This window comes from Rhodamnia argentea, chromosome 5 (genome assembly GCF_020921035.1).
Source record: "Rhodamnia argentea isolate NSW1041297 chromosome 5, ASM2092103v1, whole genome shotgun sequence".
NCBI classification, from domain to species: domain Eukaryota; kingdom Viridiplantae; phylum Streptophyta; class Magnoliopsida; order Myrtales; family Myrtaceae; genus Rhodamnia; species Rhodamnia argentea.
This window is the reverse complement of record NC_063154.1, coordinates 8,970,938-9,031,210: the sequence shown is the minus strand read 5'-3', so window position 1 is coordinate 9,031,210 and position 60,273 is coordinate 8,970,938. Positions and strand designations below refer to the sequence as shown.

Below are 60,273 nucleotides of genomic sequence, written 5' to 3'. Positions count from 1 at the left end.
TATCATTGTGGGTCCACTTGACCATTAGTCGTTAACATAGTATAAATTTGATTAGTTAGTCGTTAATGCTCATCTTGGTATGGTGAATCAAATCGCTCCAGTAATTACCAACCTTGGTTTGCTGTTCGTCATTTGAATATTATATGGAATGGCGTTAATATTGATATAGGTTTACTTGACCATTTGTCATTAATATAGTATGGATTCGATTAGTTAGTTATTTAGCGGCACAAAATTTGACAAGTTCCTTAGCATATTAAGCTTTTGGAGGAACAAGATTTGTCTAACAAGATATCAACCCTGGTTTGTTGTTGGTCGTTCGAATATTATATGGAATGACATTGATACCGTTATAGGTTCACTTGACCGTGAATCATTAATATAGTATGGCTTCGATTAATTAGTTATTAAGTGGCACAAACTTTGACAGGTTCCTTAACATATTAAGTTTTTGGAGGAATAAGATTTGTCTAACAAGATATCAGAACACTGATCAAGGGTTATAAATCACGGCACTTTCTCTGAGTTTTATCTCCTTCTTGATCTTCATGTTGTTCTACTTGTTTTCTCGTTCCATTATCATCTAGTGGACGTGATTATGGAAGGGAACGACCTACTTATGATGGGGAATAGTTAAGTTATATTTAGTAAATATAACGACACACTCATTATTAGTTTAAATCTGGGGCAAAAGCGATCATCTGAAAATCTTGTTGAGGTCGCACTTTGGTAAGTTGCGATTGTGCTGTGCACATTTATACGCATTTGATTAACGAAAAAGCTGAGATTCTTTATTCGCTTGAAAAGGAACTGAGAACATAGGAAGGAAAAGCTGAGCAGGAAATATCACGAAAAAGAAAATTACGATAAACTGAGGCCTTACCTAACGAGATGCATTCACTCTTTTCTACATACACAATGCCTCAAATAATGCTTCTTGTTGTTGCGCAGTCACGTCTTGAACACAGTCGTGCTGATGCCCATGTGGGCGCAAAACTCTTTAATCGCATCCTCCCGGTTGCGATCCCTGGTCGACCACTCCAGCCTCTCAGAAAAAGTTCGCATCTGGTCGATTTGCTTATCTGTGAATTTGGATTTGGGCCTCTTCATCTTCTCCTGCTGTGCTGGTGCAACCGGCTGGTTCAACCTCTCCTCCTCTCCACCAGCGTTGAGCATCCACAGGGCAACCTCGAGGTAGAAACTCTCTTCTTTTGGGGTGATCATGTTCTGACCACCAGGATTGTAGTTGCCACTGGCTTCCTCAATCTCAAGGTCGAAGACGGTCACCCTCCTGTGATAGTTCCTGTGACTAGGGGTGATCGGTTCCCGGTCCGGTCCGGTTCCCCTCAAGAACCGAGAACCGGACCGGTGGTTCCGGTTCTCAATTTTCCGGAACCGGGAACCGGACCACCGGTCCGGTCCGGTTCCCGGGCGGTTCTATTGGATTGAACACATGCCAAAAAAAAAAAAAATTGTACCATTTTTGGACGGTTCCGATCTAGAAAATATAGAGACTGGACATTAAAAAATTTCAAGTTCATTTCCTAAAATGGGTCTTTCAAGGCAAAGTTGAGAACTTTTTGCAAGATTATTTCCAAAATGCATATGGGATTCAAGCAAAAATGATCTCCCTTTGGGTCAAAAATGACCCAGGGACCGACCGAGGCAAAATCGAGATGAGGATTTTGTTTGGGGACTAAAAAGGCAAAATCGAGAAAACTCCATGTGCATGGAGTTTTCTTGATAAAAAAAAAAAAATTCGATCGGTCCGATCCTAGCGGACCCTAGAATCGGGAACCGGACCGCTTCCTCTAGAACCGGGAACCGGACCACCGGTCCCGGTCCGGTCCGGGCGGTCCTGGTTCGAGCGGTCCGATTTGCTCACCCCTACCTGTGACAACCACAAGCAGCACAAAGGAGGTCGGTGCTAGCCTGCTAGGGTTCTTTGGGCTGTACTCTCTGCAGCCATCCACCATGTATTTGCCCATCCTCGCAGCATGGTTGTGGAGGCACTCATTGCATGTCACTCTCTGCGTATCTCTCTCTCTCTCTCTCTCTCTCTCTCTCTCTCTCTCGATCCTAGACACTGGAGAGGAGAGCAAGACGGGAGTGGTATTTACAGCCAAATCAAAGAGAAATGTCATAAATTTAAGGTCAACTCTACGACATGAACTACTAATTATGCTGCTAATATCTGCAACCAAAATCAGAAAAGTTATGCAAAAACTCTCCCTATAATCAAATATTGGTTTAAGTACACCCCAAGTGCCATAAGTTGTGTACGGCGCTCACTTTAGTGCCAAAACTTTCAAATCGATCACTTTAGTGCTAAGTTTTTGTAACTTCGATCACTTGAGTGCCAAAACTTTCAAAACGATCACTTTAGTACTAAGTTTTTGTAACTTCGATCACTTAAGTGCCAACTTCTTTTAAAAACGATCACTTTAGTGTCAAATTTACCGAGCCACGTCATTTCAAATATTAATAAAAAAAATACCACGTGTCGAATTTTTGGCAAGCCACGTTAGCTTTGGCACTAAAGTGATCGTTTTTAAAAGAAGTTGGCACTTAAGTGATCAAAGTTATAAAAACTTAGCACTAAAGTGATCGATTTGAAAGTTTTGGCACTAAAGTGAGCACCGTACACAACTTATGACACTTGGGGTGTACTTAAGCCATCAAATTTTTTCCAGCATGCAAGAGAGGGGAAACAAAAAGGTAAATTTTTTCATAAAAAGTCATTGGGATAAGTTCACCTGGAGTGCTATAACTTTGATATGACATTCACATAAGTGTCATGACTATTTTTTCGTTTAATTAAGTGCCACAAATTTGAAAAAACGAGCACTTAAGTGCCATCGGTGATTTGCCTTGTCGAAAATCCTATGTGGACGTTGAAAAATCTAATGTGGCACCACCGAAGTAGTTTTTTTGAATTTTTTTTATTGTTTTCTGAAATATTTTAATATATTGTTTTTTTTTTTAACTTTTTAATTCTTTGATTTTTTTTTTCTTTTTCAATTTTTTCCAATTGGCCTGCCAGGGTGACCGGCGACCTTGTCGGCCACGAAACCCATGCCTAGGGGTGAGGGCCTTCACGGCCCCTTCAGCTATGGGCATGGTGGCCCTCTCCCAAATCTGGTGGGGGACGCTTGCCCTCGCTTGTTGTCCGTGGCCGCCACCAGATCCGGGCAAGGGCCACCTTGCCCACGGCCGGTGAGACCACGTAAACCCTCGCCCAAATCCGGCGAGGGCCTTTGTGCCCTTGCCTGCAACCGGCGAGGCCGAGGGCAAGGCGGTCATTACCCTTGAATGAGTGTTTCAAGGCCAACGAGGATTGCCTGCCAAAGGAAAAAAAAACAAAGCAAAAGAAAAATAAAAAATTCAAAATAAATCCACTTGTAAATTTAAAATTTAGAAAAATCCACATACGACGATTTGTCGGAAATGGCACTCAAGTGATCGGTTTTACTCCGATGTGGCACTTAAGTGAACAAAAAGAAAAGTTATGACACTCAAATAAACGTCACATGAAAGATATGGCATTCTAGTTATACTTATCCCAAAGGTCTTTAGACACAACTCATCTAACTAGTATCGACACGCGACACGATACGACACGTCAACACGTCATTTCTCCAAAAATAAAAAATTCCAACACGTTGAGACATGTTGTATATTAAATGTATATTTGTATATATACATGATAAATTGTCATGTATATATAAAAATATCAACGATAAGTTTTTTCTTCTTCTTACGTTAGGTATTCAATATTAGAATTTCTTTTGATGGCTGGATATATTAATTTTGAGGTGGCTAGATATATGACTTAAGTATATATATTTTTGATAAACTTACATTTTGACCTCGAATATATGAAAATGCTTAAAATTGACTCTGCACGTATCAAAATGGCATGTTGAAATGCTGGACTAGTGTATTCTTGATGCATTTGGAGCGCAGACCATGCGTCGCTTGAATGTCAAAGCGTGTCGGACACAACACGACATAATACAGAAGCCGCTGAGAAGTGTCGATGCTTCCTAGCAACTCATTCCACCTCCCCCTCTGTAATAACTTGCCTAGTGAGAAAAGGGGAAAGAAGACCAAAATTAAGAGGTCAACATCATTAATTAGGATGCCTTTGAAATTGTTACAATAGAGGATTCAGAAGTATCCATTGAAGTGTTTGCTTTAACGAGATTTTCCTTAGACAATCACAAGTTTCAACGATATTTTATGCAAGTCTTTTGGTAGATAATATGATGTTGAACACTCGACACTAGGATGTAATCTTTTTTATATTTATAAAAGAAAAAAAGAACACTATTTACACTTAGCAATTGAAATTTGCAATTTTTTTTTCTTTTTTGTTTCACTCGGGTTCAATTATAGAAAATGGTGCCACTAGAGTAAAATGTTGTTCATAACAGCTGAAATGTGATTATACTTGAAATGAAATTGATCACATGTTGCTCAATCAAATAATAAGTCTCAAAATGCATAATTATACTATCGATCTAGTAACTACTAACGACTTCAATGGCTAATAAGGCAGACCTAAATTGTGCTAATAGATAAAGTGAAATTCCACCGATAATAACGGTAACCGTCTTGATAAAAAAGGGCAAACGACAAATGGGTAGCGACGTTGGTAACCATCTTAATAAAAACACCAAATAAAAAAACAAATAGCGGGGCATTAAAGACGGTTTACCATGTCAAGATAATTCCATTTCTAGCCTCCCCAAGTTTAAAGGATGCGAAAGTCGGTTTAATTGAGCTTCATGATAGGAAATAGAGATTCTAAATAGAAAAGATCTTACTCCCAAAGGTATAAGATATGATTAAACTTTGGGGATTAATTAAACCTCATTTTAGATAGATTTCGCGCTATAAAATTATATTATATAGGGTGACATTACTATCGTTAAGAGTTCGCTTGACTGTTAGTCCTTAACATAATACATATTTAATTAGTTAGTCATTAATGTTGATCTCAGTACGGTGAATTAATGTCTGTATATTTTGTGGAATGATATTAATATCGTTATGAGTTTATTTAACCATTAGCCGTTAATATAGTATAGATTCGATTAGTTAGCTATCAAGCGTCATAAAATTTGACGGGTTCCTTAACATATTAAGCTTTTGGAGGAACAAGATTTGTCGAACAAGGTGTATGAATATAGATCATGGGTTGTAAATCACAGCACTTTCTCTAAGTTTTATCTCCTGCTTGTTCTATGTTTTCTCGTTCCACCATCATCCAGCGAAGGTGATTATGGAAGGCATCGACTTACTTTCGAAGGGGAATAATTAAGTTATATTTCATAACGACGCATTCTTCACTAGTTTAAGCTTCTGAGGAGAGAGTGATCGTCTAAATAAACTTGTTAATATCCGCATCGGTAAGTTGCAATCGTCTTGTGCACATTCATATACATTTGATTAAAGGGAAAGCTGAGATTCTTTATTCTCTTGAAAAGAAATGAGAACACCGGAAGGAAAAGCTGAGCAGAAAACATCACGACATGGGAAAATACGATAAACTGAGGCGTGACCCAGTGAGACGCATTCACTCTTTTCTATATGCAAATGCCTCAAACACTACTGGGTACCACCGACGCCTTCGACACTGTAAAATTCAGATCTTGTCCCTCGCCGAGGAACGATTTTTCTTAGAGCTAGATCCACGACCATAATTATTAGTAAAGCTGTGCAGCCACGTCTTGAACACCGTCCTGCTGATACCCATGTGGGCACAAAACCCTTTAATCTCATCCTCCCGGGTGCGGTACCTCGTCGACCACCCCAGCCTCTCAGAAAAAGCTCGCATCTGGTCGACCAGCTCGTCCATGAATTCAGATTCAGGCTTTATCTTATGCTGCTGTGCCGATGTGACCAGCTGGTTCGACCTCTCATCCTCTCCGCCGGTGTCGAGCATCGGCAAGGCTACCTCAAGGTCGAAGCTCTCTTCTTTCGGGGTGATGATGTTCTGACCACCAGGACTGTAGTTGCCACTGGTTTCAGTCATCTCAAGGTCGAAGATGGTCACCTTCCTGTGAAAGTTCCGGTGACAACCGCAAGCAGCACAAAGGAGGTCAGTGTTAGGGTTCTTTGGGCAGTACTCCCTGCAGCCATCCACCATGTATTTGCCCATCCTCGCAGCATGGTTGTGGAGGCACTCATTGTATATCACTCTCTGCATCTCTCTCTCTCTCTCTCTCTCTCTCTCTCTCTCTCTCTCTCTGCAGAGAATTGAGCTAGACAAGAGTGGTTTATAGCCAAGGCAAAGTGAAACGTCATAAATTTAAGGCCAACTCTACAACATGAGCTATTAATTATGCTGCTAATATCGGCAAACCAAATTAGAAAAGTTAGCAATGCAAAATCTCTCCATAATAACTTGCCTAGTGAGAAACGGGAAAAGAAGACAAAAATTAGGAGGTCATCATCATTAATTAGGATGCCTTTGAAATTGTTACAAGAGAGGATTCGGGAGGGATCCAGATCCCCTGCAATATTAGGGGTGACACCGATCAAATCGGGCCGTCCAAATCAAAATGGACGGCTTGATTTGATCCATGTCACATTTTCAAAATTTTAAAAATTCCCGCTCAAAATTCCTCTCCCCCCCCCGATCCTTTTTCAAGAGGTGACATGGATCAAATCAGGCCGTCCATTTTGATTTGGACGGCCCGATTTGATCAATGTCACCCCTAACATTGCAATAGGGGATCCATTGCCATTCGGAAGAGGATTCGGAAGTATCCATTGAAGTGTTTGCATTAATGTGATTTTTCTTAGATGTAACTGCATTTTTCAAGGATATTTTATGTAAGTATGTTGGTAGATGATATGGTGTTGAACTCTCGATATTAAAATGTTATCAATTTGATAATTATAAAAGGAAAAAAGAACAACACTATTAACACTAAGCAATTGCAATTTGTATCTTTTTTTGCTTTACTCCGGTTTAATGGAAAAATTATCAAATAAGTCATAAACCTATTGTAATTATGTTAATTCGGTCCTAAACTTTTTTTTGCTTTGTCGATTTAGTCCTAAACATTTTGCAATTGTGCCAATTCAGTCCATCCGACTAACTTTGGCCGGCCGAACATAATATTTTCATATTTTTGATTTATTTCTATTTTATTTTTTATTTTTTAAACTTCTTCTTCTTCTTCTTCTCGCTAGAGATTTGTCAAAGGCAACAACCGGCGAGGTACACCTCACTCGCTGGCCTTAGGAGAAGCTCGCCCCTGCCAACCACTAGCATGAGTGAGCCTCATCATCATCGAGTGAGGCCGAGCCTCGCCATGGGCGAGCGAGGCTTAACCTCGCACAGCCACAACAAGGCAATACTCACGGGCCCCTAGCAAGGCTGACCTTGCCCGACGATGGCAAGACGTACCCTTGCCATTGGTCGGTAGGGGCGAGCTTCGCCTGAGGCCGAAGTCTCTAGCAAGCGACTAGCTAGAGGAAGAAGAAGAAGAAGATTGAAGAAAACAAAAGAAATAAAAATAAAATCAAAACAATTAAAATATATATTAAAATATTTGCCATTGGACAGCTGGCGCCAGCCAACCAAATTTGATCGGATGGACCGAATTGGCACAATTGCAAAATGTTTAAGACTAAATCAGTAAAAAAAAAGGTTTAGTTCTGAATTGGTACAATTGCAATAGGTTTAGAACTTTTTTGATAATTTCGCCCGGTTTAATTATAGAATATGGTGCCACTTTTTTCTTTGAGAGAAATGTGATTATACTTTAAATGTGATTTATCACATGTTGCTCAATCAAATAAGAATTCACTTGAGTTGATTCTCGAAATGTATAATTATGCTATTGGTCTAGTAACTACTAACGAATTCAAAGACTAATAAGGTTGACTTAAACTGTGCTAACAGATCAAGTAAAATCCCACCGATGATAGTGGTAATCACCTTGATAAAAAGGAAAATGACTAATCAGTAGCAACCATTGGTAACCGTCTTAATAAAAATGCCAAATGATTAAAAAAAATAGCTACCATTAAGGAGGGTTCGCAGCATCAAGATAATTCCATTTCTAGCATCCCCAAGTTTGAAGGATGTGAAATTTGGCTTAATTCAGCTTACTCCCAAGGGTATAAGACATTATTAAACTTTGGGGATTAATTAAACACATTTTAGATAGATTTTGGGCTCTAAATATAGTTTCTAAGCTATCCAAACCCTAAATGAATAGCCACATATGTTCTGCTCCAAATGTGTCAAGCTAAGCAATGCTCAACACTAATAACAACTAGCCAAGTCTTCTAATCAAGAGTTTTAGAACCGAAAGCGAAGTTAAGAGAGTCTTCACAGTATCTGATTCTGTAATTAATGAACATCGGACTCTTACTACAACTTCCTTTAATGTCAATCCTAATAACTATTGGAAAATCCACAACCAGTCATATCCAATATGGTTTTTGTCTTTGTTTATCTAACATCCCTACAAGTTTATTTGTGGAAAATGGTGCCACTAGAGTGAAATTTCTTCTTTTGGAGAACAACTGAAGTGTGATTATACTTGAAATGTGATTAATCACATGTTGCTCAATCAAATAATAATCCAACTTAGTCGTTCCTCAAAATGTATACTCATACTATCGATCCGATAACTACTAACGAATTTCAGCGGCTGATAATGCAAACCTAAACCATGCTAACGACTAATGGATTATGTGAAATTCTACTAATAATAACGCTAACCGTCTTAATAAAAAGGGCAAACGACAAACGGATAGTAATCATTGGTAATCGTCTTGATAAAAATGCAAAATGATTAAACAAATAGCGGGCATTAAGGATGATTCACTGCATCGAGATAATTCCATTTTTAGCCACGCCAAGTTTGAAAGATGCGAAAGTTGGTTTACTTCAGCTTCACCGTAGGAATTTGAGATTCTAAAGAGTAAAGATCTTACTCTCGAGGCTATAAGATACGATTAAGTGAAGAACTTACTCTCAAGGATATAAGATATGATTAAACTTCGGGGACTAATTAAACCTCATGTTGGATTTCAAGCTCTAAACATAGTTTCTGAACTATCTAAACCCTAAATGGATGGCTCTATATATTCTGCTCCCGATGTGTCTTGCTGCAGAATCTCAACGCTAGTAACAACTAGCCAAGACTTTTAATTGCCTAATTCGATGTTGGTCGTTCACATATTATATGGAGGGACGTTAATATCATTATGGGTTCACTTTACCATTATTCGTTAATGATCTTGGTATGTTAAGTAAAAGTGCTCTAGTGATTACCAACCATAATTTGTTGCTGGTCGTTTGTATGTTAAATGAAGTGACCCTAATTTTGTTATGGGTTCCCTTGACCGTTAGTCTTAATGTAGTATAAATTTGATTAGCAAGTCGTGATCTTGGTATGGTAAATCAAATTGCTCTAGCAATTACTAACTCCAGTTTGATGTTGTCCATTCGTATATTATATAGAGTGATGTTAATATCGTTATGGATTCACTTGACCGTTACTTGTTAATGTAATGTATATTTGATTAGTTAGTCATCAAGCGGTACAAATTTTGACATGTCCCCTAACATATTAAGCTTTCGGAAGAACAATATTTGTATAACAAGGTATCAGAATACATATCATGGGTCATAAATCATGGCACTTTCTCTGAGTTTTATCTCCTATTTGTTCTTCATGTTGTTCTACCTGTTTTCTCGTTCCACGATCCTGGACGTGATTACGGAAGGGATTGACTTACTTGCTGGGGGAATAGTTAAGTTAGGTTTCATAAGTATAGCAATGCATTCTTCACCAGTTTAAGCTTCTGGGTGAAAGCAATACATTCACATACATTTCATTCGGGGAAAAGCTAGGATTATTTATTCGCTTGAAAGGGAATGAGAACACTGGAAGGAAAAGCTGAGCAAGAACATCACGAAATGGAAAATTACGATAAAACGGAGGACGCCTCAAACCCTTCTGGGCATCACCAACAACTTCGACTTTGTAAACTTCAGATATTGTCCCTTGCGGAGGACCGATTTTTCTTAGAGCTAGGTCCACGACCATAATGCTTCTTGTTGTTGTGCAGCCACGTCTTGAACACCGTCCAGCTGATGCCCATGTTGGCACAAAACCTTTTAATCTCCTCCGCCCGGGTGCAATCCCTCATCGACCAACCCAGCCTCTCGGAAAAAGCTCGCATCTGGTCGACCTGCTCGTCTGTGAATTTGGATTTGCGCCTCCTCTGCTTGTCCTCCGGCTGTGCCGGTGCGACCGGCTGGTTCAACCTCTCCTCCTCTCCACCGGCGTTGAGCATCGGCAGGGCTACCTCAAGGCCAAAACTCTCTTCCTTTGGGGTGATCATGTTCTAACCACCAGTACTGTAGTTGCCACTGGCTTCAGTCATCTCAAGGTCGAAGATGGTCACCTTCCTGTGAAAGTTCTTGTGACAACAAGAAGCAGCACAAAGAAGGTCAGTGCTAGGGTTCTTTGGGCTGTACTCATTGCAGCCATCCACTGTGTATTTGCCCATCCTCGCAGCATGGTTGTGGAGGCACTCATTGTATGTTACTCTCCGCATCTCTCTCTCTCTCTCTCTCTCTCTCTCTCTCTCTCTCTCTCTCTCTCTCTCTGAGATCCTAGAGACAGCAAAGAAGTTAGCGAGACAGGAGTGGGTTTTTAACTTTTTACAGCCAAAGCAAAGTGAAATGTCAAAAATTTAAGGTCAACTCTACCACATGAGCTATTAATTATGCTGCTAATATCAGCAAAACAAAAAAATCAGAAAAGTTAACAATGCAAAATCTTTCCCTGTAATCAATTTTTTTGCGCGCAAGAAAGGGGAAACAGAAAAGAATTTTTTTCTAAATAACTTGCCTAGTGAGAAATGGGGAAAAAAGACAAAAATTAGGAGGCCATCATCATTAATTAGAATGCCTTTCAAATTGTCACAAGAGAGGATCGGAAGTATCCATTGAAGTGTTTGCATTAATGTGATTATGTCTTAGACCATAACTGCAAGTTTTCAACGATATTTTATGTAAGTACGTTGGTAGATGATATGATGTTGAACACTTGATATCAAAATGTAATCGTTCCGATAACTTCTTTTTTTTTTCTTATAAATAAGAACGCTATTTACACTTTGCAAATTCAATTTGTATTCCGACCCAAAAAAAAAATCAATTTGTATTTTTTTTAACTCTGGTTTAATTATAGAAAATGGTGCCACTAGAGTGAGATTTTGTTCTTTGAGAGAACAACTAAAATGTAATTATAATTGAAATGCGGTTAATCACATGTTGCTCAATCAAATTATAACTCACTTTAGTTGATTTTATAATTACGCTATCAATCTGGTAACTACAAAAGGAATTTATCGGCTAATGAGGCAAACATAAACAACGCTAACGGCTAACGGATCAAATGAAATCGTATCGATGATGACAGTAACCATCTTGATAAAACGGCAAACAACAAACGGGTAGCGACTATTGGTAACCGTCTTAATAAAAAGACCGAATGATTAAACAAATAGCATGCATTAAGGACGGTTGGCCGCTTCAAGATAATATCGTTTTTAGCCTCGCCAAGTTTGAAGGATGCGAAAGTCAATTTAATTCAGCTTACTCCCAAGGGTATAAGATATGATTGAACTTTGGGGATTAATTAAACTCATTTTAGATACATTTCGGGCTCTAAAAAAGTTTCTGAGCTATCCAATCCCTGAATGGATAATTCTATATGTTCTGCTCCAGATGTATCTAGCTGTGCAATGCTCAACACTAGTAACAACTAGTCAAGTTGTTTGATCGAGAGTTTTAGAACTAAAAGCACAGTTAAGAGAGTCTTCGTAGTATCTGATTCTGTAGTTAATGAAAATCGGACCCTTTACTACGATCCTTTAACATCAATCCTAATAACTATCGAAAATTCCCGGTCAATCGTATCCGATATGGTTTTTGGCATTGTTTCTCTAACTTCTCTATAAGTTTTCAGTTGCACACACGACATTTTGGCGTAATACATTGTTCTGTCGAAAGCTTAGCTGAGGTTTATCGGTAGCACTCGATTTTACGTCTGTCGTGATAGTACATATGGACGCAAACTTCGTATCTCGATTAAGTGCAAAACTCTAAATATTCTGCGGGTTGTACCTAACTTATCACTGGGAGCAACAAATGGTGAGCTGTGTTTGTTGACTAAACTTTATTAAAAACGGAGTTAGATACGCGAGGTCGGGACTTAAGCCGAAAGCTGGTCATGTTAGGAGAAAACTCCAATGTGGTTGGGTATTGGTTGTCTATGGAGAGTTTTCTGTTAGCAGTACCGTTTCGCCGGAGAACTGAGATTTCTCTAAAAAACCGATCGCAAAGAAATTCCATTCCCTATTGCTTTACTATCCTAAAGCCTCCGACTTTGCTCCTTTTGGCTGAACAGTTAGGGAGAAACAGCCTCGCAAAGTGAGAGCTGCGCCGCAGATGGCACCGGCCAGCGATCAGCCCAACTCGGACTCCATTTAATCAGACATTCGGCAATCTGTCTGCTTCAACTTCGTGTTGAAATTGTAGTTCGTCCAATAAGATTCCTTACCGCGTATAGATCACTCGAATTGGACCCCGTACGGCAGAGCTACGGCCCTGTGCGTTGGGTTCACTGGACGGCGCGTGGCGCCCACCCGCCGAGCCAGGCGCGCGTGGACGTCCATCAACTCATTTCGGCCTGATTTTCGGCGTGGACGTCTCACTTGAAAACCCAGGAATCTTCCGTTTAAAGTTTTGGTAATTTTCGGATGTAAAAATGTAGATACTAGAAAGTTAGGATTAACACATGTCGATCCCAGGAATCTTCTCTGACCCAAAAAACAAAAAACCAGGAATCTTCCGTTAAGGTCCTGCTATGACCTTAAGTTTGTACGGATATGAATAAATGAGTATTTTAGATTTAGACTAATCTTGGTGCATAGAAGATGTACTAATGACTTTATTTAACAATGTCTTTCACTTGGACGTTCGGGTTTAAGTCACCACATTAGGAATAATATTTTTCCGAGTGGGTCGTGACATTGCTTGATCGCATGAAATCGAACATTAGGAGTTGATATTTAAGGTTATCACCGAGTCGCATGGAAAATTACCAAAAAAATTCTAAACCTATTATAGGGCGGTCAATTCAGTCTTAAAACTTTTAACCTGCATTTGGTCATCTGGACTTCTAGTTATAATAGGATTGGATATTAAATCCATGGATTTTACCGCATCCTATCCAATGTTTAATGAATCGCAATAATAGAACCGGATATGTTTATATCATATCATGTTCATTGTTTCATATTTACAACATATCAATATAAATGAATTTGAAAATATACAAACAAAAAATGTAAGAATATCTCATAATTCACCGCCAAATCTGGTAAGAGAAAGAAAATCTAACCATTCATCTTTGTGACTAAGAAAAGTTTTGTCTATCTCGCTAAATTCGTTAAACTTCAACTTGAAACATAAAGTTGCGGATGAGAATGAGATTTGACTCTTTTTCTGCTTTTCTTATACTTTTAATGTGCACCGAAAAGCTAAGAAGGAGAAGAAGTTTCAACTCTCTCGTTGTTTTGGAAGAGTTTGATCGTGAACTAAAAGATTACAAAGCGGTCGTGAAACTTCCACATGAGCTAAAGATATAGAGAAGGAAATTGGGACACTAGTTTTTTTTCAGAAATTTCATTGCTCCTCATTCTTTGAGAATTAAAAAAATCATTTTCGTGTTTGAATATATTCACTCAAAATTTGGATTCTTCTACTTCATTTTTACTTATTTTTAATTATAAATCTCTTTTTATCATTATTTTGATTCCCTTCCATCATTTCTTAATAAATTTTTTATTAAATAATAAAATATATTGTTATACTTAAAATATGTAATGATATATATATATATATATATATATACTAGGATATATATTATACATCAATTATATATATATATATATAGACACACGCATGTAAACTATGTATTCTAAAGAAGAAAGAACTTAAATGAAAAATGGGAATTATAATAAATAAAAATGAAGATTAGTTTTTTTTTTAGTTTTCTTTTTAACATTAGAACTCAAATGTATTTAAATATAATAATTATTTTAATTTTATTATGTAAGAAGTTTGTTATTCAGAAAAATAGTTTTTATATAGTAAATGAAAAAAAATTATATCCACCTTATCTCACCTCCCCCCATGAGATAATTATATGCAAGGTATATCCCCTTTATAGCCCACTATATCATATTTTGAGCAGAACCAAACCCAAGATAATCCTAACTTTTATCCCGATCGCCAAACGTAGCTTAATTTTATCGGTTTTGTCCTAAATCTTTCGACAATTTGTCAATGTAGCCAAACCCAACCAATTTTAGCCGGAAATCACTTACGTGGATAGTGGTCATCCCGCATGGCACGACCGACGCCGAGTAGATAATTTTACATTCTAAAATTTTTAATTTATTCTTTTTATTTTTTTTTTCAACTTTGGACCGAGGAGGTCCCAGCCTCGAGGCGATGGCCGGCGACCCTCTGGACTAGGTGCGGACATTGCGACCCTCGCCGGCCACCAGTGAGGGCGTTGGCTAGATTTGGGCGAGAGTGCGGTGGCCCTCACTAGCCCAGAGTTGGAAATAAGAGAATCTTCAAAAAAATCGCAAGAATTATCCGCGTTAGTATCATCGGGCCACATAGGACGCCGGTCTCCACGTCAACAACTTCCGGTCAAAAGGAACCGGAAAGACTAAATTTGACAAAATGTCAAAAGATTTAGAACTAAATTTGACAAACTTGAAAGGTTATGATTTTTCGGGACAATTTTTTCGAGAGTCGTTAGAGGATACAAGTCGATCTAGGACGTAAAAGACATTTTGATGATTATTCCGCTCGGGAACGTTTTAGGAATGTTTCCATCGTTTTAATTACTATTAGACATAATATCAATTGGCTGCATAGTCTTTTGAAGATTTAGGAGGTGCTCAAGAGTCTGCTCATTAATTAGTTGGTTTATTTGATTTTCTGGAGTTATGATAAGTGGGTTTTTGTTTTGCCTCTGCTTGTTGTTTTGGAAAAACTGCATAATTTGCGTCATGCAATTTTATATTATCTGAAAAAAATCAAGCAATTACTATTCACAAATTGTGACTATCAAAACATCATTATTCCATCGCCTTTGAGAAGTTATTGTGTGTCACACATCTGTGAAAGGAAACAGATTCGGGCGTGCATCAGCATGAAGCTGCATCGGACACGGATTCACGAAACGAGATCACGGCGGCGCATGAATGAACGAATATTGAGATTGCGAATTATTGCACTCGAGGCTCGGTATTTAGTTAGAGCCTGTGACTACGTGGCGAATCAACCGCGGATTACAAATTTCTTACTCTGAAAGTCTGTGAATTTTTTTGGGAACCATTCTGCTTTAGTGTTATGTGATTGTTTCGAACACGATGCAAATGTGTTGATTCCGAATTACCTTTTGAAGTATACGTGCCTGACTATGAAATTGGAACTGCATGTCTGATCTTTGGTTTTCATATTGATTGAAAATTGTGGAGACAGTCAACAGAGTTAGCCGTCTTTGGATTATGCGTTGTCCGGCTTATCCTTGCCCCGTCACGGGCTTAGCGCGGCATTTCCGTTCCGCGCTTTGGATATGATTAAGAACTTAGTAATTAGATCGACCAAAACAACCGTTTCAAGACAGCACTTTAAAAAAAAAAAAAAAAATCAGCAAGATAGTACTTTTTTTTTAATCAGCAAGATAGTACTTTGAAAACAGGGAAAATTGTCAAGAAAAAAAAGTCTAAATTCTATTGTACGGCGAACAGTTCGGTCCTACAACCTATAATTATGCAAATTTAGTCATAGACTTATTTGACGATTTGTCAATTTAGTCCTTCCGGTCAGTTTATGTCGAAAATCATTGATGCGACAATCTAGTCAATGTCAACCGTCCTACGTGGCACAAGTAGTAATGACATAGACAATTTTTGTAATTCTTTTTCCCTTTGCCGGCCCTCGGGCAAGGGTCCCCTCACTAAATCAAGTGAGAGCTGCCCTTTCCTGAGTCCAAGAACCTCCGCTAGCCATTGATGAGGCCTGGCAATGGCTGGGAGAGGGAAAATGGGAAAAAATTAAAAAAAAAAAACGAAATGAAAGTCAAAAGAAAAGGAAAGAAAGAAAAAATTAAAGCAGGTTAACAAAAAAATTGCAAAAATTGTCCGTGTTGACATCGACCGTGCCACATAGGACGGCCAACGCTTATTAAACCCCCACATTAACGATTTCCAACCGAATTTGTCACATCGTTAAAATTTTTTTTATTAAATTAACAAATCGTCAAAAAGTTTAAGACTAAATTGATATAATTGTTAGATTTATGACTAAATTGGCCACAATATAAATAGGTTTGAAGATTTTTTTGGGATAAATTTTCCCTTTTAGAATGCATTCGGGGCACTTCACGTTAATTCAATCTCTTGAACGTTCCTTCATCTGTATGATTTTTTCTCGTAAACTGCAGGACCCGAGACATTTCTACATTTCTTTGGGGTGGAGCTCCTTTGCTTTCGCAGACAAATTAGCTTCAATTCTTGTCCACATTTGCACATTGTCGATGTATATAGGGGAGGCAATGGATGTATTGATTGTTTGGCTTGTATCCATGTAACTCATTTCCCGGAACCGTGGAGAGTAAGCTCCTATCCCTGGTAAATGTAGGCGGTCGTGTCATTGATGACTATATTCAAACAAGTGAAATCCTTTCCCTCACGGTTTTGCCCAACATTGCCGTCATTATCGGCCGCATAATGCAGTCACAATTCACGGGCGGCGCATAATGGATGACCGACCTTAAGACGTGCCTTGTGCTTGATGCTATGACCTAGCTTCTCAAAATTTTGCAAATTGTAATTCTCTGTTCATCATGCAACCTGATATGATTGGTCACTATTAGAAGGCAGTGCAACTAGACCTACCCATGAATCATCCAAATGAAAACAGAACAAATAGAGAGCCAAACTACCTTCGCTTTGGGACACAAACGGTCTACCGATTGAGATATAAGAACGTGTGCGCTTCAGAATATTGATGTTTCTTCGGCGAACTTCCCCAAAACACAGAAACAAGTCATGTCCATGCGCAAAACGGAACAGGACGACGAGACTGCACTCTCCATCCTGACTCTCATTTTCACTTTCAAAGATGCACATATTGTAAATCTCTAGAGAAAATAGACAGAGAAAAGGGCTATCCGAATGCCAATAGTACACGTATGGGTTACGATTACAAAGGAAGAATAATCATTCTACTAAGGAAATGAACAAGGCGACGCCCATACCCATTACGAGCGAAGTTAACTGAACTAATGTACTTTTCAACGTTACATGCCCGCTGCTATTCATTTCTGCGAGTACTCCAGCTACTGCAATGTATATAAAACCACCGGCCGTGAACCCCTGGAAAGATGGAGAAGCTTCAGACAAATGCAACAAATATGAATTCTACAAACATTAATAAATTCAACCATCATAAAATTTTTCTACCTCAATCAATGATGACTGCCCCGGCTCTTGTCCCCAAAGCAAAGCCTACAGCAACAGCAGGAAACGGTTTGATGTCTAAGCCGAGGCCATTAAGAACAGCTTTAGCAATGTCAAAGTTTATTTACTTACCAGTGTAGTTCCTCCTAAAGCGACCAGGGCAGAGAGAAAATTGAAGAAGAGGGCTTTTGATACACTAAAACCCGATCTTACTAAAATTCCAAAATCACCAACCTGCACAGGAGCAAAACCAAAATGGGCAAGCCTATTCCAATGAGTTGGTTTCCTGAACAATCAAAGTACATATCTGCGCAATGCTCTATTACACGCTATGAGAGTAAGCTAAAAAATACTCTCTGAGAAAGAAGCAGCAGATTCTACCCACATGGAATTTCAATCTTAATATTATTGAGCATAACAGGAAAAGGAGTAGGTGCACTTTTTACTAGGTCCGAGTATCATCATATATCCATGGTGCATGTTTTACTGAGGAAAACTAAAAGCATGAAGCTGATGACCCATATAATTTTAGCATCAGAGTTGGTTGCCTCTATTATTATGAACAGAATAATGACATTAAAGTGCAATGACCATATTCTTTCAATGCATCATTATGTACCGCCTAGGACACGGTCCCATCAGTTGACTCATCGGAAAACATTTAGTTTGTCTCTCCAAACAATAAACAAGGACACTGATGCAAGAATCACGTGCTCAGTCATTAGGAAGAAAATGCTGCATCTTAATATGAGCTTCAAATCAGCATGATGGGTCCTTGCATCAGTTGAAGGAAATACAAACCTCTTGAGGAAGCTCATGAGCAAGCAAAAACAGAGTTCTGGACCATCCACCAACAGAACCATAGAGAAGGAAGGCACTTCCTAAGGCCATGCCATCAGTGAAATTGTGCTACAAAAGTCAATCTTGATCAGATCAAGCTAAACTACCCCTGCACAAGAAACTAAATGCCTTATTGAAGATAGACACTTTGTTTTATAATATATGTATACTTACAACACCATCGGAGAAGAGGTTAAGATAACCAAAGACAAGATTCGAAGGTGATTGAGCTGCATCTTTTTCCTTCAACGATATTTGAGCATTGGAGAGGTCATCCACCATATTTTCATCTGGTTTACCATCTGCCACAGAAGCTATAACTTTTCTCTGCAAAAAGCCAAAAATGATAGCAGGATAAATAATGATATGTCTTATACCATAAAGTTGAGATTTCGCTGTCATAATATCGCATAGAAGAACAGGCTTTTAACAGCCAGAATGATGCACAGTAAATTATCCACGCTGGTATGCACTATCAACCAATCATCTCTAGATCATACTGGATCGGCTTAAGTAGTGCATTTTATGCTTCACAATACGTAATGATATTTAAGAATAGCCTACCTTCCGAAGAGATTCAAGTTGACCCATATTATCTCCATCCAAAGAATCATCGGAAACTTTGTCAACCTTTTTCCCTTCACTCTTTCCATCTGACAACTGTGAGTGCAACTGGTCATCTGAATCTTTTTCATCATTCAGCTTTTTACTACTCTTATGATGATGGTGATGATGTCCGTGATTGAATACATTTGTCCCTCGAGACTTTTCCTCAACATACCTTACAAGCTTCTCTACAAGAAGAAAAAGCACAATTCCACCTGCGAGTACATAATGGTTATAATGTGTGAATCTCCCTCGTGTATCACTTCAACTAAATCAGAAGGACAAAGGGGAATCATCACTCGCAATGAGAATGAAGCACATAAACAATGCAAAAGATAGATGATTAAGCTCTATGAAAGGTCAGAATGCAAGACTAGTAATTTCCAATAATGTACAGTCAAGTATGACTAAAACAAACATATCTTGGTAAAAAAAAGAGAGACTCCTTGTCAATACTAATACAGTTGATGACAAAGGAGGAAGACGAATTTGCTCTTTGCTTAGTATTTGTCCTGCTTGTTAATCAGCCAATCAATACAAGGAAGAGGTTTGAGGGTCAGCCCCTTAGGAGGAGTTGATAAAGCCCTAATCCAGGAGTTCTACATTGGGAAACTTCCTTTTGAGTCTTCTAGTCTTCTTTTTTCTGGGTGTTGGTTCATGAAACATCTTCAAGTCACCCTAGATAGTACCAGAATAATATAGCATACCATCACACATTACATTTGTTTATCGAAAGTTCAGTGAAATTTCTTTTAAACCAATTGATACCACAACATCTTTTCTCATGAATCAAATTTATATGAAATAATTAGACCACTGAGAAGTGACAACATGTTGCCTCCACTCAGTGTTGATGATGTCAAGGTTTCATCAGGAGGTAGCATGTGTCGAAGTAGTTGATGAAGTCATTATCAGGAAAACATGTGCATAAGCACATGCATGCGCACACATGCACAAAAGCATGCAGAGAGAGAGAGAGAGAGAAAGAGGGAGGAGGAGGAGGAGGAGGAGGAGGAGGAGGAGAATGATTACCCAGAATGGACATTCCAACAGAGAGATCCTTCAAACTGTGATGATGTTCATGTCCAGAATGAGGTAGATGAGAAAGGTCTACACTGTGATCATCTGAATGTGAGTGCCCACCCCCTGAATGTATAACCTAAATAATGTTACTTCTATCTAAAAAAGACCAAGATTTGACAAATTTGAATCAACAGTGTATAAAGCTTTTCACCATCAGAACATACAATTTTTCCCTAAGCATTTGCAAAACAAAATAGGAACCTGAACAACAGCAACAAGAACTAAGCTTCATCCCACCATAGTGAACCCAAACTCCCAAACAAGATCCCATTGCCACAAGAAAGCTATAGAATTCATATATAAACCATCTACTGCAGATATTAAAATTGGCATGGATTTCCACAAAAACAAATCCAACAAAAGTGTCTATATTCACATACATATTCAGCTCCTTTGCGAGGATTACAGTGGAATCTATCAAAGCAACAAATTTGAAGTTAAGCCACTATGGGCAACAAGCATATGATATCCAATAATTGAAAGCAAAAACCCAACCGAATGCTCATTCAATGGAGCTATAATTTTCAACTCAAATGAAGCTCTAGTTAAGCAAGCAAGTAGAGCCTTTAAAAAAACATCTAGTGAGTATCAAAATATACCAAAAGCATGTGGAAGCTGGTGCAGAAAAGCATCTCCTAACATTGCACCTGCCTGAAAAAACAATGAATTAGAACGAACACAACCTCAGATTTCATGGAAACAAGTGCGGTCTCAGTTAGTTCATGTATGATAAAGTGCCTCAATATAATCAGCATATCTTTGAACATTAATATAGCAACTTACCAATTTGACAACTTTTTCTCTCATAATGCTGGTAAATAAGATTGTAGAAGACAAATTTTTCTTGCAACTTTATCAACTTGATTAAAGTAAAACAGTAGAAGAATTCAAAAAACTGGGGGTCAATTTAACATCTCAACTGTATGTAAAGTGCAAATAAGATAATCTCCTTAGAAAATCACTCGTCAAAACTTGTACATTCAAATTTGTAGAGAATGTGTACATTCTAGCCAAGAACAAAACACTTAAAGCACTCTAAAAAGGGAGGATTATGAGAGCACATAGGAGGATTAGCAATTTATTGAGAAACAACAGGGGACCTCACATGAAAGCCTTTGTGATCTCTCACACTCAAGTATCAGCAATGATGACAAGTTTGTTACAGAGTCTTTTACAATTTATACCATGTATAAATAGTTACACATGCAATCGCCGGAAATCAATTACTAGGAAGCGATAATACGGAAAATTTGGCACGCACACCAATATCATGTGGTGAAGAACACCCCCTAGTACTTAGAATGCACTGAGTTTTAGTACTTAATGCACATATTGTACCATCCAAAGTCTCAATCCAATTGTGATGGAGTGGGCTCGGATTATCTTAATTCTTACCCCAAATAATGCCAATGAATCAACAACTGCCTTAGACGGCTTCCCTTGCACTGCAATTACATAGAAGATTCAATCTTCAATCAGCACTAACCTTTTTATAGAACTTTTTCGTTGGAGTAAATAGTTTGAGCACACACCAAAGCAGTTTGAAATTAGGACACAATCAATGTGTCGAGAAAGTGAAAGGCACTTGGCTATGTGCAACTACAATCGAGCAACTTACCAAACATTAGGGGCAATATGATCAAACAAATAAGTGAAGCCATGCTAACCAACAATGAGCAACCCAAGGCATGAACCCATAGACCTATAAAAGAAGAAGTTAACACCAATTGTTAGAATCACAGGGATGGTTCCACTATTAATGACCTATACAGACATGCTGTCAATTTCCACACTGCAAAGAGTTCATTTCATGCTTTTTCATGTCAAAATAGTCGTAACCAGAGAATTACATCGACGCCGCATTCATTCCATATACAGAATCCAGAATGCAGAAGGGTCAAATGAGGCCATGGACAGCAATAAAATCACTATATCCAACCAATACCTAAATGCTCCTTTCAATTTTCAGGAAAACCTACACCAGTTACCATCACATTCAAATGGTGCAAGGCACAATCTACGACAATCAAAGTATTCGCAACCCTATGCCGCTAGAACTTTTCACCATATAGCAACTACAATCCAATCTATTGAGTTTGATGCATAACAGCCGACGCAACACAAATGACCAATCAAACAAAGGGTAAGAACAATTGCCGTCCCAAGGAGGTGACAGTATACAACAAATTACCTAGACCAGAGAGATCCGATTCACCAGACTGCCCATCCAAGTGATGATGGTGGTGGTGGTGGTGGTCATGGTCATGGTCATGACCATACTGAGGACCAAATCCATAGAGCTTCAGGTCCTCTTCCTCTGCCAGCTCCTCGGGCAGCTTCAACTTCCCACCTTTCTCTTCATGGTGATGGCCATGGTCATGATGATGATGATGACGATGGTCGTGGTCGTGGTCGTGGTCGTGGTCGTGGTCGTGATCGCCACAACTGTGCACCGGCGGTGCAGGGGTAGAAAACCCAGAATGTGGACAACTCCCCTCCTGCCCCAAACACAGATCCAAGCACAGGACGGAAATGACCGCGAACAGTAACGTCGCGAAACCGCTCAGCCTACACGATCCCATGCTTGGATTCGAACGAAACCTGAACTGGGTTCTGGCGTTCTTGAATAGGGTTTTGGATTTGAGCCAAAACGGATTCGTGGGTCGAACGTGGTTTCTCTTGGGGTTTTACGTGGAGCGGCGTTTGCAGGTGCCTTCGATGGTGATGAAGCAGACGATGGCGAAGAACAGGACGATGATGGCGATTATGATGCCGAATGTGACCACTCCCATCGCGTTTCCGTCGGTATTGTAACAATAAATACGGGAATTTTCATGCGCGTCGAGCGTTTGGCAGCAGATTTGTTCTTGGAATCATAAAAAAATTGAATCTTTCCAGACGAAATGCTTCTCTTCTTTAGACACAATCTTAGGTAGTTCAGTGTTTTTCTTTTGGGCAGTTCAGTAATTCAGTCACTTCAGTGAGAGTTTTTTCTTCCTTTTTCTTCTGGATTAATCACCTTTTCTTTTTATCTTCACCCTTTTTTTGTGGGTCATACAGTTCAGTACTTCAGTGGGAGTGGCAGAAGCAGCTTTTATTGATGTTTGAAATTGACATTGGAATTGAGCCGAACCGGTTTCCTTTGACACCAGCCATGTTCCGGGATCAATCTAAGAATAGAATCTAATTCAAATTAATATTAACGTTCCAGTATACTATGTATAGCATTACTCTTTTTCGTTAAGATCATTTAAAAGGATCCCAGCTTTGTTTCGTGGAGTCCGAAAATAAAGCGATAATGACAATCTAAAAAATCTTAATTGTGATATCTGAATTTTGATTTGTTCAATATAATTACTGAACTTTACCTTAATATGTAATGCGATTCTTCAACTTTTAACATATTCAATATGATTCGTAAAACTTTTGATAAATGTATAGCTTATAAGTTGGCACATGTTCTCCCTTAATGTCGCATGACGAGCATAAGAACAAATATTTTTTTTAACTTCGGTCATTAATAAATCCTCGTAGAGATACATTGATATCTTCAAACACATTATTAGGTGTGGATCGCTACACCGCATACATTATAAAAGCTTAAGCTTATGACCCCGAATTAAAATTCAAAATCTTTTCACACACTGGTTTTGTAAAAGAGTGCAAAATAATGTTCTACAAATGCAATAAATTCTTCGAAAAGAGAAGGAAAAAAAGAGAGGAGGAATCCAGTATTTAAAAGAAGGAGGAAAAGAAAAAAGAGACAGGAGCTGAAACAAAAGGTCTGACCGAAAGATTCGTTCCCTCCATAGTGGGAAACGTCCTCTGTCCGGTTCCTTGATCAAAGTTCCGTTCTTTCGGTCCCCAATCCCGACCCAGATCGACCCTTTTAGCTTTTACCCACTGAACTTCTCTCCAGGCGCACGACCTCAGCTATGGCGGCTCGGGTGTTGACGGTCGCGCAGGACGGAACCGGGGACTTCTGTACGGTGCAGGAGGCGATAGACGTGGTGGCGCTCGGCAACACTTGTCGGACCGTCATCCGGGTGTCGCCGGGCGTCTACAAGCAGCCCTTGTACGTGCCCAAGACCAAGAACTTCATCACCCTCGCCGGGCTCAGCCCCGAGGACACCGTCCTCACTTGGCACAACACCGCCTCCAAAATCGATCACCACCAGGTAATGCGCGGCTTCCATTCTCTGTCTGTGTGACTTTTAAGGAGCTGCCGTGGAGACCCTTGATGGCGACTTGATACTTGGAAGGTCGACATTGTCTTCTTCAGGCGTCTCGTTTGATTGGGACGGGGACGTTTGGGTGTGGGAGCACGATCGTGGAAGGGGAAGATTTCATTGCTGAGAACATCACTTTTGAGAATTCGGCTCCTGAGGTAATGAGGTGAACTTGTAGGTGGTTTTCTTGTTCTTTTTCTACGGCTGACTGGATGGACCCAACAAATGTTTGATAGAATGAGAGTAGAGAGAGAGAGAGAGAGAAGGGGAAGAAGGGCAGAAAAGATGGGCAGAGAGAAGAATAGAAGAGATTGTAACTTCATTTATTTCTTGGATTCTTAAACTTGTAGAGTTTGTGGAACATTTCTCTCGGTCACAGAGTTCTCTCTCAGATTACTGTAAGTTACTGACAGGACACCTTATAACTAACACATGACTCTCTCGCTTCACAACTTAGCTACTAAGAGTGCTCAGCTTCTCCTTAACATGGTGGACAGCAACTCCGACCTGGGCAAACCTGGAATGTCAGGCATTGGTTAGGATTAGAGGCGGGAGTGAGTGTAGTGGAATGGTTGATGGAAGTTCCTGCTTCTAAGCATGGATTGTGTTGGTAAAGTTGGAATTTGGCTTGTTCCAGTGCTTAAGGGAACTAAACCTCACCATGTGACTCAGACTCCTCCTCAGGCCACAAATGAAGGTAGAAATGAAGTTGGTTTTAGGTGAGCCAGGACTTTCTTGGAGCATCATTACCTCAATTACTTGAACTTCTCTAGATGCCCATTTATGCCCCTTTTAGTGAAAGCTTATTGAAATTTTCATTTTAACTAGTAACTCCTCAACCCCAAATCTCTATTGCACCTCCAACACAAACCCCTCCAATGACACCCCTTCTTAGCGCTTTGCTGGTGTAGGACAACGAGTCCAATGGTGGACAAGAAATGTTTATGCTCACAGCTAAAGCTTCCTAAGCATCGCACCAAGGTTTTCTTAAGCATCACATTTTAAGACAAGAATTGCACCACAAAATTCCGAGGCAAATACTTGCAAATTTAGTAATTTATTGACTCTATTGAAAAGCATTGGAAGTCCTCGAACTTTCCAAATTTCTCAATTAGGTTCCTTAATTGTTTTTCTCTTTGGTGCAATTTGGTCCCTCAAATATATGTGTTCTTGTTCAAGCTGGTCCTTCCATCAAAATTGTGACAGCAATGCTGATGTGGCCGTTAAGTCGCCATTAAATGCTGACACAAACATGGCATAACATAAAAAATGGCTCAGAAATAAAGAATAGTAAAAAATCAAGAAAAGGAGAGAAGAGGCGGGGTGCCATTGGTGTCGAGCGACCTCCGGCCACTGGCTATTGGGGGTTGCCAATACTGGTGGCTGCTGGCCGGGGGTCGTGTGACCTTAGGCAAGGTCTGATCTAGGGTGTCGCGATCTTAGCCAGATCTGCTGGGGTCGAGCAACCCCTCTCAGACATCGCCTGCTTTGCCAGGGTCGCAAGAACCCAAGCCAGGTCTAGCCTTGGTCAGGGTCACGGGACCTCTGCCCGGTGATGGTCGGTGTGTGGGAAAGTTGGAAATTTTAGATATATATATATATATATACCACAAAAGATCCTACTATAGTAGATCCAATAAATAACATAAAGAGAAGTAATTTTTAAAGACCCTTATATTCCCCATCAAGCTGGAGCATATATGTCTATCCAGCCCAGCTTGTTAAATTACTTGATGGACAGAACAGCTTTGGACAGGTCACCCTACTGATCCTCCGATTGAATAATCTTTACCAACTTATTTCCTCATCACTAAATCTCTGATCCAATGCAAATAAACTTCAACACGTCTTCATCACTGTTAACCATTTATTGCTAGAATGTGTTTGAGGTTTGGCTATGTTTTTGGAGGGTGTTTAGTGGTTTAATGCAAAGAAATGCAAAAAGACCTTGGTGTGTTTTATATGCACTAAAAAAGAAAGGAGACAGAAGATTCCATTGATCCCCGTTGGGACTTTTTGGCTGATTTGGAGTGAAAGAAGCAGGAGATTTTCCGATAATACAGAGAGTCATTTGGTAAGAATTAGGGACCCTTGGCTATCTACCTTGAATTTTTGGTGTGCACAGAGACAAGTCTTGATGCAAAAGCTATTCTAGACCTACTGGTCTACGTGTGCTCTACTTGATTTTGTATATAGTTTGGGATCCCTTTATTGCCTTTTTAATTAAGTACCTTACGATTGAAACAAAGCGATATATATGAGTTGACTATCACAAAACCAGAGAGAACTCGTTTCTTATGATAATGAATGGACCAATAACATCTCACAAGCAATATTAGCCATGTCCTTTCATGCCAGCACATTTGCCTTTTACTTTTACGTGTGACCAAATTCGTTCCAAGATAAGTGCAATAACCAATAGACATCCTGTCAAATGATGACCATCTCTATTTAAATAGGAAAACCCAATTTTGTCAAGAGAATTAAAATGTTCACATCAACCTTTTCCGGAGCACTTCTGGATAACACAAAACTCAACAGACACCTTCTCAGTATTATATGGGACCCTCTATAAATTGACTGAGAACTCCAGTTGCACATGTAATTTCAGGTTGTGCCACTGTGAAGTTTATCCACTCTGCTCCTATTCGCCAGGACATCATTATATTTATGAAGTTTGATACTAGGATCCATAGGTAGATCTACATGTTTTGCTCTCGAAAGTCTCATTCCTCCAAAAGTTTAGTGATACACTTTCTTTTGAGAAAGATCGGTTCCTTGTTTAGATCTCGCTATTTAAATACTGATGAAGTAGCTTAACGACCCAAGTTCCTTAGTTTGAAAGTGATTGTTCAGTTGGCACTTTACCAACAAATGCTATTTTTGTCATTGTAGTAAGCTCTGTATCATCTAAATAGACAACTAGGGGTGTAACCACTACAAAAGTCTGTGTACAAACTAGAATGATCTGAAGCACAAAGATGAATCCAAAGTCATTGTGCATTCTGGACACCATCATGTCATCACCACGATAGCCAGATCTGACAAATCACTGCCACGTCAGCATGCAGTCGCCCATCATATCATTTCAATGTCAACAATTCTGCTAATGCTACTGTTGTCCTACCACGTCATTAACGACTGCCAATTTGGTGCGTTGCCTTGTCAGCATCCTAGTCATTTCCCCCTTGTTCAACACATGGAGTCACGTCATCAAAGTTGCCACTCTTCACTTTCCACAGATTAGAGTGCGAAGTACTTATCTTATTTTATCCATTGAAACCTAGTGGAATAGGTCGGTCAGCCTAGGGCCTGGCTGGGTCCAATTCTAACAAAACCAATCCCTGCCGTTTTGTCTTTGCTTGATAAAAGTCCTTTTATTGATATGTAATACAACCAAAAAGTATTGTTAGAAGGGTCTCTTGATCTTAAAGCATGTTAAAAGGAAAAAAAGAAGAAAAACCGAAAGATGGCAGCATTGCCAGAGCAGATGCAGCATTGAGGCGGTGAGGATATGGCATAGGGTGGCATTTTACCTCCTGCAATTTCAGGATATTCTACGTGTGTGGGTCTGAGGTGCAAACAATGTTGTGTATTCCTTTTGAATTATGCTGGGTGTAATTGGATTTTTTTTTTAGCAGGGTTCAGGCCAAGCTGTAGCAATTAGGGTAACAGCAGACCGGTGTGCCTTCTACAACTGCAGGTTTCTTGGTTGGCAGGTAAAGTCACCATTTCATCTTGGAGTTTTTCGGTTGTATAAGTCATTGGGATCTGTTGGGACCTGAGTCCTAGGCTTCCTGAAAAAATAAGTAAATGGAAGCTGATGTAGGGAAACTTTCAAAAGGAGTGAAGAGAGAGGAGAAAACGACGAAGAAATCTTGCATATTCATTCATGATAACTAGCTTTGTTTGGGTGAAATTATGTATTCATTCATCATAACTAGCTTATGGGTTTACCATGTCCCCTGGTAGAGCCTGTATAGAAGAACTAATTCAGCATCCTCAGCATCTTGGCTTTCAAGTTACATTGTCGATAATCTCCAGGTTATTAAATTATGTCTTGGTTGGTCACTTCGTTTTCCTTGAGGAAGAATGAAGGAAACTGTGCCGTTTCTACGGGGACGAATCAGATCACTGAACTCAAAATTTAAGTGATGGCTCCTCTGATTCTTTTAACGGTTCTCCCATACACGGTAGCTATGATCCTGGTACGATCTGGCTATTGCAACCAGATGCAAGGTGGCACAAACCTCCTCGTTGTTTCCAACTTCTCTTTTACAACTGTGACACATGAAACATGAGCTGATTTACGCTACCTGAAGGTAGTTACAATCAGGCCACAAGATCAATTCTGCCGGAAATGGTACTAAACACTTTGTCTTGATCACTAGTGATGAGAAGGCCCATGTAATTGTGATCGTGAAAATTCAGAACACCTATAGTCATGTGAGTGTGTTTGAGTGAGAAAAAGGGCATCCATGCGTGGTTAATCCATGTAATGTCCACCAAAATTTATCCTTCCTTCATGATCCCGGTAATACTTCTATTTTGTCCATGACAAAGGTCAAAGTAACTTTCTATTTGATTCTTAGATAGATGTGTTGCCGTGAGGCAAAACTGTGAATGGAATTATTTATCACGGTCTGATAGAAAATTTGCTTCATTCTTCGATAAGTGCGCAGCACAGAAGAATGTACTCCTAAAGCATATGCTTCTTAGCCTCGAACACCTTGCTCCTATGAAGCCACTGCCCACTATGTTGTATTTTTCTGTTGTAGATGGAGAAAAAGTGACCGGTGGACCAGTCACTATGGAGCAGGGAGTTACTAACCCGTTCACTGGTTGTTCTGTTGCTGATGCAGGATACATTGTACTTGCATTATGGGAAACAATATTTAAGAGATTGCTACATCGAGGGAAGTGTAGACTTCATCTTTGGCAATAGTACTGCTCTTTTGGAGCACTGTCATATCCATTGCAAGTCAGCAGGTTTCATAACAGCACAAAGCAGGAAGTCTTCTCAGGAATTGACTGGTTATGTGTTCTTAAGGTTCTTAAGCCCTATCTTACTTATTTTTTGAAAGGAGAGTCGAGTCTATCCATAGATTCTTCGTTTTGTTCAATATAGACTATACTTGGTGCACTTAATTGTGGCTATCAAACATGAATTAGTGTTTTCTGCTACGTAATTGCATTTCAAGCCAATGTTTAGACCTTTCTATCAGTAATTGATTGTAGAAGCATTGTAGAGCACTTGTATTTAGTTCTCTCTCTCTCTCTCTCTCTCTCTTTTTTTTTTTTTTTTTGAAAGGAGAGTCGAGTCTATCCATAGATTCTTTGTTTTGTTCAATATAGACTATACTTGGTGCACTTAATTGTGGCTATCAAACATGAATTAGTGTTTTCTGCTATGTAATTGCATTTCAAGCCAATGTCTAGACCTTTCTAGCAGTAATTGATTGTAGAAGCATTGTAGAGCACTTGTATTTAGTTCTCTCTCTCTCTCTCTCTCTCCTTTTTTTTTTTTTGGTTTTGGGGGGGGGGGGGGGGGGGGGCGGTGGGGTGTTGTGTGGGGCCAGTGCGCAAACATAACCAGAGCACTTGTATGATCAGGTAACTTTTTGTCCTTCCTTGGGGAAAAAATTTTCCGGCCCTTTATTCCACAAACTGTATATTATTGATGGGATAAGTGCACTAAATGTCCTGAAATTTGTTGCATAAGTGTAATCATATCTCAAAACTCTAAAATGAATGCAATCAATTCCAAATTTTGTCCAAGTAGTGCAATCAAGGAATTTCGTTACCTTCGTCCAATTTTAGTGATGGAAAATCTTGACGTGGTAATTTTTTGAGTTTTTGGAGATTATATGGCACCAATGTGGGGTCAAGTGATTGCCACACCAAGAAAAAGGGCGAAGAATTTTTTAAAGAAAAAAAGAACTTGGAGAGAGAGAGAGAGAGAGAGAGAGAGAGATCACATGACCAGGGGGAGTTTAAAGGCTGACAGTGCCTTCACTGGCGAGGTCTGTCAACCCTGTTTGATTCCACTCTACAGTTAGTTTCTTTTTTGGGGGACAGTTTAATTATGTGCTGCTGAATTGATTGTCGAAGCTTGCAATCTAGTGAATTGAGGCTTCAAAGTTCTTTCATATTTAAGGCTTTGATTTTTGTGAGAAATTTTTTTTTTCTGTTATGGTATTTTTGGGTGTATCCACAGAGAAGATTAAATTATTCGGTTCTCAAGTAATGGTGTTGGCAAATGATCCGAGTGAATCCTTTTCAATAAAATTTAAGCATGTCATCATTGTAATGGTGATTCAAGCATGCCTCTAGAATGTGGCAACGGGAAAGCTGCGAGGACATTGAATAGCTGGCGAGGAGCCAATTCGAAGAAGAAAGGTAATTAATGTAGTATGCTCAATTTTTATAGTTCTGGGAAGAACTGTAAGTTTTTGAATCGATGTACTGGAAAGAAGACTGCTCATATTGGGGTTAATCAATGGTCGAGGGGGTGGACGGATCTTGTAAGTGAAGGCACTGCCGCCCCTTCAAACTCCCCCTAGACACGTGATGTCTCTTCTCTCCCCCCATTTTCTTTTCCAAAAATCTGGCTTTTTTTTTTACCATTTCATTAATGGCACCACATTAGCGGCACTGTCCTTGAATGTATGAAAAAATGTCATGTCTGCATTTTTTATCACTCGAATCAAACAGAGCTACAAAAGTCCTTGATTGCACTAATTGGAAGTTTTGCAACTTGATTGCCCTGCTTGAGAGCTTTAGGATTTGATTATGCTTGTGCACTTATCCCATATCAATTGTAAAGGAGACCAATAAATTCCAAGTGGGAGAATAAAAACATCAAAATCTAGGTGGTTAATGGATCTGAGCAGTGTTGGATGAGCAATAGCTGCACTTTTTACCAATCTGCCAAAGCTGATGCAGATGTGTCATCACTGGCAATGGAGGAACTTCATACACATATCTGGGACGACCATGGGGACCTTTCGGAAGGGTGGTATATGCATACACATACATGGATGCTTGTATCAAGCAAGCGGGCTGGAATAATTGGGGAAAAACTGAGAATGAAAGAACTGCTTGCTTTTATGAATACAGGTATGTTATCTTCGGAATCTGGGGATTTTCGTATCATGCACATTCCATATCCAGGAGAGCCGTGGGCACTGCTAAATGGAAAATTCGAGTTTGTTTCTGTGATAATTTGGCTGTGGCTTGAGATTTTCGTGGAAAACCTGCATGTTCTGAGCATTCCTGAGCATCTTGGTTCGCCTACTCCACCAATTTCTTGAACTTTATTTTAGAACCTCTAAATTGTTGATAAATTTAAAGAATGATAACAGATTTAGGTTTCGTGGATTTCAGTTATAGCTTGTTCTTCTTGGTTATAGCATTTTTTCTGGCTAAAGTGGAGGGGGTGTTGCGATACTTCTGTTTTTGATTGAGGAATAAGAACAATGAAATGTGGTGGGATGCATACAAAAAGAACTGATGTTTGTGGCTCTTTTTACTTTTGAAGCAAAAAGATAGAGATACAATCAAATCAAGTAATATATGCATTCTGGATCCACTGAACATTAGTATAAATCAAGTCTACACTCGGTATGTGCGTCTTGTTGTGGTACATCAACAACCTTTTCTTGGCTAACTATTCTAGTCGATATTGCAAGTAAATGCTATGATGGATGATCTTCTATTTTCGTGTATCTCTTCTCTTGCCCATGTTACTATGGCCATGACTTACTACGTTCCTGATTAAGCGCAGGTGTTTCGGGCCAGGCAGTTGTCCCTTAAAACGTGTAACATGGGCCAGAGAACTGATAGATGAAGAAGCAGAACAGTTCCTAGTGCATACCTTCATCGACCCTGACCCCGGGAATCCTTGGCTTGCTCAGAGAATGGCCATTAGGATACCATTTTGTGCCTAGATGGTTCCAAGATTTCACAATGGACGTAGATTTTTTTTTATACCAAGAACTTGGATTCTGGATGTTAAGCCTCGAATGTATGAGGGGATATTAACTTGATATATGAACGTGTGTACAATGGATTACCGCTGGTGTGAGGCACTTGGACTACTGGGATCTTTGTTTAGTCTGAGAAGGGATCATACTTATGTCGCTAATGATGTCCGATGCGTTTCTCTGTGCAGTTATTGTCATGAGATTGAGAGCTAGATAAGCACTGCTTTGATGCCATTCTTTATCGTTTTAGTAGAGGTAGGTTGAATCTGGTAGACCTGATTAACCCATACTCTATGTATACAACTGGCCAAATCCAATCCAACCCAATGAACCATTATCGATTACCACTCAATTAACTTATGTGTAGACGAGAGCTTCATGTTTGACTTTCTGCTGTATCCATATGGTTGATGCAGATCCTTTATTTTTCTGGAGCATTGCAAGACTAAATCTGACTGGAAACTTTTTGTTATTGATGAATCTTAGCTTTTCTTTTTACTATCCTCGGCCTCTTAGCTTCAGACCAAGATGGTATGGCAACTGGCAACTCAACAGAGCAACACTTGAAGTTATGTTTACCCCTGCATTTTCCGAGTACTCTATATATGTAAGTAAATCAGTCGAGGATTTCAAATGGATTTAAATATTAGCGGCCCCATGAATTCTCTCTTGATGAGTTTGTTTTTAGGGCAACAATGGCCTTTGAATGGGTTAGTCCTAAGCCTTTCAATTATTTTAATGTAGTTCCAAACCTTGGCATGAAATTTCTTCCGGCCAATGATCGTCGAAAATGCTTACATGTCAGTCTAGTCATGGCTAGCCGTCTTAAATGCCATGGCCGGTATCTGGCATATACAAAATGATGTTTTTTGTTTTGCTTTTGTTTTCGTTCGTTCGTCTCCGAAGATCTCTGTAGCTAGACGAACTTCATTGCAAAGTAGATCTTCATCTTATCCGTCAGGAACCCATGCAGCTCGACAAACAATTTTCAGGATTGATGATAGGGATTTTAGTAGTAACTGAAAAAAGGAAATGGCACAAGATATGGTTTGGGGGTGCGCTTCAGTTGTGCACTCAGGTATGCACCGGGGTGTGCCCCGGATGTGATGTGCACCTAGTGCGCTTAGAGATTCCTCTAGCTCTGCTACCAAGTTAAGAACAACTTGCACAATATAATTGTGTAATTCTTGGCATATTTTTCCGTGTTTACATGAGGTTATTCATAGGCTATATTAAATAACTATTCAAGGTGGCAAGATAAGCATAATATCAATTAAAGTTAATCAGGGATACGTACATCAAGGGACATAAATGCATTATCATGAAAGATATGAGGAATCGAAAGAAACATCCTAATTTCCTCTAACACAATTAATAGGTTAGTTGCACACATTGTTCTTCAGACATTTTCTTCTCTTGCCATTGTCATACAAGGTCAAGTATATGCTTAAGTAGAAGTGATGCATGGTCTATCTTCATAAGCCGAAATTCTAGTTTGACTGACTCAGCGATCGTGTCATTATAACCGCATAGATGTTAAGTTACCTGTAATTTCTAACAAATGGAAGTCAACAACCTATTCTTTATTTTGGCCTTAAAAAAAACACATTTAATGAAAATTTTCATCCTACGACTAGTTACCTTTGCATTTGTAAACTCCATAAGTGGTCGCTAGCTTACTAGTTATGCTACCATTCGATTGACCCAACAGTATGGATCATCTTACAAGAGTAAATTATGATGTAGAGCAACCGGAAGAAATAAGCATTTAAAGAATTGGACCTAAGGAGTATTCCTCGAATTCGGTTTGCTTTCCAGATTGGAAAAAGCTCGGATTTTTAAGAACGGGAATCTTATGGTATTATACTCATCCACGACCGGAACGCAAGACATGGATTGGCATTCATTTCTGCCATTGGAACATAATTTTTTATTCCACTTGTAAAATATTTCAGTAGATAACAATGTAGTGACACTTCATAGCGATGGAATCATTATTTTGTTAGTAACTTATTAACGGTTAATCCCGACCATTGGCTTGACTGTGCCCGTGGCCGGTCGAGGTCCGCATCGCCCGAGCCACAAGGGCCTGAGGACTTTTTGGGCAAGCTTGGGTTAGTGCATTTAGTGAGAAAGCCTGGCTCAATCCAACCCAAAGATGGTGGGCAGGACTCACCAAAGTATTACCTCTACTAACAATTAATTTGACAAACATTGTACAATTAAAGCAATTCATAATCTACAATTGGATCATATACCACTAAGATAACTATTTGTTGGTCACTGCTAACTGTCCGATCGGATATCGTAAAATCTGAAAGCGATTGATAGTCTATTTTTGAAATTGACAGTGGCAAAACCATTATCTCATTGATAACTTACCAACCGCCAACCGGGCCCATTTGTAAATTTCGAAATTAGTTTAATCCACTATAGCATTAAACAAGTGGTAAAATTATTATTTTCTTAGTGTTTTACCAGCAATGCGATCGATAATCTGTGGTTGAAGTTGACGTAGATAGAATTATTATTATCTCGATAGTAACTTAACTGGTCAAATAGTTCACCAGTCGCATTTTTCTTACCAACACAGTTTAAAACTTACCGATCGCTGGTTGAATATAGAATCACAAAATTCTAGAGTGTGTCCAATTTCACATTTGTTACTTTCTAAGCGGAAGACAGATTTTTCCAGGCATGTATGTGATCACTTTTCCACAGTGGTTTTGATTATTCATGCTTGTTTACTTCCACTCATCATTATCGGGTAAAATTTTGAACCAGCGAATCTAACTTTATCACGTATTGTTACGATTAGGCGCACAACAGCAACAAAGTAAAGAATAAAAGCGAGAAAGAGAAATCGAGACAAAACGCCATCCTGGTTCATCTTTAAGGCTACATCTAGCAGAGAATTCCGCTATAATTAATACATTACCTCTTTGTTGCAAGTATGAATTACAAGAGAAAAATATTATACGTACAACAATAGATACTCATAGGCTTAAGCCCAAACTACTAATAAAGTACGGGCTCTAACTATAAAAGCTCTCTGGCGTTCTAGACCGCTATTTCCAGGCCCTTAGGACCCCCCGCCCACTCACCGGAGAGCAGAACCCCGTAATTATGAACCAAGACCCCAACACATAAGTACAGAAATTCCTCTCCCTCTCCAGAGACGAGTAGGATCTCCCCTTTGCAGGTTCTCATGGAAACAATTCCTCGACTCGGCAACCTTTCCATATTACACTACCTTTTGTATCTCACCCATAATAATTTTACATGAACCGGCGAACTGCAATGGTGTTGAACTTTCTGGTGCTGACCTTTCGAAAGCCAAGGATTGGTCGGCTTCCCATCAACATGCTTCTTAAAGTAATTGAAGGCCAAGATCGGTCTGCAAATCAGCTGTAAATTATTTGACCCTCGACCTGCTAAGTGTACTCTTTGCTAAGACAGTTTCAACGTTACCCTTTTGGCAGCACTATGGTGATTGGCTTGTCCTGGCTTTGGACGGCATTTCTGGAACATGGCGGTCTTTCTCCACATGTTAGTGTCCTCTTTTTTACTGTCTTCTTATTTGTTTTGTGAATCGAGACTAAGATCCACTGTAAATGGAAGTTCTTAGGTTCATTTTAGACCAAAAAAAATGGCGGCCTACTTCTGCACTAGCTTGGTGCCTACGCTCTTGCGGGCACTCTTTGTCATTCAAGCCTTGGAACTCGGTCAAACCAGAGCCTTAACGAATGCGAGCTGCATTGGTGCTGAGAGGGAAGCTCTTCTCAAGTTCAAGCAGGATCTCACCGACCCTTCGGGGCGTCTGCAGTCATGGACCAGGGAGGGGTGTTGCCGGTGGGAAGGAGTCGAATGTGATGAGAAGACCGGTCACGTCTCGAAGCTTGATCTCCGTAATCCCTGCGATGGCTTAGTGGAGTGCAGTCTGGGAGGTAACAGACATCCTGCTCTATATGAACTGAAGCATCTGAAATATCTAGACCTGAGCTTCAACACTTTCACACCCCAAAAAATCCCAGAGTCCTTAGCTTCTCTTCGGAAATTGGAATATCTCAACCTCTCGTGGACAAGCTTTTATGGGAATATTTCCAATCAACTTGGTAACCTTTCCAGCTTACAGTACTTGGATCTTAGTCTAACCCTAATGAAATCGGAGAACCTCCGGTGACTGTCGACATTTTCTAACTTGAAGTACTTGGACCTGTCTCGAGTCGCCCTTCTTGACCGTAAAGAATGGTTAAGTCCTCTCAACAAGCTTTCCTCCCTGGAAACTTTGAAATTGAGGGGATGTAGTTTGGAAGATGCTTCAGCCTCTCTGCGTGTCAATTACACTTCCCTCAGATTCCTTGATCTGAATCGAAACTTCATCAATTCATCTATTCCTCCCTGGCTTCAAAACTTCAGCAAACTCGAACATCTCGATCTAAGCTATAATGATCTCCGAGGCATGTTTCCCACTGTCGTCCTTCGAAATAGTCGGGAGGCTTAGATTCCTCGATGTCTCTTCAATTAGGCTGGAAGGTGAAGTTTTGAAAAACATGAGCATTTTCTGCAACTTGCAAGTACTAAGCTTGAGGAATAACGGTTTTAGTGGGGAGCTTCCGAACACCAAAGACGGTGCTTTGGTTTGTGGGCGAAGTAACCTGAATGTCACTGCTTCTCGGGTTCCTCCTTTCCAAATTCAGACGATTTCCATGTCAAATTGCAAAGTGGGATCGAGATTCCCAAACTGGCTTCAGACACAGAGGAACATTTCGATAATCCGCATGTCAAGTGCCAGCATCTCAGATGAAGTTCCCCATTGGCTACCTGACGTTTTATCTCACATGGAAAATATAAGTCTTGCAGGCAATATGCTCAGAGGAAACATTTCCCGAATTGTCGGGAAAAGCATGCCATTGTTATGGTCAGCCAGACTTTCTGGAAATAACCTTCGTGGGACATCCCGAATTCATTATGCGCGTTGGACAAATTGCTTTATCTCGATCTCTCTAAGAGCCAACTGTCGGGGAGACTGCTGCAATGTTGGAGGAAGTCTCATGCAAATTTTTATTCGATTCGATTGGGAGTCAAGAAGTTAAATGGTCAGATACCATACTCTCTATGCCGTCTTGAGCGATTATCAGTTCTGGACCTACAAGGGAATGGCTTCAATGGAGGGCTTCCAAGATGTTTACAGAAGCTAGATCCGATAATCCTGGATGTCAGCGACAATCAGTTCACTGGTAGAGTACCTCCATTTGGCCGACACTCCAGATCGTTCGCAATGATCGATCTTGGGAGGAATTACTTAAACGGGGACATCCCTTTGCAGCTATGCCATCTTTCCTTATCTCCAGCATTTAAGCATAGCGAACAACAACTTCTCTGGAGGCATTCCTAGTTGTTTTAGCGACTTCTCTCAGATGTGGGCCAATTCCACTGATAGTCCATATGCGAGAGTGCCGTGGGGGGTTTCCACTGCGGTTAATATAAAAGGAACAACCCTAGAATTCACCGAGACGCTGCCCTATTTATTTTCCATTGACCTCTCGAGCAACGAGTTAGAGGGCGGATACCGGAAGGGTCAACTAGCCTCGCTAGACTTCAGAATCCGAACCTCTCTCGAAACAAGCTCATTGGAGAGATCCCTCCGGATATCGGCGACTTGAGACAATTAGAATCGCTGGATCTATCCAATAATAGACTGTCCGGTCAGATCCCTTCCGGATATCCAGTTTGGACTTTCTAAGCTGGTTGGATCTTTCCTTTAACAATTTATCCAGTCGTGTTCCGTCGGGCAATGAATTGAGCACTCTAGATGATCGATCTATCTATCACGGCAACGGCGGACTTCACGGAGCTTCTCATTTGAAAGTTTGTCCTGGAGATGAGCATAATGATACGGACGGACGAGATAGTGGCAATTCAAGCAAAGATGAATCTAATGAAGGTGACTCTGCTATTAATTGGTTTTACTCGGGATTGGGATCAGGCTTTGCGGTGGCATTTATGGGATTCTGCGGTATATTACATTTCAATCGATCTTGGAGGATCTCCTATTTTCGGGCAATGGATAGGATTGTCGAAAAATTGTGGATTGCGAGGATGATTACCATGCTTTGGTTCAAGAGAGCATTTCAATTCCAACTACGCAAATAACAAGTTATTTAGTAAGTAAAAAGGAATATGAATATATGTCTCCCTTTCTCTCTCATGATTCTCATTTGCTATTCCTCATACTCATCTTTTAGTTTGTTGATAGATGTTGATAATTGCTTGCTAGAGGTGATCAGTTCCAACTCCACAAATAACAAGTTATTTAGTAAGTAAAATATATGAATATATATCTCCCTCCTCTCTCTCTCTCTCTCTCTCTCTCTCTCTCTCTCTCTCTCTCTCTCTCTCTCTCTCTCTCTCTCATATTATTCGATACTGGCGAGGCTCAAGCTCGCAGGCCTGTGCCAATGGCCGGTCACCAACCATAACCGAGGCCCGGGTATCGGCCGAGCGAAAAATAAATAAAAAGAAAGAGAAAATATTAAAATATTAAAATGAAAAATGTTATATTAAAAAATTCAAGAGGAGTATTCCCGAAAGTGTTTTTACCACTTCAGATCGGAAAATTGTTTGTCCTATTTCTGACACTCTGCTCTCAGATTTTTGTTCCACCTCTTTACAAAGCACAAGAGTCGAACCCGCACCTATGATATTAGTATCCCCACCCACCCACCCACCCAATCCCTCTATCAGCAAGGCTGCATGCCTATAATTCACTTTTCTAATTTTGTGCATGAATATTTTCGTTAACCAGAAAGTGTTTTTAGTTAACTCGCCATCTTCGACAAAACAAACGGGTAAAAGCTTACAAAACAAATTCTCGAATAACCCTTTCACTCAAACAAACACGGACGGTGTAATATCATTACTTTGTTGTTAACTTACTAGCAATTACCAGGCAGGCGATGTAAAATTTGAAAGCCGTTGATAATATACTACTGAATTTGATAGTCTTTATGTCATCGATAACTTAAATTAACTTCTAGCGGGGACCATTTGTCGATTTTGATCAATGTTTCTCTTGGAGCATAAGAAATGCATGGCCGGTTGAGTTTGCTTATTCAGCACGTCCTCAAAGGTTTTTTTTTTTATTTTTTTTCTGAAATGTTGAATTCAGTTGAGTGGAGTATTTTTACAGAGTCCCTCAAAACCCTTCAGTCTCACATTCACTCACTGATCTTGGATGGTCATTCAATTTTGCATTCACATCTTTTTATGAAGTACTTTAATAACTTTCTTCTTTGGGTGTAAATACTTTAGTAACATCAATGACTATATATCAGCACGACCATAATTGGAGATCTGGTGAACAATCAGCGGGATAGAGCCCCTACGGTGTATTTTCGGTTTCAGTTCGGTTTGGATTCTCGATTTTCGGAATGGAGAACAGAGACGAAGATTAGGATTCACGGTGATTTTGAGAGGGCTGAGAAAGAAGAGAATTTTAAGTAGGACGTTCAATTTTTGTTAAGGATTTCAGTTCCGGTATGTTAACCTGCACCAGGAAAAAGAAGGGTTATTTTTCCATTATCCAAACCGAACCGAAAATGCCCGAAATATCAATTGGTTCGGTTCGGTTCGGTTTTTCAGTTACATCATTAAAGCTACTGCAGCAAACTATCCAATCCAATGGCTTTTTCCGTGTCCTGCCAAAATTTGATTTAAGAATATGCTCATGATGTTCCTAAGAAACCTCTGTTTCCATCAACGAGGGAAAAAAAGGAGGAGAGAACCATCCACGTTGCTTAACAAAGTAAGCAGAATGCAGCAGCCAATAACAAAAGCAAGATCAACCACACTTACGATGAATATATGTACATTCGACACTCCCGAATAACAAAAATTATCCCCCGAAATGGAATGCAACTTTCACTACTTCATGTGCCATATATTCCTAAAATCTATGAGACAATAACTTGCAGTCACCAAAAGAAAGCCACAACATATCCACAGAATTCCTAACTCGCTTGCTAGAATCTCAAGCAACCAAAAACACCTGATTCACATCCTCAACCGTCAGTTAACACCACTGAAGAAGTCACTTTGATAAAGTACCATGGTAAGCTACTGTGTACACTTCCTTCGCTATTCACAAGGTCACCGCTGAATCTCCAGCACAAGTAACCCGTCCCTGGAAATAGAAAAGATGTTTCATGGACCATGAGTCTGGTTCTTCAGAGGGAATTATCGGGTAAGAAACAATTGAAACTTGACAAATTAACTCTCTCCAAAACATAAGTAGCATCAATGGTGATCAAGTTGTCATCAGATTGCCAAAGCTAACGAATATACAAGTGAGTGCAAACATAGATGAGCTCGACTTGAAAGGGCAATCATTGTCCAACCTCCTGTTACTCTGATGAAATTAACACTGTTCTTTCAAATGAAAAACACAGCACACACGCCCACACATTGCCCCTACTTGTTTCTTTTCTTAGGTTTTCTGAAAAATAGAAAAGCCAGTAAACTAATTAAATGCCAGAACTCATCTCCCGCTTAGTTAAATGAGTTAGCACTAACGGATAATAATAAAAGAAGAACACTGACAAAAGATAAAGCAAGGGTGTCTTTAAGGAAGAGAATGCATAGAGAGAAAAAAAAAGAGGAGCATAAATTTTTTTTAACTTACTTGCAGTATATAACTATACACCAGGCAAGGAACATAGATGCAGAATTTTGAAATGCATATTTTAGGACAGATGATGTACCATCGCAGGTTTTCAGAGATGTCGAGGAGACCCAAGTTCGGAATCGCAAATGGATGTATACGTCGACATCGAGTCCTCTTTAGAAATGGCCACGAAGTTCAGTGGAGCGGTGGATAGCCTTCTCATTGCTTTGAAATGTCCATTTTGACGTCCAGAATATGATCTTGGTGTGAGGAGCTCCGGAGTTGCACCTCCCATTGAATTACGGCGTGGTGTTGGAGTCATGGATCCGTTCCCGTTTGCAGAATACCCATTTAGCTTCCTGAAGCTGTTGCTTTTTCTCGGACTAGGCTTAGACCCGTACATGGCTTCCTTCTCTGTTAGAAGCAAATCTTGAAGCTTCTTTTGGTCCTGTAAAAGTAACATGTTCAGAAACTTTTCACTCAAGCTTCTTTCCTGATGCAGTTCACGCTGGGATATTTAACTTATTCAAGAAAATTATAGAAGTGTCAAATTAGAGCAGAACTTTTCTTATCAACATGAGCTTCGCTCAGATATAACACTCGAAACATTACTCTGTATCTCCTCTTCTCCTCTTCTTTCTGTTTTCTGGTCAATTTGTAGTCGTCCAGTATGGATACCAGTCGTACCTTTAAAGACATTATAATAAAGTAAATTAAGTACCAGAAAGAACAAGAATGTGTGAGTTAAAAGATTACTGCAAAAGTACTCACTCCGTCATAAAGGAACAAAGCCCTTTTCTCATCTTCCCATACCAGTGTTCTGTTTATTAGATTGTCAACCATCGCTGCATGGAACAGATCTTTAGTCACAGGAACAAGTCATTCACGAAACTGGGGTTAAAAATTATATGATGAGACAATCACCTGGAATTTTGCTAACAGCCACTCGAGCTCGTTCGGCTCGTTTCAGGTTAATATGAGCTCCTCTTCCGGCACTGTATCGGTTCTCGTCCTAAAAGCAAGCACATAATTAGTAGGCAAAGGTTGGTAATATGATACCTTTAAATGATTACCTACTTCCGCAATATCTCATCCGGTAATGATAACAAGACACTATAAGTACTTGGCTTGGAATCACATTTTCTTAGACCAATGGCTTACTTGATTATACTCTTCAAGCCAGCTTTCCTCCTCGCAGGCAGCGAGCCATCGGTCAATTCTATCCATTATATCTTGTCTACTCCCAGCTTCATCTTTTACTTTAACTATCTGCGCTTCAATGTTCGCCAAAAGCTCTGAAGGATCTACTAACCCTGAAACAAGCGGAATTTGTGACTTAAGGTTCTCATGTTAAACACACTATGTGGAAGAAGGGCATTGCTAAGGCCAGGAATGAGAGAGAATACCAGAATCTATCAGTGCATTGGATTTCTCAGCAGAGGTGCTAGTGTCAGGTACAATATGAGCAAGTCGGCAAAAATCTTCCAATTCTGACCTCCTTTTCATGACCAGCTCCTTCATTCTACTTGCTTTCAAAGTAGTAAGCCTATCCACTTCTGCTGATGCCTGGCAGCAAGGTTTCCTTTTTCATTATTAGAAACATAACATGACAGAAAAGGACGACACATCAACAAATAGGACACATTCCAGACCTGTTCAATTATCTCCATTGACAGAACGCCTGGTTCTGTAATATCACTTTCTGAAGACCTGAGGACAGATGTGATCCTTGAAAAATTACTCCTCTCCTCATTTGAGGAGTCCATCAAATTCCACAATTCAAATAATGCTGCAACAATATCTTTAACCTGTGAATGAACAATACCAAATGAAACATGTGAGAACTAAGATGATCGACCGATCTGAAACAATATCATCGAGGATTCAGCTTACTTTCTGGATTCGAGACTTGCGTTCCGCTTTCAACTTCAGAATGGCATGTTCTAGACCTTCCAGGGTACAATTGCTAATGTTAGTTGATTGTTCAATCGCTGTACCTTGCAGACTTGGATGCACCTCGCTGACAGTCTTTCCAAAATCCAACCCAAGCACACCACACAGAGAATGTACCTCGTTTACATACTCTAGAACTTTCTGAAGGCGTTCAGACTGCAAAGAGATAAGTATAACCATACTATTAGTCAAGAACAGTAGAGAAATCAAGTGATACACAACACACTAAGCAAGACTGGCACATTTGCATACATGCATCTATGTTCATACTACATGTAGTCCAGGAAAAATATGCTAATTAGTCCTTACTGGTGGATTTGATTCTGTCAATTATTTAGAGTTCTTTAAAGAACCTATATCAGGGTGCTTCTTCAAATGCTCTCAAGAGAAGCTGAAAGTGAAACTGAAATTTCTAGGCATTGTCTCTTTTCTCCGATTATTCTCTTTTTAAATTTACTCCCCGACGTTTCATGTCACCAGCCAACCCATTCTTTAAAATTCTTCATCTTAGCATAGGGTTGACAAAGCTCTTCTTTGTGCTCAAAGTTATTGGACTGACATGTACACAGAAGAGGTCCATCTTTCCTCAATCTCCAGAGGATCACAAAAAGTAATCATGTACTCATGCTGAAGTATTTCATTAAATGTCACAAACAAGCCAGGGAAAAATTAAAAGAATAGGGGAGGAGTTTTGAGCATCAGCTAAAGTTGTCAAGGAAAAAATACCTTTTCCTTCTGAAGAGTGCGAAGACGTGTTTGATATTCAGAAAGCTTTCTAAGTGACAAGTCTTCTTCATCCAGACTCAGGTTACTGCTTGCGCCATTGTTTGCATGACCATACTCTGATATCTCTCCACTGATCCTCTCGATCTGAGCCCGTATGTCAGCCAACTGTTTTATCCTTTCCTCTTTCTTTTTCCTCATATCTTCCACCACGGGAGTCACAGAAGCAAGTTTCTGTTTCAATGATGCTGACCTCTTCTCAGCTTGAATCTGTAAAATTTCAGATTAACAGCTCCATGATCAACTGAAAAATTGCGTAGAGAAATCTAAAGATATCCACCAGTTTCGTTCAGACTAACCAAAAACCTGCGCTATTTGTATTATTATGTTTTCGATCAACATAAGAAAGTTTTCTTTGGATTGGTTAAATTGGCTATAAGTCACGGTCAGTGCAGATCCATAGATTTATGAGAATTACAATAATCTCCATCTTACATGCTGCAGCATACTTGTTCATGAAATTAGGTTATGATGGACCATGCAATCAAGCAGCCTAATCCCCATCAACCCCACCATGCTACATATACTTCAGTTAGTTCAAGAAAGTGTTTGGGAACATTAATCCCTCCATATTGCTTTCCACACTAAAGTGCTATGCCTAACCCATCAATCAGCCATTTCTTCTACTAAGATTTCTGCAGTAGTAACATCCTCTTGTACTATACAAAAGTGTAAGTCCAGGTCATTTAAATGGCCCAGCGAAATCCAGCATAAGATTTATGTTTCACAATCCAATCCAGCCTCATGAACCCAAACAACTGAGGATCAACTGGCATCCACATTTCAACAAGGCAACAAAAATTCCTAAACAGGATTCCCTTGACAGGGTGTGCCATATTTTATCTCATTTACAAATTTTACATACTTAAAAATGTGGGCTTTGGACATTTCTTTTACAGTAATTGATTACCTTCTTATTGTTAATGAAACAGTGACAACACAACATGCCTCACTCCTACAACACATAAAAGAGGAGAAACGATAACTGATGGCAGGAAAAAAGTTTTGACTGAAATTGCGTTGTGGAACAAAATCACGTCACATGTAATTTCCTCTTACAGGCGAATGCATATTAAGTTCTCCAAGAGCGGCTGTGAGTGTTGCAAGCTCAGCTTCCTTGGCTGCAACAGACTGATGAAGACGAGCCTTCGCATTGGCAGCCTCCTCAACCTTTCTTCTATAAACTTGTAAGCATTCTGCCTCCAATTCTGTAAGCATGCGATCTTTATCGGCTTCGCTTTCTCCAATGTCGTTCCATAGTTGCTGCTCCAACAAAGAACAGGTTCAGCATCGTCAAAGGTGATGTAGTTTCCACTCACCCACTCTTTCTACAGAAACTAATGAGCTTGAGATTTGACTGGAATTGCTTGACTATTGACTCAAACAGAAGTTCCATTTCAGCTTATCAGAAATTTGACAGCTTTCCCATTGGTTTAAACGATAATTAGAAGACAGTCGAGGAACTATTGCAATAACGTGTTGATTGTAGTTTCTTTCCCTTCGCATTGATGCAATCAAGAATGATAGTCTCGCCAGACTTATTAAAAACAATGTTAGCCAAAAGCACATCCTTTAAACTTGAGGTCCACCCGTCCTCTCTGACCCACACAAAGTTCCGTTTCGACATTTATTCTACTAATGAGGGAATTTCCCGAGAGTCCAATCGATTCCAAAACAGATAACATGAATAAACTGGGAAGCAAGTTCTTCGACGGAAAACAAAATGTAATTCGCCAAGAAACTAATTCACAATTCGGAAATCCAAACAGCTATATCAACTTGCAGACACGGTCACAGCACATGTAATGAAGAAAATCTAACCCCATACCAAAGAAATGCCAAACTTTTAAAATTCACTACACTAAAAGATATTTCAAGTCACCAATATCTACATAATAATACTCGGATGTAAATGTATTGAGCTTTTTTAATTTAAAAGAAGTTTGGCCTGAGGATTAAAGAAACAGTGAACCCAAAACACGTCGAATAGACCAACAAACAATGATTTCATCAAAAAGAAAAATCATAGCTTTCTTCCTTTAGCAGAGTGAAAACAGCATAAAGTCATGAAAAAAAACTACCCATCATTGAAAAGTGATTTTTACACCAAAAAGAGAACATGTTTCCCTTTCCTATCAAAGAGCAGCCTTCACAAACAAAAAATCTTGAAAAAAATAGAAAAAAGAACGACGACGACGACGACGAAGAAGAAGAAGAAGAAAACACTGGGAAAGGAAAGATAAAGAGGAAAAATAAAGAGGAGTAAAAGGAAAGACCTGAAGTTCCCTGAGCAAAGTATTGCAGCTGGAGCTTGAAAACAAGCTGCTCGAAGGACTACCAATCGCCAGCATTTCTCACACCAGTTGCTCTCTCTCTTTCTCTCTCTCTCTCTCTCTCTCTACAGAGAAGCGAAAATGAGAAACCCACCAAGGTTTTTACTCCACGGCCCACAAAATACCAACAAAGAACACCGTGTCGAAAACTCCAAAATTTGCAGCTTCCCCCAAGAAAACCAAAACGAGCTCACTTCTTTCAACTTCAAGCGAGAGTCGCCCCACAAGAACAAGAACAAAAAAAAAAAAGAAAAAAGCTAAGACACACTGGTCTCTATCTCCATTGCTTGAAAACAACCTCTCTTGCCCAGATCTGGAGCTGAAACACGCAACAACCTTTCTTGCTCCGCTTCCCTTCACTCAGCGCCAAGCAAGAATCTTTAAAAGAAACCCCCTGAAAATGGTTCGAACCCAGAAACAGGAAGCCCCTGCAGAAGTTGAAAAACAGAGCTTTGATCTGCGTTGCAGCGAACACGGGGCGAGAAGAAGGTTCAGGTAAGGCTAAATCTAGAGAGAGAAAAGAAAAGAAGGAGAGAGAGAGAGAGTGCAGAGCTCGACAAGCATCCAACTCCAACCGACAGGAGAGAGAAATGGGAGTGAGCCTTTTTCAGTGCTTGGAGGTTAGGCTAAAATACGCCGGCCGTATCCCAGCAAAGAAGCTGCGCAGATTAGCCGTGGTAGGGTTCTCCTTCTTGTCTCTTTGCTCGGTGACGATCTGGCCTGGACTTGAGCCGAGGGTGGAATTGCTCCTGTATTTATTTATCTAAAAATTTTCTCGGAAAACGTGGGTCTCTGCTAATGGGGTTGAGCAACATTTCCCCCATCCGCAACTCGAGCGCGTCGACGCCACGGACCAACGGCAGACGCGCGTCTGTTGTCCCGCCCTCGGTGGCGCGTGAAAATCGTGTATTGACTCGGCAGTCGCTGTTAGTGTTGACGTCCGAAAGGCATGCATGGGACGGTGAATTTTCCTTTCAAAAAACAGAAAAATACTTCCTGACAGTATTTTACCAAGAACGATATAATCTCGACTACGATCCACGTGCCATCTTAACATATTTTACGTAAAATATTTATTAATTAAGAGATTATGTGATCAGAAATGACTGTAAGTATTGTCGGATCATAAAATTGGCAATTTTTTTTTTCGTGATTTATTTATTTTTCGATTTTTTTTTTCCTACGTATGCGATGAAGGATTTGTGAAAGTTGTGGAAGTCGGAATAAGCGAAACGCCTCTTCTACTTCTTCTTCTTTTTATTGGAAAGGTGAGTTTGGTGAGTCAGAACATGTGACTCGGAATTATACGCCACCTACCTAATAATTATTTCCCGAATTATATATAACTTTCACGCTCTTATATTCTGTTCATGAATTCCACCTGGACATAGACCGAAAATAATTTGACTAAATCAGTAGTTTGACTTGGGGGGAGGGGGAAAAAGAGGCCCCCCGGCTAGGATGGTCATCGAAAGATAACCAAAAGACTGAAACTCACTTTTTTAATGAGCCGAACTAAAGGGCTGTTGGCTTGGACGTATTAGCTGCCCCACACCATGTCCGTCCTTTAATTCGGGATTTCATCCGCCGCCACTTACACGTTCACCTCAATAATCCTTCCCCCCCACCCCCAACATATAAGTCTCTTCTCTCGGACTTCTTCTCCTTTAATCCAATACCTCAGCTTAGACATGGTCAAAATGAACCAGGGCCCGTTGATCGGCCGGTTGACTGGGCCCACAATTCCGACCCTTTTTTTTTTTTTAAAAGGGAGGAGGCCCGGGAAAAAAGAGTCTTGGGCCTAGGAACCGGCGGTTCCACCTTTTTTAGGAATCGGAACCGACCACGTCTACCTCGCTTAAGATCTCAAACTCGTTGTATGGTCGAATCTCGATACATATCGTCCTTAAGTCATGATGCGTTAATACACCGAGATGACATGTCTTTCGCCCGGGGTACCCTTGCCACGAAATCGTTTGTTGACGGCAAATTTTCGCTAGGGAATTGTTCCGTTCTTTGTCGATTTATCCACAAAGACGTCGATAGGCATTGAGACCCATCAATCAGTAAGTGGCTTTGATTGTTCATAAAGTTGTGTTAGAAAAAATCTCACATCGAATAATTGTTGTCTTGTAGTGCGGCTTGTTTAACCAAGTTAGCCCTTAACCGACTTAATTTTTTGAGTGAAAATGGATTCAACCGAATATTTAGATGGTTCGGACATGAGATCCCTATTGGTAACTCCCTTGTTGAAGGTATTAGGTTTCTATTGCTCACTCCCAATAAAGGATTATCATATCTGATTGTTGATTGGTAGCCACTCTCAATGTACATCGATGTTTAGTGAATATTTCACGAAATGAATCCAACTAGCACGGTTTCCAAGCAACCTTCATGGTTTGGTCTAGCGGAAGAGACTTGGGAGTGAAGATGGACATTGCAAAAGAGCACCATGGCCCCACCGGCAACCTTTGTGATTCCGTCTAGAGAAAGACATGAGCGATGAAAGTGAACATTAGAGATTCAAGTGATAAATATTGTTATAGAAGGACTGCTAAATTAAAAGAGAGCAAACCTAATACTAAGCTTACACGTAAGGGGCAAGATTATGTAGATGCATGTGTATGTAGTGCTAAAATATGTCCCAAATCGGAGAATTATTTTGGTGTATAGTAGTTAATAATTTCACTTAATTCATTACTCATTGGCCTATACCTTTTAAGTGAAAGTAAGTCCTACTAAATATGTTGATCGACTCGTATTTGCGTTCTCTCGTGGCGATCTTCTTTACTAAAGATATCGAGTTTTCGCTACGCGCACATAAATCTAATATCTCAATATGAGAAGATCATCAAGATTGAGCTTAAGTTTGACTTCTTAATACATCGGATTGCACTCACCTTACTCAAAAACTTTTGTAAAAGGGGGAGAGAGGGAAATTTAAAATACTCCTTCATAATTCATTCCCTCTTCTTTCTCTAGCTTTCCAAACTAAGTAGTGCCCAATCAGTCCTAAATTTACTGTATGAAAATCAATCGAGTCCCCATCCTATCAATTGAACCAATATAGTCCTAAACCTTTGATAAAAAACGCAACTATCCTCTCGCACAAGTCATGCCCGATTCATCCAACATGCCAATTTATCGATCGCCGGTTGTTCTACGTGTAACGACGACGACATAATGTAGACTATTTTCAACGAAACGATCCCGTTTTTACATTAAAAATAAATCTGTCACTCCCTTAACGGATCTCGTGCACCGAAACTTGACATCCGTGTCCCATACTATCCTTCGGTGTTGTAATTTAGTATAATTTCAGTAAAACATCTATCACAGTTCATCTCTCAAGACATTCTAGTGACACGTGCCATGGCAAAAAAAAGGAGGAGGAGGAGGAAATTAACCAAATGATGGTAAAGTCCGAGCAAGTTGGAAAAGGGAAGGAAGAAAGAAAAAGTCGTGCCCTACTTTTGAATGGTAATAACTAAGAGCTGCAAGTCGATTAACTGGTTGGTACGAAGAAGACCCGACAAGTGTAACTATATTTTTGTTTATGTGCAGAACTCTTAATTATGAACCTAGCAAGGTACACGAGTTAAAAGATTATTCTCAGCATCAACTAGGACAGCATAAATTTAATAAAGCTGGAGAAGATAAGATTTTATGCAATCTAATGCGCCAAAGCAAGGCCCCACAGAGCGGGCACATCATTAGAGGGATTTGAGTTTGGTGGACCGCCAGTACTAAGAAAAGATTTTTGCAGCACTCATCTGCAAAAAAAAAGAAAAAGAATAAAGTACCAAAATAAAAATAAAAATAAAAATAAAAAGAGAGAGAGACACTTTCTTATCTGTCAGTTTGGAAACTGAGCAAGTTCTTTTTCCAAATGTGATTCGTGCGTGCAGGTGAGACAAGAAATTGATGTTCGATTCCGTGTGTTTCTCGTTCAGAAACCATATGACATTAATTTACAGGATTTTCCTTTTAATTTTTCATTTGGATGGACAGGTCGAAATACGCGAAGGCTAACTATATATATGTGTGTGTGTGGATGTAGAAATCGGATTTAGTTTAGATAGTCATCGAGTTTGTTTGTCTTGTCAAATGGAAATGATGTGCTTTTCAATTTTGTGGTAGCTCAAGATAATCTTGTTCTTTTTCGTAATGATCCAATGTACATCTATTGTTATTATGTGCTACTTTTATGGCGATTATTGATGTATGTGCCAAACGTTATTCGTACCTAATTTGATTCTAAAGACCAAGAGTGATTGCATATGATCCTATTCCTAATGTATTAATCACATCAATGTCACAACCAAAGCTTTCATAAAGCCATGGTCATAGTTCATTTTGAAAATTAGATCAAGGAATTGCTAGATTTTGTAAAATATTATAGCCGTCGACGAAGCACTATCAAAATTTGCTTGTGTGGAGAAATATGTAACATGAAGGCTATGGTACCGTATGGAAGTGAGGCTCCTTTAACTTCACGATCCGATGGATCTTTATAGAATCGATATGATGATCTTTTGAGATGATACGTTACACATGTTAGTTACCTTTTAAAATTGACAGGATGCAAGTTCCTAGTAAAATTTCGCATGTTGTCCTTGCAACTCCGAGAGTCTCTGTTGGAATTTCATAATATGAGGTATGTTTATTATTTTCCTCAAATGAATATTGAAACATCAATATGGCTTCTTCCCCAAAGGCTGCATGACTAAAGTGTAGGAAATTAACTAAGCAGAAACTTTATCTGGCAAAAAAAAAAAAATAACATAATTCGGTAGCACATTAACTACCACATTCTACGCAATGTAGAATTTTATTCGGTATTGGATATAACCCGTCCGTTAAAAACTCGGTTATGGTCTCGATGTTGCTCGGTATATCAATATATACATCACTTCTACTATAGTCAGCATTTCTTGATGCCTCAATCTATATAGTACCCTCTCTTTCTCCCTCTAGCACATAGATAGATATCATTATCGCTTCCGACAGATCTTCTATTGACTCGATTTTATCTTTCGAGCTACAAGAAATGGAAAATAAAATGAGAAAGGACGTGGGCCAGACATTCAGTTCGAACTAGGTTGTGGCTTGCTTAGGTTTTTCTATGACTGGTCAAAGGTTTTAAGATTTTCGCACAGAGTACGTATGTTGATATTTCCTTGCTAGCTATAGCTAGTGTAATTAGTTGCTATTATTACCGAGGCAAAGAGAGAAAGACAAAGGTGTTGGTGGTTTTTATTGACAGAAGCCACCCGGGCATTATCAAATGTCAAAGTGCTTGCAAAGCCCAACACACTAGCTCGGGAAAATTATTTAGAAAGTTTTAAAATTATTACAATTGTGAATTTAATTTTAATTTTTTTTGCCAATTCATTCCTTCAAGCTCCACATATGTCAGGCCCGTCCTTATTTAACCATCAACTGAGATACCACTTGTTGGAAACACGCGGCATAAACTCTACACTTTTACTTGGGATATCACCAAGACAAAAGTTAAGTCTCACCCAGCCAACAAATCCAGTTGGACACACGTTCATCTAAAAGTTTAAACCAATAGTTACATGTCATTTTCATTAATTGTAATGCATCACATGACATCTTCGATGCGAGACTTCTTTTGTCCGATACCTTCACATGTGTGCTCTAACGAGGGTTGTAAACAACTTAACTCGTGCATGCACGAGACTTCATCACATCTCACCTCAACCATTACGCTTGCGCATACTCTCTGGTAAAGATATCATTACAACTTTAGAGGCAGACCGATGATTCCCTTCTTTATCTGGTAATCTTTCATCTCATGATTCGTTCCTTTGCGAAGTATACCGCTGTCTGTATTCCGTGAACATTCCACTAAATGGTTGAACTCTCCAGCTCACGGACAGTGAATCATCAAAAGCCAAGAGTCAATGACCCAACCGTACCCTAAATGTTTGTGACATTTATGTTGGGTACGTAGCAAAAACCCTAGTTTCGTGGTCCACCATCCTATATATATTCTTAGACTAAGGCAACCCTAGAAAGCCATGCGACCGCACTTTGGCTCTACGTATATCCTCTTTGTTGACATTTTTTTGGATGCTACCCCACATTAATATCGTCTTGTCTTCATTCTCAACCTCCATTTCCATAAATTTATTCTATACAGTGGTTGGTTTGGTAGATTAGGTGCACGCTACATCATCAAAATTCCAATCAGATAAATATTCCTACCAAATAATCACGTAATCAGTGTAATTTGCAATAATCGTTGTAGAGAGAGAGAGAGAGAGAGAGAGAGAGAGAGAGAGAGAGAGATTGATGCTGTTGGGCTACAAACCATGATTGGATATTGAAAAATATAGAGCAACAAACGCAGATTAAGACAAAGACAAGGGAGCTGTGGCTGGTCCTGTAGTATAGGCTATGCAATGGACCCGCTTGGATATGAATATGAACCACACCAATGATTTCTTCACTAGAGAAAATCCATCCAATGGTCCCCATATAAGGCACCGCAATGCGGTTGTTCCGATAGAAAAATCAAACAGTGATCGATCAAAATTAATTGGCCCATCAAATCCAAAACCGCAAATGTCAACAGTCTCTTTCTATAGTAGGTGGAGATGCGGAATCGCTTTGAGAAATGACACAGTAATTGAAAGAACTTTATAATGCTAATTATCGAAAAGTAGGGTTGATAACGAGTCACCAGTGCCACTAGTTCCGATGATGCCGATGCATTCGACGGGCACGAGAAATCTCTATTCGATTAAGATCGTTAATGGTCCCTTCTCCAATTAATTGATTATGGAATATAGTGATCCACCTAACTCTCCGTTGTGAAATTCAGAAGGCAATATCTTGCATTTTGAATTGCAAAACCTGTTCGTTGATTCATTGCCTTTTTTGTGATTGAGGGGTAGCTTTCCTAATGATGCTAGGACAGCAATAATTTCCCGAAGGACATCATCAATTATATCGATGGAATTCTTGACAGTAGAATAAGCTCTCATCATGAGGAATTTGTCTACGGGGTTTAAAAGTTAATCCGCATCATTATCCTTTACCAAATTGATCAGTCTTTCTATCGATTTTCCAAATTAAGCCATGCTACGTCGGACTTGAATCAAGTGACAAGAATGGCGTTAGTAACCTAGATCAATGCGGATGGGAAAAAAATCACCAGCAGCTTAATTTAATATATGAAGCGAGGTACGGAGCGCACGAGGAAAAGGCTCAAGGCCACGGACCCAGCCGCTCTCACAACGTGTAGGCTTGTCTATTAAGTTTATTTTACCAAGCTATTAAGTTTAGTGTTTGACGAAGATGTAGAGTTCGGGTACGGTTTAGTATGTGAATTTTGCGTGTTCAAGAACTGTCGTATTAATTAAGGGTAAGCACTAATCTAGGGTAGATCCCGAAAACAAACAGAACCCGTCCCGCCGGTTTCCGTCCAATTTCAGGATCTACAAGATAAGTTCTAGGTTCCAAATATTGAGAACCGATTTTGACGAGAAATGTTTCAAACTTTCAGGTCTGGAACATACCTATATAGGAATCTGAAACCTGCCTATCCTGAAATTGCTCACCTCTAACTTGCATAGCTTTCGTACTCGTCCAACGGAAGTTCTTGCACTTTCAAGATGATGCTTATTTGTCCTCCGATACCAAGAGTCGCAATGGCTTCCCCGGCTGAATGGTGTGCTCTTTAGATTCTGGAAGCGGCCATCCTCTCTCCAACTTGGTGAGAGCCCGCAAATCAGGCAAACTTTCCAGGACATGGATTATTTTATCTCCACCTCCTCCAAAGGATTCAATTCTTTCAACCGTCGATGGCTTCAATACTTCACAATAACATAGCTGAAGATGCCTTGATTTTTAATCTTTTTATGGATTGTCACTTTTTGACGTTAGAAATTTCTATTGCTGCTTTAACTTTCATTATGCTCGTCTGAGGGAGGATGAATTCGACACTTCCCATTTGCTTCATATTTTTGTCTATTTTATATTGTACTTCTCATCGTTTTGTTGCTCTACTATTTTGCTGTAACTGCTATTTGTCTCGGTTGTTAGTCATGAGATCTTTTACTAAAGTGTTCACTTTCAAGAAAATTAAAAAAAAAAACGAAAAAAAAGAGTGTTTGGTTCTTGGGAAGACCCTAGAACTAGACCAGGTCGACATAGTTTGTTTCGTGATAGGTTCTAGGTTCCAAAGTTCTAGGTAACCGACTTGCCCTAGAATTAGTCATTCCTAGCGTTAATTTAAGCCATATGATCGGCACTCCGAATTTATCTAGCCATTTATGTTATTTTTTGTTGGAGCGTGCAACATAAGCTAATACCTTCATTCGGAAAATTGCCAAAAGGGAGTCCAGGTCTAAGTTTGTTATCATATCGAGTTTGACCAATCTTTATTTAAAAACTTAAGCCAATAGATTATGGGCTAACTAGGATGTATTAACTTATCCATCCAATATCAATCCTTTAACGTGAGACTTTCTAACAGAACTCACATGTACACCTTGACACTTTCCACTTGTTTACTTTCAAATTAAACAAAAACATTCCCCCTTCCTACTAGGACGCGCAGCAGAATTTCGATTTCTTTCACTCGAAAAGATCACAAAGAGATAGGCCAAATTCGAACTTGTAGACACACCTTAATAGGATCTGTGTTCATTCAAAATATTAATTTAATGAATTATGAGCCAACTTAAGCTATTGCCTGCTCTACATCAACACAATTCCTCGATGTAGGATTATTTTGACCCAACTCAATAGGAATCTCAACATTTCCCCATTGTACTTCTCACATGCAGCCCCTCATTTTTAGTGTGGTCTGGCGGAAAAACAAAAGTCGTCCATATCGCCTCATCTTCTCCAACACATCTTAGCATAAAACCATCAAAACCCGAAAAGACAGTCGGGGAAAAAAAGGTTGTGGACAAAATCATCAAAGTGCACAATGTCTTTGATGGTCACAAGACAAGGTAGCAGCACCCATAATTGTTAGAATAAATATCAGAATAACCATAATCTATGCGAGTCCACTGAATTTGGGCGTGTAAATTAAATGAGACCCATGTGGAGTCCACTACACGAATGGCCAATTGTAACTTCGGGACTAGAGTTTTTAAGTAAAATCAAATCAAGTTAACTTCGGAAATATACTGGATTCGGACTTAAACTCTTTCTTAAATCCGTCCTTGATAAGGTATCATGTTATTGTCGCGCGTCCCCGCAAAAGATTGCTCTTGGTCATGCATCACTATACACATGCACTTTGAAAGCACCTGTAACCTTTTGCTTGATTGTGCAGTTGTGCGAGACACAGACGTAACAACCATGGCAGTGCTTGTCTAAACTATACATGTGAAATTATTAACCTTAACGATAAAAGAACGACATCTTACCAAAGAAACCTGACATTTTCATTGTCAAATTGATTGCACACATTCATCCAACTCGAAAGAAATCCTTTTATTCCTGTCGAAGTTGTTTCTCACGTGGCACGGCTCTTATCATAATTGGCCTCGTCCTTCCTTGTTCTTTTGACGGTAGTATGGAATCTGGTAACAGTAGAATTTGGTACTATGGAGAGTGAGCAATGATTGAGGCACGATCCTTTCCTTCCCCACGTACGATCGGAAGCTGGGGGAAAATGAGAGGTTAACATTGGAAGGTCCTCCGGGATATACAAAGGGGAAAATAGTACCGATGTATCGATGATGAGGTCCACATGTATCTTAGTTCAGTCGTTTCAGAAATGCAAGTTGGGATTGACCCACTAGAAGCTTTCCAAATTGTAATCCAATGTAGCATTTAAGAACAAACTGCTATTTTTCAAAAAAACAATATCTATAAAAGCTTTATCACTTTATTTTTTTTATTGGACAAACAAACATAAAGATTTCATATTGATTAGGATGCGCGTGATAAAACTTTTGGAAGTGAATTTCTACTTTAGAAGTGTTTCTGGAGCGTAAATCCGTTTGATAATTTAACTTCTGAAACAGAAATTCATTTGGTAAAAATTTTTACTTCTAAAAAAAGTTTCTACTTCTGAAGTTGTTTTTTCCTTAATTTGAGAAGTTAAAGAAACTTGCTTCTCAACTCAAGAAGTACTTCTTTGACAAAAAAAAAAAAATTTCTTCAAGAAGTATTTATCTCCTTATCCTGTTTTTATTACGATCTTACCCTCTTTTTGACCATACTCACCTCCACTTGCCGTCGACCTCCACCGTCACCCACCGCCGACCCCACCGGTCGCCGATGACCATTGCCGGTCGTTGCCCACAGCTGAACTCCGCTGGTCACCACCCGTGACCACCGCTAACTACCAACCATCACCCGTTGTCGGCCACTACGGACCTCTGTTTGGTTCTGCCCTGAGCCACCCGCCAACCGCCCAACGCCCAACGCCGCTAACCGACCTCCTCTAGTCGCCACCCCCGGCCCCCCGTTGCCAACCATTGCCAACCTTTGCCGGCCGTTGCTCGCGACCATTGCCACCGGCCAACCGCCGACCACCGCCGGCCGCCGCCAACCGTTGACCATCGCCCCGCCCGTCGCCGCCGGCGAGTCACCGTCTCCGTGGTCTGAAGTAAAAAGAAAATATTAATTTTTCATTTTAAAAAAGTAAATCATATTTTTTTAATAATAAAAACTATTTTTTGAGAAACTTAAAAAGTTTAAAAATGAAGTATAAATTTTTTCAACCACTGACAATAATTTTCAACCGTTATCAAATGATTTTCTCTAATAAAAAATCAACTTCTAGAGTACAAGTAGAAAAATCAACTTCTACTTTTGAGTAGAAGTAGAAAAATCAACTTCTGACCGGAAGTTGATTTCCAAAATAGAAGTGTTGCCATGCGCACCCTTAATTTTTCCCTTCCTTTTCCCTTTTTATTTTATTACGTTTTAAATCTAATCAATGAATATTTTCTTGATTATCAACTTATCTTTTAAGCATAGAAGCATACTTTAATTACATTTTTCTTGTCAAATCAACCAATTTATGTACTATTTATGAGTCAATTATATGAAAATCAATTTACTGCCACTAGCAAATGAACACCATAATCTTCAATTCGGTCTGGATTGGGTTGATTTGAACCTTTTTGAAGCCTCGAGCTACCACTTGTGCCATTTGATTTTGCCTCTCTCTGCTTTTCCTTTGTGCATAATGATTAGACGTATCAAAATGGGTCCAACGCCCTTCATGAACCGACGTGCATTTAAATGGGTCATAACAAACTTAGCAAATCAGAGTAATAAGTCTACAAAATAAAAGGTTATAATTATGTTCCTTGTGTAATCATTTACAACCCACTGAAAACGCCCTCGCCGGTTAGAAGAAAAAGAAGAAGAAAAAATCAGATTTTAAAAAATGAAAATAAAAAAATCATTTATATAAAAATAAAAAGATTTAATTTTTTTAATTATAAAAAATTATAGAAATTGTCCACAACGATTTGGTGATTTAATTTTTGTAAAATATTTATAAGAATTAAGTTTTCTTATATTTGATTAAATAGAGAAGTGTTTTATAATATAAATCGGGTCGGATACGAGTTGAGTATGGATCAAGAAATTTGTACTACACATAAATGGGTCATAAACGAGTTAATAGGTCAATTTGAGTAGGCCAATTTACGAACCGACTCGACCCACTTTCGTTTTTGTCAAACGACCAATCATTTTTTGAGGTCTAACAGTGATGGAGGCTAGCATTGAGCCCTTATGATCTCGAGTTCGATTTGATGGCATCCTCAAACCATCCTTCGTCCTAGGTTGTTCTAAGGCCAACCACCACCTTTTTTTTTTTTGGTCGAAGGCGAACCACCACCTTGAAAGAACTCAAATTAGAGGTCACCAACGCATGTGCACGAAACCGAGGGATATCAAAATGTCGTGACTCGTGATTATATTCCTTACTCTCTTTTTTAGGGAATAGTATCAAAATAGTCTGAATCTATTACACTTGTGACAATTCAAGTCTAAACATTTTAATTGTGTTAATTAAGTCTTAAAATCTTTTAAAAATTTATTAATTTAGCTATTTTGACCAATTTTGGTTGAAAATCGTTGACGTGGACGCCGACCGTCCCGTATTGCACGGCCAACGCCGATGTGGATAATTTTTATAGTCTTTTCAAATATTTAATTTTTGGTGTTTTAATTTTTAATTTTTAAAAAATTCAGATTTTTAAAAAATTGTCTGCATTAGTGCCAATCTTGCCACGTAGAATGACAAACGTCCACGTTAGCGATTTTCGATCAAAATTGGCAAGAAAGATTATTTTGAAAATATTTAGGATTAAATCGAATAAATTGAAAGATATAAAATCAAATCGACATATATATAATAAATATACAACTTTTTTGGGGTAATTATCTCTGTCGTTACTCGGGCGGTGGAGAGCCGTCGGGCACGTCAGCTTTGGCGCCGCAAGCACCGGCGCCACCGTCGCGGCCCGTCGCCTCATCCCGCAGCTGGTGGCGAGCACATGCGGCCAAAAGGATGGCCTTACCGACCTGTCTCTTCTGTCTCTTCATCGAACCAATCACTCGCACGCTCTCGAAAAATTTTAATTTTATTTGGCAGCTTTCTACTCATCGGGAGAAAAAACCACGTGTCGCTTTGGAGGTGGACCGACTGTGGGAACTACGCAATGACAGCCAGGATCAAATTGCAAATAAACATGAATCCAGCTGGCAAAAAACATAAGGAAAAAACATAAAATGGTCCAGAAAAGAACAAGGGATTTGTCAATGTCATTATCTCATTTCCATCCCAAGGACGACCAACATTTCCACGTCAGCAGGGAGAAAAAAAAAGAATTTAGTGAACTTTCGTAATGCCCACTGCATTTTTTTATTTCGGTTCTATAAAAGGAACTTCAGGCTGTGGAGGCAGGAATATCTTCTATTTTTTTTGTAGTGTAGATTGTGTTTCAGTGACCAGCTGACTGACTCTTCACTATTTCTTGGAAAGATATGAAATGCAATGTCAATTGTCAAAGCCGTGATAGGGGTTTTTAAGTACGGTTTTCTGTCTCCCCAATTTCATCTTTCGGCATCGTTCAATCGGGTCCTTTCGTTAATCGCCGACGTAAATGGCCACCAAAATCAGTGACGCGCGATTCTGTGGACGTGGTGCGTGATGGACATTAACGCCGATGATGCTGTGCTTCTTAAACGGTACATAAGCAAACATCGAGGACAAAAGTTAAAATGAAAAAGGAGAAGACACTAAGAGAGAGAGAGAGAGAGAGAGAGAGAGTTTAGGTGATTGGGCGGGAGCAAGAGCTGCCCGAACACCAAAATAACCTTCGCTAGGTATAGGTGGAGTCCGGCAGCTCCCTTCGTGCTCAGGTGAGGTTGCCGGACCTCGCATATAAAGAGAGGGGTAGAAAGAGAGAGGGTGTGCAACTGGGGCATCCCCACCTTCTATGACCATCGATGAGGTCACTTCTTGTTGGGGGCTGGCGACACCTGGAGAGGGTCAAGGGGTGGTGGTAGGGGTAAGCAACCAAGCCAGTTCTCTTCGGTTCTCAATTCCAAAAATTGAGAACCAAATTTTGACCAGTTTGGGTCTCAGTCTTATACTCTAGATCGGTTGATTCTACCTAGGGCTTGGGATTTGGAATCGGCAAAGGGTATAATTTAGAACCGATTTGATTTTGAGTCGATTTATCCAAAAATCTAATTAATTTTGAACATTGTTCTTTTTTAAAAAGTAAATATTTGTTAAGAAATTGAATATGTTTGACATATTATGGGTAAACAAAAGAATTGCATTCATGCTCATGTTTGATGCATGCGTTATGTATAACAAATATAATTGAACAAGAAAAGGCCCGACAGATTTCATGATCAACTAGGTCAGCTTCTGATTTTAAACCCTGAAATCGCCCTTGATTTTTTTTTTTGTCAAGGAAACTGCCTCTGATAGAGTGCATAGGTTCCGGCTACCTATCCTAAAACCAATCACTCCTCAGTGCTCATGCCCCTGCTCCTTCTCTCTCTCCCTCTCTCAACTATTGTGTTAGAATTTCTACATTAAGAGCGTGTTTTGTGCATTCTTTTTACTTATTTATGATAAAAGTGAGATGCTATTGCAGTTCGCCCCTTATTAACTCGACATAAAACTCGTAAATCACGGGAAAAAAAAAGCGACCAACATAGGATAG

At 39.6% G+C, this 60,273-nt stretch overlaps 6 protein-coding genes across 11 annotated transcripts; 2 read left to right on the top strand and 4 right to left on the bottom strand.

Moving 5' to 3' along the window:
- Positions 1–5,650: 5,650 nt before the first annotated feature.
- Positions 5,651–6,166, bottom strand: LOC115739947 (zinc-finger homeodomain protein 5-like). The gene has a single exon (XM_030673268.1). It carries the CDS (start codon positions 6,164–6,166, stop codon positions 5,651–5,653), a length of 516 nt encoding a protein of 171 aa, XP_030529128.1.
- A 3,860-nt stretch (positions 6,167–10,026) lies between these two features.
- On the bottom strand, positions 10,027–10,380 carry LOC125315081 (zinc-finger homeodomain protein 14-like). Its single transcript, XM_048279059.1, has one exon. It carries the CDS (start codon positions 10,378–10,380, stop codon positions 10,027–10,029), a length of 354 nt encoding a protein of 117 aa, XP_048135016.1.
- Positions 10,381–16,597: 6,217 nt separating this feature from the next.
- LOC115740062 (IAA-alanine resistance protein 1) lies at positions 16,598–23,064 on the bottom strand. Of its 3 annotated transcripts, XM_048279482.1 has the most exons (12): positions 22,316–23,064; positions 21,743–21,826; positions 21,520–21,569; positions 20,724–20,775; positions 20,074–20,187; positions 19,000–19,256; positions 18,610–18,762; positions 18,397–18,504; positions 17,728–17,829; positions 17,599–17,643; positions 17,413–17,511; positions 16,598–16,986 (listed from the first exon to the last, which is right to left on the bottom strand). In XM_048279482.1, the coding sequence occupies exons 1-12, from the start codon at positions 22,704–22,706 to the stop codon at positions 16,978–16,980; spliced, it is 1,464 nt and encodes a 487-aa protein (XP_048135439.1). In that variant the 5' UTR covers positions 22,707–23,064; the 3' UTR covers positions 16,598–16,977. The 3 variants fall into 3 exon arrangements, with proteins under 3 accessions (XP_048135439.1, XP_030529289.1, XP_048135440.1); XM_030673429.2 differs by lacking the exon at positions 16,598–16,986 and having other exon boundaries at positions 17,194–17,511; XM_048279483.1 differs by lacking the exons at positions 16,598–16,986; positions 21,743–21,826 and having other exon boundaries at positions 17,194–17,511.
- An 806-nt stretch (positions 23,065–23,870) lies between these two features.
- Positions 23,871–32,572, top strand: LOC115739948 (pectinesterase 31). 3 transcript variants are annotated; one of them, XM_048279495.1, is made up of 7 exons: positions 23,871–24,302; positions 24,407–24,511; positions 27,992–28,072; positions 29,216–29,403; positions 31,299–31,472; positions 32,140–32,327; positions 32,372–32,572. In XM_048279495.1, the coding sequence occupies exons 1-6, from the start codon at positions 24,060–24,062 to the stop codon at positions 32,300–32,302; spliced, it is 954 nt and encodes a 317-aa protein (XP_048135452.1). In that variant the 5' UTR covers positions 23,871–24,059; the 3' UTR covers positions 32,303–32,327; positions 32,372–32,572. The 3 variants fall into 3 exon arrangements, with proteins under 3 accessions (XP_048135452.1, XP_048135453.1, XP_048135451.1); XM_048279496.1 differs by having other exon boundaries at positions 27,995–28,072; positions 32,140–32,572; XM_048279494.1 differs by having other exon boundaries at positions 32,140–32,572.
- A 3,415-nt stretch (positions 32,573–35,987) lies between these two features.
- On the top strand, positions 35,988–36,521 carry LOC115739949 (receptor-like protein EIX2). The gene has a single exon (XM_030673270.1). It carries the CDS (start codon positions 35,988–35,990, stop codon positions 36,519–36,521), a length of 534 nt encoding a protein of 177 aa, XP_030529130.1.
- A 3,643-nt stretch (positions 36,522–40,164) lies between these two features.
- Positions 40,165–46,790, bottom strand: LOC115740001 (65-kDa microtubule-associated protein 6-like). Of its 2 annotated transcripts, none has more exons than XM_030673336.2 (12): positions 46,016–46,790; positions 44,799–45,002; positions 43,683–43,949; positions 42,897–43,112; positions 42,656–42,811; positions 42,410–42,569; positions 42,165–42,316; positions 41,928–42,015; positions 41,775–41,848; positions 41,616–41,690; positions 41,101–41,451; positions 40,165–40,523 (listed from the first exon to the last, which is right to left on the bottom strand). In XM_030673336.2, exons 1-11 carry the CDS (start codon positions 46,088–46,090, stop codon positions 41,113–41,115), a joined length of 1,806 nt encoding a protein of 601 aa, XP_030529196.1. In that variant the 5' UTR covers positions 46,091–46,790; the 3' UTR covers positions 40,165–40,523; positions 41,101–41,112. The 2 variants fall into 2 exon arrangements, with proteins under 2 accessions (XP_030529196.1, XP_030529198.1); XM_030673338.2 differs by having other exon boundaries at positions 40,165–40,517.
- Between the last annotated feature and the right edge of the window lie 13,483 nt (positions 46,791–60,273).

Coding starts and splice junctions, on each gene's coding strand:
- LOC115739947 (XM_030673268.1), bottom strand. CDS start 6,166: ATGGGCAAATACATGGTGGATGGCTGCAGGGAGTACTGCCCAAAGAAC.
- LOC115739949 (XM_030673270.1), top strand. CDS start 35,988: ATGGCGGCCTACTTCTGCACTAGCTTGGTGCCTACGCTCTTGCGGGCA.
- LOC115740062 (XM_030673429.2), bottom strand. CDS start 22,706: ATGGGATCGTGTAGGCTGAGCGGTTTCGCGACGTTACTGTTCGCGGTC. Junction 21,827..22,315: donor ATCGGATCTCTCTGGTCTAG/GTAATTTGTTGT, acceptor CTTCTTTTATAG/GTCTATGGGTTCATGCCTTG. Junction 20,776..21,519: donor ATTCATTGGCATTATTTGGG/GTAAGAATTAAG, acceptor TTGTTTTTTCAG/GCAGGTGCAATGTTAGGAGA.
- LOC115739948 (XM_048279495.1), top strand. CDS start 24,060: ATGGCGGCTCGGGTGTTGACGGTCGCGCAGGACGGAACCGGGGACTTC. Junction 29,404..31,298: donor ACTGGTTATGTGTTCTTAAG/GTTCTTAAGCCC, acceptor AAGCTGATGCAG/ATGTGTCATCACTGGCAATG. Junction 31,473..32,139: donor GCTTGCTTTTATGAATACAG/GTATGTTATCTT, acceptor GATTAAGCGCAG/GTGTTTCGGGCCAGGCAGTT.
- LOC115740001 (XM_030673336.2), bottom strand. CDS start 46,090: ATGCTGGCGATTGGTAGTCCTTCGAGCAGCTTGTTTTCAAGCTCCAGC. Junction 41,849..41,927: donor GGCTGTTAGCAAAATTCCAG/GTGATTGTCTCA, acceptor TGTTCCATGCAG/CGATGGTTGACAATCTAATA. Junction 41,452..41,615: donor AGGAGAAGAGGAGATACAGA/GTAATGTTTCGA, acceptor TTACTTTTACAG/GACCAAAAGAAGCTTCAAGA.
- LOC125315081 (XM_048279059.1), bottom strand. CDS start 10,380: ATGATCACCCCAAAGGAAGAGAGTTTTGGCCTTGAGGTAGCCCTGCCG.